The sequence below is a fragment of the Lissotriton helveticus genome, chromosome 9 (assembly GCF_964261635.1).
Source record: "Lissotriton helveticus chromosome 9, aLisHel1.1, whole genome shotgun sequence".
Classification (NCBI taxonomy): Eukaryota; Metazoa; Chordata; class Amphibia; order Caudata; family Salamandridae; genus Lissotriton; species Lissotriton helveticus.
In genome coordinates, this window is record NC_136070.1 from 899,541,087 (window position 1) to 899,613,175 (window position 72,089).

The following is a 72,089-nucleotide window of genomic DNA, read 5'->3' on the forward strand; positions in this document are numbered from 1 at the left end:
GGAGGTGTGTGACTCTGTGCAGATCAATGTGTACTTGTATCAATGATTGTATAAGAGACTAAGTATGTGTTAGTATATGGTTGAAAACGTAAGCTGCTCTATGTTTAACTGTATAGATTAGAAAATGGAAGTGTGATTGATTCTTTACAGGACTGACTAGGTGTGTGAGTAACTCCATGGATGAGTGGCAGAGTGTGAGTGTCTGTATAGGTGTATGAGTGCATATGATAGTGTTGTAAAGATGATTGATTGTATGTATGAATGATTGTATGGGTGAATGAGTGAATGTGTGTGTAGACGTAGGAATCAGTGAGTGCGTATGTAGTAACTAGTATTGGTGTGTCAATGGTTTCAAAAATTATACTCTGTATTTAACACTGAGTGTAACAGAGGTTATATTAAAATATGAGGAGATGCATTGTATTGTCACATGAATGATATCATCAGTGATGTGGTCATTGATGTCAAATGAGATGTCATCAGTGATGTCATCAGTGATGTCATTTGAGATGTCATCAGTGATGTCATCAGTGATGTCACTGACCATGTCATGAATGATGTAATATGTGACATCATCAGCAGTGGATTGCGGGTGCGCGATATATAGTTAGTGCAACTAACTATATATGGAATTTCAATGGTTTTGTGTGAGTAAAATAAGGTTTTTTAAATGCTAATTCCTAACTATATATGGTCTATAACCTATGGTTTTTTCAGTGAATTTTCAAGGTTTTGTAAATGCTAATTCCTAACTATATATGGTCTATAACCTATGGTTTTTTCAGTGAATTTCAATGGTTTTTTAATAGCAAATATCATAAGCTGTCGAATGTCAAGTACGTGGTAAGTGAAAACATTTTCGTGTTTATGCACACTGATCTGCTTTGAATGGTGCCCCCCCCCCCTCATTTCTATTAGGAGTACTCTCTCTTTGCAGATAGTGAAAGGTAGTTAATGCAGGCCTTTGCCCCCGTTGTAATCCGTCGTGCCTGCTTCTCTCTCCATTTGATTGATTGTTATTCAAGTATTTACTGTTTTAGAATTAGTTCTCTTTGGTTCATTCTCTATTTACAAACAAACACAGAGTCGCAATACTCTGTTTAGTCTTTGCAGATAACGAAAAATCGTGTAAAAAAAAAGAAAAGGAATCGAGCAAAATCAGTAGGCCACTAATGGGATCTCTTTTTGACCTCGCTAAAATAGAAACATTAGGAACAACCCCTCATGACAAATACAAAACTAGTGAGATGAACTGAACTCCACACAATCATGGCTGCAAAACAGCTCGGCTCCGCCACCCACCCCGCCCAAAATAACGATAAAGAGCGGCTGCCATGATTGGTTGCGGAATGGCCACGACGGAGCTACGAAATGGTGCTGCTCTCATGCTAACCCCAGCTTCAGTCTGAAACATCCAGAAACACTGTAGACTACCAATTCGATCAGTTCCGGTAGCGCCTCAATGTAACCCGGTAGAGAAGAACTAGCCCTCCCCTCTTTGACTGATGGTTCTTGTTGCCTGTCCCTTCTGTTGTCATTTAACAGAACTATTTAGCCTGCTGAAAGGGGTTGTGTTCCGACCGCTGGTTGGTGGAGACATTTTGACTATATTCTGGACCTGCGTTGTCGCGTAATGCGTCATATGACGCGCCACGTTAGCGCATCCGGAAGTCATCCGGGGCGCGCAGCGCGTAACGTAAGCATAACAAGTCATGTGACTTGTTAATAAAACTTTTCATTGGTTCATTTTACTTTTCTTATTGTAATGATGAAAGGCTTGGTCATATGACCTAAAAATTAGGCTTTTCATTACTTCCGAACATTATTTTTTCTTAAATATATGTTATAATGTTCCAGGCTAATGTACTTTCCCGGAAATTTTACAACTGTCCTGCAAGTAAAATATATTCTTTTTTCGAGAAAAAGAGCGTTTCTTCGTCCCATGACGGAGCCGTTGAGCAAAAGAGGGTCGACCTGCTGTCTTAGTCGCCGATACGCCTGAATATGAGATTCTTATCGATCACTTTATGTTGCAGGAATAGAAAACACAACAGCCCTTGACCATTTATCTTTACTGCGTTCCTTCGTATTATACCTTTTACCCTTCATGTAATTGGTCTGCTTTATTTCACTTGCCTTTTAATGATTCTAAAACAGTGACTATTATTAAAAACTTTACCAATGTATATACTACTACCATGTTTTCTTTTAAAAACCTTTATTGTGAAAATTTCATTATACAAATACGAGCCTATAACCACGTGGGCCTGCCACGGAGCAAACTGTAATCGTATATGATGAATAGACATTTACACTGTAGAGGAACGTAACGGGCAAGCCATTAGGTTGCAAGAACTAAGGTGTCTAACAGTTACGGAATCGGTGGACGTACATTTTATAATTAAAATACGACAGGGCCAGTTACAATAAAATTATCTAGATATACATTTGCGGGCAAGTACCATGGGTGACGTTAATTCGAACTTTCAACAGTACAGTAATCAATAACACATCAGAACTTAATATCAATAGGGATGTCGAAATATTCAATCAATTCTCGTCCCCGCCCGCCCTGTGCTTCAAAACTGCATACGTATCTCGTGATTTCAAGGTTCTGCAACCAGTACACAACAAGGAGTTACGAGTCCCATTTATTCCGGTGCCATTTTGGGCGAGGACGGGCAGGTCCAGGATATAGTCAAAATGTCTCTACCAACCATCGACTATGATGATGTTCATATGCTGTATTTATTAGAGTAACACTCATCTGTCCACATGAAATTAATTTGCCACAATCTAAACATGTCATTTTAATCTTTCCAAAGTTCTTCTAAATATTTGGGACCGTTTCCCTTGCCTCTGAAGCTCTCAGTGCCACTTCTTTGATGAATGTACTAGCAGGTCATGGGTTCTCCTCCAAATCTCTCTTTTATGCAGCACTATAATTAATTGGTGCCACCTCTCCATATGACGATGCATGGTATAGTTACCACAACTATATTTTTTTTCGGTTCCTCTGGAGAGTTCATCGTGGCAGATGAAGCGTGTAACGTACCGGGCATTTACCTTTTTTTGCATGTACAGGAAAGGAAAAAAAATCGAGCGTCCGAGTTCTAAGGTGTCCCAGGGCCATTTTAGTGGACCAGGCCCAAATCCAAAGAACAGGCCGCCATTTTGAGAGTCCTCTTGCAGCCGCCTGTCGCTGTAGCATCAAGAGCAGCCGAAACTCAGCTGAATGGCAACTGAAACGGTAAAGGGGCGCCCCACTACAGCAGACGAGCCTCCACCTAGGAAGGCCCATTCACGCCGCCTCCCCCCCCCCCCCTTCGGGCACCCCACGCCGTTATTCGGAGCAGTATTGTAGGATGGCCACACCAGTGCGGAAACTTGCTAGACATCACCTCGGTGGTAACCGAATCTCAACGCCTTGTGGTGTCTTCTATTCAGAAAACATTGTTATGCTGCCTTCGACCTATTCGCCGCAAGTGCGCACACAACTCAACTGCATAGCTTGCTAGACACCACCTCGGTGCCATCCGGATCTTGGAATGTCAGCGCCTTTTGGTGTCTTCTCTTCAGAAAATATTGTTGCGCTGCCTTTGGCCCCATTCGCACATCAGTCCGCTACTGACGCCATCTCACAGGCTAATGGGGCGCCCCACGCCGACTTTCAGCATTGTAGGATGACCACACCAGTACAGCAACTTGCTAGACATCACCTCGGTGCCATCCGGATCTCGGCGCCCCACTGCAGATGAAGTGCCTCTCAACTATGAAACCACCACGGTGACATCCGGATCTTGGCGCGTTGTGCTGCCTTCGGCCTATTCGCACATCGGTCCGCTACTGACGCCATCTCACAGGCTAATGGGGCGACCCACGCCGAGTTTCAGCATTGTAGGATGACCACACCAGTACAGCAACTTGCTAGACATCACCTCGGTGCCATCCGAATCTTGGCATCTCAACGCCTAGTGGTATCTTCCATACAGAAAATATTGTTACGCTGCCTTTGGCCCCATTCGCACATCAGTCCGCAACTTAGACATCACCTCGGTGCCATCCGGATCTTGGCATCTCAGCGCCTTGTGGTGTCAGTCAGAAAATATTGTTGCGCTGCCTTTGGCCCCATTCGCACATCGGTCCGCAACTTAGACATCACCTCGGTGCCATCCGGATCTTGGCATCTCAGCGCCTTGTGGTGTATTCTCTTCACAAAATATTGTTGCGCTGCCTTTGGCCCCATTCGCACATCGGTCCGCAACTTAGACATCACCTCGGTGCCATCCGGATCTTGGCATCTCAGCGCCTTGTGGTGTCTTCTACTCCGAAAATATTGTAGAAAATATTGTTGCGCTGCCTTTGGCCCCATTCGCACATCAGTCCGCTACTGACACCATCTCACAGGCCAACAGGGCGCCCCACGCCGACTTTTACCATTGTACGATGGCCACACCAGTGCCACAACTTGCTAGACACCACCTCGGTGCCATCCGGATCTTGGCATCTCAGCGCCTTGTGGTGTCTTCAAATCAGAAAATATTGTTGCGCTGCCTTTGGCCCCATTCGCACATCGGTCCGCTACTGACGCCATCTCACAGGCCAACGGGGCGCCCCACGCCGACTTTCAACATTGTAGGATGGCCACAGAAGTGCGACAACTTACTAGACACCACCTCGGTGCCATCCGGATCTTGGCGCGTTGTGCTGCCTTCGGCCTATTCGCACATCGGTCCGCTACTGACGCAAACTCACAGGCCAACGGGGCGCCCCACGCCGACTTTCAGCATTGTAGGATGGCCACACCAGTGCGGCAACTTGCTACACACCACCTCGGTGCCATCCGGATCTTGACATCTCAGCGCCTAGTGGTGTCTTCTATTCCGAAAATATTGTTGCGCTGCCTTCGGCCCCATTCACACATCGGTCCGCTACTGACGCCATCTCACAGGCCAACGGGGCGCCCCACGCCGACTTTCAGCATTGTAGGATGGCCACACCAGTGCGGCAACTTACTAGACACCACCTCGGTGCCATCCGGATCTTGGCGCGTTGTGCTGCCTTCGGCCTATTCGCACATCGGTCCGCTACTGACGCAAACTCACAGGCCAACGGGGCGCCCCACGCCGACTTTCAGCATTGTAGGATGGCCACACCAGTGCTGCAACTTGCTGGACACCACCTCGGTGCCATCCGGATCTTGGCGCGTTGTGTTGCCTTCGGCCTATTCGCACATCGGTCCGCTACTGACGCCGCCTCACGTGCCAACGTATTTTCTCCGCATTTTATACCCTATGCCGCATAACAGGTCATGTGACTTGTTTATAAAACTTTTCATTGGTTCATTTTACTTTTGGTTTCCTAATGATGGAAGGCTTGATCATATGACCTAAAAACAACACTTTTCATTGGATGAAAACTTTTTTTTTTCCCAAACGATGAAAGCCCCACCTTGTTTCTGGATGTTTCAGACTGAAGCTGGCGTCAGCATGAGAGCACCACCATCTCGTGGCACCGTCGTGGTCATTCCGCGAGCAATCATGGCAGCCGCTCCCCACCGGAAGCCTGCAGGAGTCGGGGCCCCCAAAACTTTTGATGAATTCTCAAGGCGGAGGGGACGCTTTCGAGAATGGGGTCCAAGACCTAGCAGACAAGCGTCCGATTTCCAAGGTGTCCCAGGGCCATTTCAGTGGACCAGGCCCAAAAAGGAAAGAGCCTGCCGCCATTTTGAGAGTCCTGTGACAGCCGCCTATCGCTGCACCGCAAGAGTGGGCGCAACTCAGCTGAATTGCGGCTTTTGACACAGTGGACCAAAAACGGACGGAATGGCAACTGAAACGGTAAAGGGGCGCCCCACTACAACAGATGACACTCCACCTGGAGAGGCCCGTTCACGCCGCCTCCCCCGGGGCGCCCCATGCCGTTATTCGGAGCAGCATTGTAGGATACCAAAACCAGTGCGGCAACTTACTGGACATCACCTTGGTGCCATCGTTCTGCTGCCTTGGAACTATTCGCACAACAGTTTGCTACTGATGACCCACCCCCCGCGACGCCCCACGCCGTTATTTGCTGGGTGGCAACTTACTAGACATCACTTTCGTGTCATCTAGATTTCGGCGCGTTCTGCTGCCTTGGAACTATTCGCACAACAGTTTGCTACTGATGACCCACCCCCCGCGACGCCCCACGCCGGAAATCTGGACGTTGTGCTGCGTTGGGACTATTCGCACAGCCGACCGCTACTTCGTTGTTTTTCCCTAAAAATGTTTATATGTTATTACTATTTTTGTTTTCTTGTATATATTTATAAATTATTAAAGTTTTATAATCTTACTACTTTGTCGGAGTGCTATATATTTTTAATGTGACACATAATTGTAAAAACTTTGATGTACAAAGAGTCATTCCTGGAATCTTCCGCTTCAGGCTCGGTCCCCTCCCCAATCACAATACAGGATGGTTTTCAGATAATAGCAACGCTTCTGCTGTGACGGATCTCATCGAGTGTGGGCCTTGATCTACTATAACTCCTTTGAAGAGGGGTGATTCTTTGCAGCTGTGGCCATAAACTACATCTGCAGGGCTAGCTGATACCCTAGGACCAGCCTGGACAATCGGACACAGAGGAAAAGGAGTGTCAGAGGGTGCGGTAGTGAATAGGGCGAAAGGGAGGTGTCGGGCGGGCACAGGGTGTGATTCTCAGGGAAGAGCAGCGCAGATGGGGGGAGGTTTATTACCCATGCATAAGACAGAGAGCGGGGGTGACCACTGCCTGGGTGAGATGCTTGCGAGGGTGGGGAGCCATGCTAAGGATCGACAGCGTGCACAGAGTGGGTCTGGTCAAGGCATCTAAAATGGCTGCCGTGCACGACAAAAGTGTGGCATTTGAAAAAAGACAAGAAGGCACAGACAATGTTTTTCAACACTTCCTGATTTCCTTCGAATCGAACGTTAACAGACGTTGGGGCATATTACCAAAGTTAAGCGATATTTATCCCTAACGATGCATTGCAAAGATTTTTTTACCGTGAGAAATTATCGCAGATAAACCTTGCTATTATCAAGGTTTATCGCAAATACGATAAAAAACGACCGCAATGCATTAATATCGCTGAAAACTCAGCGATATTCATGCATTACCGAGCTAATGCTCTTAGCCATGTTATCCACCTCCCATTGGATAACATGGCTAAAAACTGCTCAGGGCAGCTGTTACTTTTTGGAGATATTCGCGCTTATCTCGAATATTTCCAAAAGTTGATAATAGGAGATAGCGATGTTAGCGACTGTTTCCAGTCGCTAACATCTTGGCATGCCCACTTTGCATGTCATTAGTGATAAATATCACTCACATGCAAAGTGGGGCCCAAGATGGTCGCTATCTCCTACTAGCCGTCGCTAACTGGTGTTAGCAACAGCTAGGTAATACAGATATAATTTTATCTCCGCGAAGCGGAGCGCTGTTACAGATATATATCTTGTTTTTGAACGTTAATTTCTCAAAATGCACTGAGGCACATATATTGAGACCTAGCAAAGGCACATCGGGCTACCAGTCCCTAATATTTTACCAAGTTTCGTGCAAATCCATTCAGCCGTTCGATTATTATTATTATTTTTTTTTTTTGCCCCGCGGGGCCCTTTTAAAACCTCCACATCAAACCTAGGGGGTCAACGAGGATCTACTATGCCCCCTTATGGTCATTTGCCCCTTCGCTTTGGCCTCCTCTTGTCTCTCGATCCTACCGAGAGACAAGATGGCGGCCGCTACGGACTGTTTGGAATGTTTACAGACACCGGAGAGCCAATCAGCTTCGCTTCGCAAAGCTCCGTAACGCGAAAAGTACGCGAAGCGGTGCGCTGTTACAGATATATATCTTTTTTTGAACGTTAATTTCTCAAAATCCACTGAAGCACATATATTGAGACCTAGCAAAGGCACATCGGGCTACCAGTCCCTACAATTTTGCCAAGTTTCGTGCAAATCCATTCAGCCGTTCGATTATTATTATTATTTTTTTTTTTTGCCCCGCGGGGCCCTTTTAAAACCTCCACATCAAACCTAGGGGGTCAGCGAGGATCTACTATTCCCCCTTATGGTCATTTGCCCCTTCGCTTTGGCCTCCTCTTGTCTCTCGATCCTACCGAGAGACAAGATGGCGGCCGCTACGGACTGTTTGGAATGTTGACAGACGCCGGAGAACCAATCAGCTTCGCTTCACAAAGCTCCGTTGCGCGAAAAGTACGCGTCCTGGAGCGCTGCCCGGTCCGCTGTTACAGATATATATCTTTTTTTAAACGTTAATTTCTCAAAATCCACTGTAGCACATATATTGAGACCTACAAAAGGCACATCGGGCTACCAGTCCCTACAATTTTGCCAAGTTTCGTGCAAATCCATTCAGCCGTTCGGGCTAAAAGTGAGGCCAACCGCCCTATGGAAAACTCAATGTTAAAAACACGTTTTGGGACCCCCCTTTTTTCTCAGCCCCCCCTTGACGAACCCCCCCCAAATTTTCAAGGGCTGCTCAGAAACAAAATGTGCCATTTTCCTGAAAATTTCAGCCAATTCCGTCCACAAACGCCAAAGTTATTAGACATAGAATTTTCAAAAATCCCATAGAGAAAAAATCCTAACTATATATACCTACTGGCGACCGCCAGTAGGTAATATATATAATCCGTTATAATAATTTTTTGTGAATCTCATGTTATGCTTTTCCTTGATAATATTTTCTGGAAATCTGGAGATTCTTGGGTCATAATTTAAATATTATAGGTATAACATACATATAACCTTTATTTGACCCAGTAAATGTACTCACATTAGGGGCCCAATGTAGGTAATTCTAATTTACCACTTCTAAAATACCGAATCATACCGATTCGGTATTTAAGAAGTGGTAAATTAGAGGGGGGGAAATGTAGGTAATTCTGATTCTGTAAATACCGAATCTGTAAGATTCGGTATTTACCGATTCTGTAAATACCGAATCGGTATCCCCCATTGATTCCTATGGGCCTTGAAGCCCATAGGAATCAATGTGGAATACCGAATCGGTATTTACCGATTCGGTAATTACCTATTCTTGCAAGGGTGCAGGGGGTGTCACTTTGACACCCTCTGGCACCCCAATTACAGGCATGTGTGTCATGTGGCACACAGACATGCCCTAAGGGCATGTCTGTGTGTCACATGGCACAGGTGTGCATGCACAGATGTGCATGCACACCTGGATTCGGTATTTCACCACCCAATTGGATTGGGTGGTAAAATACCGACTCCTAAAGGCCTGTGGGACTCAGAAGAGTCCCACCTACATCTGGAAGGTACCAAATCGGTAAAAATACCGATTCGGTATTTTACAGATTCTGTAAATTTACCGATTCAGTAAATTTACAGAATCTGTAAAATCTGGCCCCCTACATCTCAAGATGCCAAATACCGGTCGGAAACGGCCGAATTCGGCCGTTTCTGACCGGTATTTGCCACCTACATCGGGCCCTAAGTCTTTCCACTATGTTTATTTATTGGCTGCACTGCACTTGCACTTTAAAAAGCGATTGGAAATGGCTGTAAGCTATCATGTGATCAATGGAGGGATCTCCCGAAACGCGGTATGGCGGCACTGGCTGAATAAAGAATGCACTTAAAATACCGGGTCCACGCTCGTCTGTTCGTGAGAAATTTGGAGTGAAAGCGTGTTGGGAGTGATATATATATATATATATATATATATATATATATATATATATATATATATATATATTCACAAAAAAAACATAGGTTTCACACACGTTTTAGTTTGAATTGGTGCATGCCAAAAATCTGAATCACCTCAAATATTTTGTCATCGATGCTGTGCCTAGAAACATATGGGGAGGGCACCGGGAAAAACTTTTAAGGCAAATAGAAAGCAAGTATATATTGCTTCTAGACACCAGAATCCCCAATGGATTAAATAGGGGGGAAGATCTTCAGGTCTTTCTCTAGGGATGTGCATTTTGACTCTCCCAGTAACACTCTGCAATTTCCTATTGAACATTGTCCAGCATCTATTTAGTCTGAACTTGGGTGATTCCTAGGGTGCCATTTCTTAAAACAGAGCCTAAACTAGAGAAACAGACACATTGCTCTCTGGTTCCAGCAGTACAGTTTTTCGCAATTTTGTGAATATGAGGCCTTTGGATTATCATCTGTATATAGTTGGTGTCGGTTCTCTTAAACCGGATAGAAATGTAACCTTGAAAATTTCTTTAAGTAGATTTAAGGTATTACAAGTCACTAAGGCTTTAGTAAGGTTCCTTTAATCAGCATCTATGCTTCAGTGTTTATTTCTGTGTACATATATGAATTATTAGCGCACATTTTACCATTTTGATAAATTTTGTTGATTGGTTGTATTTGTTTGCTTATCGCAAGCTTATAAATATTACGCAATCGCGATGCACTTTAAATGTTTCAAGCACTTGCACTTTCTTTGACATCAAGCACACGTGATTATCGCTTTTATCTGAAATAAACTGGTAGTAAGGTTGATACAGAGGGCATGAGGTTTCATATGTCTGTCTATGCAGTACTACTCTTATTGCAATATTGAAAAATAATTTTTATCACCATGATTACAATCATGAGCATTTGCACTTTAATTATTATTGTTGCAATCACAATTTGTAATGTGAAAGTTGAATCGCAGTTTATGAAATTTAATTCATTATTAGTGAATATTAATATGGGTATGGTTATATCATTGTACCATCAACATGTTCCCTCTTAAACCTTTGTAAATAGCGCGGTTTATATATCTATATATTTTTTTTCTATGTCAGTTTCTCATGTGATTGCTGTCAATTGTAATTAACACAGTATTTAAGCACTCCCATTGGTATTTCGATGCCATGTGATCAAGGCTGTTGTAATACAGCCGAAACGCGTCATGCTGGTGGAGAGGAGAGAATAAAAACACTTCATTTCACTAATTTTGGTGTCTGAGAGGTCTGTACCTGTGGCTAAAGTGCAGCATCGAGAGCTGAATCAGCAGGACATTGTTTTCATAAAATTTGGGCAGAATACGGCTGTTTCTGCCTTTACGGACCCTCTTTCCACATTGAGCTGCTAGGCTGAAACGGCCGACACCGCGGGGGCGGACCATGCAATTGACCCGGAAGGAGTAATCGAGTTAGCAGCTCCCCGCACGGGAAGAAAGAATCGGCAAGCACTCGCAGCGAGAACGCAGTTTTCCGAAGCAGTACCTTATAGGAGTCGGAGGACCACGGGGGACTACGAGGCATCTGCAATAAGCTGGTGAGAGCGCGCTGACACACACACGTGTGATTTGTCCTAGTGTGCGGGATGGGAGAAGTGTGGCTCAGTGGTTAGAGGCGGCAGACCCGGGAGCTGAGATCGGCTGTGGACCAGGGTTCGATTCCCCGCCTCGGCGGGTCTCGGGCTCTAAAATTCCACGGACTCGATAATTCTCGCTCCGGTGCCTACTCGACTCATGGGGTCACACTCTGTGACTCTGGGCAATAGCTTGCTTAATCTCCACTACGGCCCCTCGCGGCGGGATGCCTGGCTTTCACCTTGTGGATACCCTGCTGGGGTATCTCACAGGGGAATACCAGGACGGGTTCCCTAAGCAAGCGCTTAGATACCGTGTCGGTGATTTGCGCTATATAAATACATGTACAGACACCACCGAGAGAAGCCCCTGTTTCCGTGTATATATCGCGGCCGGGAGCAGTGTATTATTTATTCTCTCCTATATAAAAATGTCCACACCAGCGGAAGCTTTGAAAAACCGGGAAGCACTGGCTGATGCTATGTTTGTGAACCTTCCGGTGGTGAGAACCGACAAGGAAATTACGGAGGGCAACAACCCGAACACCGACCTAAAAGGCAAATTGAAAAAGTTGGAAAAACTGTTGAGAACTGAAACCACTAAATGGTGGGAGAAGCGTTCGCTCAAAAAATATCTGGAAGTGGGTAGAGTCCCGAGGGGTTTGAGGGTTCTCATAGCGCCATCTTTTGAGAACCCCAACCCCCTCATGTTGTAGGAATGGGCTACCAATAATCTGGAGGCGTCCAGGAATATGGTTTGCATGTTAGTTAAATATGCGGAAATTGACAGGAATGATATTTTGAAACAAATTGAGGTGTTAAATAGTGAATTGGACACGCACAAAGATAAAGAATACATCAAAAAATACAGAGAGGATATAGACACCAGACTGGCTAAACACCAAGAAACTATCAGCCTGCGCAAACAATATAAATTCGCCCGAGATAAACAGGATTACGAGACGGGCAGGATTTTTACTTTTGCCCGTAAATATGATACAATGAAAAGGCAAGCACTCATTCCCAAACCCCCCATGCAAGCACCTAATGAAGGGTCTGAAGTAGGTCTTTCAGAGGCGGAAATAAGTTCAAACGCTAGTAGTTTGGGTTCAGATGACGAGCAAGCAGGGGTGTCTACATGTGCACAGGTGCCAACTCACTTTGCACCATCTGAGGAATTGGGTTTTTTAATCGAGGACAGGTTGAAAACATTGCGACCAAAAACCCAACAAACAACGGAACAAAAACAAAACCACAGACACCACAAATGTAACGAAAGGAGGAAACGTCGGAGGGAGAGGTTTCGCAAAGAGAGACAAAAGCAAGAAATGGTAGAAACTCAAACACATGAAGCAAACACCATCTCTGCTAATGACGAAATCGATACAACAGTAGTAAACCTCTCGGATGTTGTCCTCTCTAAAGCTGAAACACAATTATTGTCGCTTGGTCTCTCTTTTTGTCCCAAAAAACCCTACAATTATGTGCAGACTAGAATTGATGTTTTTAAATTACTTCGAAAGTTAAAATTGAAGAAACATTTCAAATTAACTAATGCACAGGACCGAGCGAAAAATATCATCAGTGAATCTCAACCCTCATCCAAATTCCAAGTCGCTGATATTGGAGCTCTGCAAATTGCCCATGAATTGGCATTAGAGGAGGACCTTGGGGCTAGCTGTACTCAAGTCAGGTGCGACAGAATGGGGGTTAACATCAATGCACCCTGTGAAACACCGTTTAAGGAATCGTCCACCTTCATACCCCTTATGCCTAAGGATGCCATTGACACTTTTAATGATATGGTTACTGAGGATCTGAAAGGATTGCAGGTAAAAACATTAAGAAAGGTCAAAAAAGCCAAATACATGGAAAGACAATACTAAATATTGATGAAAAAACTGAGAAGCAATTCTAATCTAATTATCAATAAAGTCGACAAAGGATGCAATAATGTCATCTGGCCCAGAACACAATATATGGAAGAAGCATATCGGCACCTGGCAGATACATCTTGCTACAGAAAAGGAAATTTTAATGAGATCCGTAACCTGAAAGAGTCAGTACATAAGGAATTAAATCAATGGAAAAGAGAGGGACTGTTGACAAAACAAGAATTGGCGTTTCTGAGAAAAGATTTTCCGTTGACCCCAACGTTTTATCTCATTCCAAAAATACACAAACTTGTATCTCCTGTACCTGGGCGTCCCATCATCTCTGCCCAAGGTAGTCTTTTGGAGGCCATTTCTAAATACGTGGACTATTTCCTCCAGAGTTTTGTTGTAGAACTCCCTTCTTACATCAAGGACAAAGGACATTTCCTCAGGAAATTGAAAGAGGTTAAATGGGAATCAGAGTATATTCTTGTGGCTCTTGATATATGTACCTTATACACCAGCATAGAACATAGAGATGGCCTTAATGCAGTTAGCCATTTCTTGAACCAACGTAACATGTGTTTTAAAAATCATAATGAAATGCTGATGAAAATGATAAGGTTATGTTTAACGAATAATTATTTTCTGTTTAACAACGAAATTTATCAGCAGCAGAGGGGAGTGGCCATGGGGGCATGCTTTTCCCCAACCTATGCGTGTTTACACGTGGGGAGGTGGGAGGAGCATGTCCTCAGGCAAACTCCTAGCTTTGCCTATAACATCATTCATTACTGGAGGTTCATAGATGATATATGTATGGTGTGGAAAGGGACAGAAAGTTCTGCCAAGGACTTTGTAACAGCCATAAATGATAACAATCTGAACTTGAAATGTACCTCCCAAATAAGTACCACTAAGATACAATTCTTAGATGTTGAAATCTATGTTAAGAACAATGCCCTTGAAACTAAACTTCACAGGAAGAGTACAGTGGGCAATTCCATTTTGCACGCCACTAGTGGCCATCCGGGACATCTAATAAAAAGCATCCCCTATGGGGAATTCATACGGATGCGCAGAATTTGTAGTTCTGAGCCAGATTTAGAAGTATGCCAGAATGAGGCCATCAATAGATTCTTGAAACGAGGCTACTCAGCCAAAGACCTTCTAGCAGCCAAAGAGAAGGCCAATAGTAAAAACAGAGAGGATTACCTGGTCAATCTGGCTGAGGACAGTGACACTGGTGGCACCGATGCAGTGGTCAGGGAGGAAAGGACAATTAATCTGATAACCACTTATAACACAGAGGAACGTAAGATAAGGGGCATTCTAAAGAAACATTGGCCCATACTGAAAACAGACATTAGTCTAGCTCCCATACTTCCGGCAGAACCCTCCCTTGTCTTTAGGAGGGCGCCCTCTATGAGGGACTCTCTGGTCAAAACTAGTCCAGAAGTGATTAACAGCAAAATAAGGGTCTCCAACAAGAAAGGCTTCCACAAGTGCATTTCGTGTAGGGCTTGTAAGTTCGGGGTTAACACCTCGGAATTTTGTTCACCATTTAATCCTACACCTACACCAATAATGGAACTATACACATGCCGCACACATTTTGCGGTATATGTATTAGAATGCTCCTGCGGGTTAAAATACGTGGGTAGCACCAAATTACAAGCTTTCAATCGAATATTGCAACATCTGAGAGCAATTGTTAATTCGGATGCTACATACCCAGTTGCCCGCCATTTTGAATTGGTGCATGCCAAAAATCTGAATCACCTCAAATATTTTGTCATCGATGCTGTGCCTAGAAACATATGGGGAGGGCACCGGGAAAAACTTTTAAGGCAACTAGAAAGCAAGTATATATTGCTTCTAGACACCAGAATCCCTAATGGATTAAATAGGGGGGAAGATCTTCAGGTTTTTCTCTAGGGATGTGCATTTTGACTCTCCCAGTAACACTCTGCAATGTCATATTGAACATTGTCCAGCATCTATTTAGTCTGAACTTGGGTCGCTCTAGGGCAGCCATGTGCTCTACAAATCAATTTTCATTTCATTTCATTCCTAGGGTGCCATTTCTTGAAACGGAGCCTAAACTAGAGAAACAGACACATTGCTCTCTGGTTCCAGCAGTACAGTTTTTCGAACTTTTGTGAATATGAGGCCTTTTGATTATCATCTGTATATAGTTGGTGTCGGTTCTCTTAAACCGGATAGAAATGTAACCTTGAAAATGTCTTTAAGTAGATTTAAGGTATTACAAGTCACTAAAGCTTTAGTAAGGTTCCTTTAATAAGCTTCTATGCTTCAGTGTTTATTTCTGTGTACATATATGAATTATTAGCGCACATTTTACCATTTTGATCAATTTTGCTGATTGCTTGTATTTGTTTGCTTATCTCAAGCTTATAAATATTGCGCAATCACGGTGCACTTTAAATGTTTCAAGCACTTGCACTTTCTTTGACATCAAGCACACGTGATTATCGCTTTTATCTGACATAAACTGGTAGTAATGTTGATACAGAGGGCATGAGGTTTCATATGTCTGTCTAAGCCGTACTAGTCTTATTGCAATATCGAAAAAGAATTTTTATCACCATGATTACAATCATGAGCATTTGCACTTTAATTATTATTGTTGCAATCACAATTTGTAATGTGAAAGTCGAATCGCAGTTTATGAAATTTAATTCATTATTAGTGAATATTAATATGGGTATGGTTATATCATTGTACCATCAACATGTTCCCTCTTAAACCTTTGTAAATAGTGCGGTTTATATATTTTTTTTTCTATGTCAGTTTCTCATGTGATTGGTGTCAATTGTAATTAACACAGTATTTAAGCACTCCATCGGTATTTTGATGCCATGTGATCAAGGCTGTTGTAATACAGCCGAAACGCGTCATGCTGGTGGAGAGGAGAGAATAAAAACACTTCATTTCACTAATTTTGGTGTCTGAGAGGTCTGTACCTGTGGCTAAAGTGCAGCATCGAGAGCTGAATCAGCAGGACATTGTTTTCATATATATATATATATATTCACTGAAAAAAACATAGGTTTACACAAGTTATAGTTAGGAATTAGCATTTTAAAAACCTTGAAATTCACTGAAAAAACCATAGGTTTCACACCAGTTATAGTTAGCTGGTCATTTTACTCATATAAAACCTTTGAAATTCTCCTGTTATAGTTAGTTCAGCTAACTATAACTCGCGCGCCCGCAATGCACTGCTGATGATTTCATATATTACATCACTCATGACATGGTCAGTGACATCACTCATGACATCACTGATGACATCTCAAATGACATCCCTGATGACATCACTGATGACATCATCCAGTGAATGTGTCTCTTTCTGAAAAATAAATAAATATTTTTTATATATGTATATCTAAAGGTCTATGGAAGATTGAATGGGTAAATAAGTCTCTAAATGGATGTTTTTTTTGTAAAATTGATTGTATAACTGACTTATTAAGTATATCTTAGTGAATAGGTGTATTAGCGAGTAATCTTTAAATATTAAAATATCTCTATCAGTGTCTCACTTTGTATATACGTGGCTGCATGGGGTGGTGAGTAGCTACATGAGTGTGTATAGGGGTTATTAGTTGTTTTTTTAAGTATCAGAATGAGTGTCTGTATGGTTCGGTGGGGAGTATTACTTAGCGCACAGATGCATGAATGACTGACTCACTGTTCGTATGTGTTTTGAAGACAGCATGTGTGCATGACTTTATAGGTGGATGAGTGTGTGTATGGGTGTGTTAGTGAGTGTGTTAGTGAGTGAATGACTGTCTCAAAAGTATCTTTATGAGTAACTACATATGTTTTAAACTAGTATAGGTGAGTATTGATGTATATAAATGAGTGTATGTGAGAGCGAAAGATTGTAAGAGTTCCTGTTTAAATAAGTATGTGTTTCTATAAGTGATTGTTTTAGAGAGTAAGTATGTGTATGATTCTGTAGAAATTAGTGTAGTGGTAGGTGTATAGCTGTATATGCAAGTAAATGGATGTTTGATAGTTTATTTGCATGTGTGAATAACTATAGATGAGTGTCGGTGTGTAATAAGATGTATAGGTGTATGAGTACATATGATGAGTGAGTACATGTATGAGTGCCTATATGGAACTGTTAGTGAATGACTGGATATGTATGTAGATTTTTGAAATACTGAATAGGTTGTTCTAACTGGAATTGGTATCTCCATTTTTTTGAAAATGTTACTTTCTATTTTTGATCGTGTGTATCAAAGGAGAGGAGGTCTGCCACAAGGATGATGTCATCAGTGATGTCATCAGGGATGTCATTTGAGATGTCATCAGTGATGTCATGAGTGATGTCACTGACCATGTCATGAGTGATGTAATATGTGACATCATCAGCAGTTCATTGCCGGCGCTCGAGTTATAGTTAGCTGAACTAACTATAACAGGGGAATTTCAAAGGTTGTGTATGAGTAAAATGACCAGCTAACTATAACTGGTGTGAAACCTATGTTTTTTTCAGTGAATTTCAAAGGTTTTTAAAATGCTCATTCCTAACTATAACGTGTGTAAAACCTATGGTTTTTTCAGTGAATTTCAAAGGTTTTTTAAATGCTAATTCCTAACTATAACGTGGCTGTAACCTATGGGTTTTTTCAGTGAATTTCAATGGTTTTGTAAATGAACATTTTTTAATGTAATAATTGTTATATTTTTTATACTGATTTAGTACATTATTATACATTTTTTATTTTTAGATATATTATTTTTTAAATTACATTACATATTTTTAATATAAATTGATAAAAAATGTTTGCACACCTCTCTGCAACGCAGCCCCCTGACGCGTTCGCAGAGGGGGAACTAATTCCACTTGCATACTGGGGGTCCCTGGGGGCCAACTAGCCCACAAGGAACCTCCAGTATTCCCCAGGGGGCTGCATTGCAGAGAGGTGTAATGACGCCACACCCTTTTTTACACCTCTCTGCGCAGCCCACGGGCACGTTTGCAGAGGGGGAACTAATTCCCCTAGCATACTGGGGGTCCCTGGGGGCCAACTAGCCCACCTGGTTCCTCCAGTATGCGCCAGGGGGCTGCATTGCAGAGAGGTGTAATGAGGCTATGCCCCTTTTTACACCTATCTGCAACGCAGCCCCCTGGTGCGTTTGCAGAAGGGAAACTAATTCCCCTTTTATATTGGTTGTCCCTGGGGGCCAACTAGTCCACCTGGAACCTCCAGTATGCGCCAGGGGGCTGCATTGCAGAGAGGTGTAATGAGGCCACACCCTTTTTTACACCTCTCTGCAACGCAGCCCCCGGGCGCGTTTGCAGAGGGAGAACTAATTCCCCTTGCATACTGGAGGTCCCTGGGAGGCAACTAGCTCACCAGGAGCCTCCAGTATGCGCCAGGGGGCTGCATTGCTTTGCCCCGGAGGGCGGCAGTTCCCGGGGCAGTGTGGGGGGGATTGGGCACCCCCACACTTCTTTATCACTATGCCCCCACAATTTGGTCCCCCTGGGGGGTAATTTTTAAATAAACATACCGGGTTTTAAAAAAAAAACATTTTTGGCCTTGGGGGTCCTTGTGGGACTCCATGAGCAGGCCTAGGCGGTCAGGGTGCTTCTACCCTACCCCCTTTTTTGTGTTTTACACGTTTGTTTTTCTGCTTTCTTGTGCCTCGGTCTACCGAGCACAAGATGGCTGCCAACACTTCCTGGTTTGAAGTGTTGAAAGCCAATGAGCATGCAGCTCATGCTCGAGAATTTTTAGAACTCAAAAAGGGGGCAGGGTAGAAGCACCCTGACCCCCTAGGCCTGCTCAGGGGTTCCCATATGGACCCCCAAGGCAAAAAAAAGATGTTGGGGGGGGGAATCGCGGGTGCGCGCACGGTGCGCGCACCCTGCTATTTTTCGAGAAAACAAAATTTCGCCTTGGGGGTCCCTGTGGGACCCCCTGAGCAGGCCTAGGGGGTCAGGGTGCTTCTATCCTGCCCCCTTTTTGAGTTCTACACTTTTGTCTGCTTTCTTGTGCCTCAGTCTACTGAGTGAAAAAGGAAAGGGAGGCCTCCTATGTGTGGTGATGAGGGACAAGGAGGATTCAGTAGGAAAACACAAGGAAAGTCCCTGGGCTATGTACTAACTTAGGAACCCTAGTATAGATCATGTGTACCAAAAAGCTGTACCCCAATATTGAAATATCTTCTAGATAACACTATAATACACCATATTTGTATAAATTGTAAAGCAGAAATGCGAAAAAAATGCGAAAAAAAGAACCTTAGATGTTTGTTGTTTTATATTAAAAGTTGTACAGTTTATTACAATGTTCACAAGGTTAAAAACATTATTATGCACAGATAAAAGTAAATACAATATCACAATTAAATTAAAAACAATGAGTATCAGGAGTCACAGTTTGTTTTCGTTGTCGACGCTGCGTTTCGGTGAAACTGTAATAACACCTTCCTCAGGACAAACAAGTTCTGTGTATGAATTCTTTGGTATCCTCTGTTAATCAATTATGAGGAACTTCTCTTGCATCAATTTGGAGAAAAATGGCTTCCTGTTTCTTAATTTACAAGTCGCTGTTTGGATTCAAAGATCTATGTTGTAAAGGTTACCGGAGGGGGGCCACCGATTTTGAATTAAGGGACCACTCTAAGGGTAATGAATAGTCCTTCCTTCTAGGATTAAAAAACGCGCCACTGGATGCCTTCAATTATATCCAAAGCGTTGGGTAAAATCAATCACGGTTGTTTTAGCTTTCAACCTTTAGAATTCGTGCCGGCCTCCTTGCTCCCCTCTCGGTCCTATCCACGTCTGCTGCAGTGCATGGTTTGCATGCACTGCAGCAGACGTGGATAGGACCGAGAGGGGAGCAAGGAGGCCGGCACAAATTCTAAAGGTTGAAAGCTAAAACAACCGTGATTGATTTTACCCAACGCTTTGGATATAATTGAAGGCATCCAGTGGCGCGTTTTTTAATCCTAGAAGGAAGGACTATTCATTACCCTTAGAGTGGTCCCTTAATTCAAAATCGGTGGCCCCCCTCCGGTAACCTTTACAACATAGATCTTTGAATCCAAACAGCGACTTGTAAATTAAGAAACAGGAAGCCATTTTTCTCCAAATTGATGCAAGAGAAGTTCCTCATAATTGATTAACAGAGGATACCAAAGAATTCATACACAGAACTTGTTTGTCCTGAGGAAGGTGTTATTACAGTTTCACCGAAACGCAGCGTCGACAACGAAAACAAACTGTGACTCCTGATACTCATTGTTTTTAATTTAATTGTGATATTGTATTTACTTTTATCTGTGCATAATAATGTTTTTAACCTTGTGAACATTGTAATAAACTGTACAACTTTTAATATAAAACAACAAACATCTAAGGTTCTTTTTTTCGCATTTTTTTCGCATTTCTGCTTTACAATTTATACAAATATGGTGTATTATAGTGTTATCTAGAAGATATTTCAATATTGGGGTACAGCTTTTTGGTACACATGATCTATACTAGGGTTCCTAAGTTAGTACATAGCCCAGGGACTTTCCTTGTGTTTTCCTCAGTCTACTGAGGCACAAGATGGCTGCCATCAATTTCTGTTTTGGAGTGTTGACAGACAGTGGCAGCCAATCAGCATGAAGCTCGTGCACGGCAAGGTGCGAGCACGGTGTGCGCACGGTGCGCGCATGGATATATATAGATATATATGTGTTTTTGATGTTAATTAAAAAAAAAAAACACTGGAGCAATTTTCACAAAATATAGCAAAGGCACATCTGCGTACCAGTCCCTACAATTTTGCAAAGTTTGGCGTAATTCCGTTCAGCGGTTCGGGCTGTAGCCGTGTCAGAACGTCCTATGGAAATTAACATGGGGAAAACACATTTTTGGACCCCCCTTTTTTCTCAGCCCCCACTTCACGAATCCCCCCGAAACTTTCAGGAAAGGAGCGGAGCGGAGCTGGCCAAAATTTGGGGAAATTACACGCAAATTCCTCAACCGGCGCCAGAGTTATTCCCAATAGAATGTTGCGGATTTCCTATGGTAGCTAGGTCCTAACTATAACTACCTACTGGCAACCGCCAGGAGGTAATATATATATATATTCCCTCAATCTTATCATAGTAAATTTTTGTAATAATCTAGCCTCGGAAGTTCTGAACCAAACATTAAGTGATTTATCCCATGCTGTTGTCACTTTAAAAGAATCAACTTCTAAGGAGTGTATGATTGCCTGGTTAGGTGATTTTAATTGTAACACCTGCCAATATGGGCCAAAGGAACTCTGTGAATTAGATTTTCCAATGGATGATACCGTGAATCATTTTACCCATTCAAAAATAGGGGACTGTTTAAACAGTTTTCTTTTTTATTTTAATTTGGAATATGTAAATGAACTATGCTCACCGCCCATACCCTTCCAAACTACCTTCCACGGAAGAGGCTCAAACACTGTGATTGACTTTACCCTTTTTTCTAAATCACATGCCTCCCTACTTTCCTCATGGAACACTTTGGACGGTGTTTACGGAGACCATTACGCCTTAACGTTTAGTATAAGAAAGCAGTTAGAGAGGTCACAAACTTTGCCAAAGACTATTAATTATCAACCACATATCTCCATGGGAAGGACAAATGGCTATACCATCAAATGGGACAAACTGATCCCTGAAACATTTTTTAAAAATGTTCTATCTAAAAGACGATCGGAGATTGACATCTGTCTATCCCCATCAGAAGACCCTCTAAAAATACTAGGCTCTTTCACTAAAATTCAGGAGACATTAAAATCCTTATTGTCTCGTCAACCCAAAGTTGGTCTCAATAAAAATAGAGGTTGGTTTGATAAATATTGTACCTCTGCTCTTAAAACCCTGAAAAAGGCTTTACATACACCTCCGCGATCTTTAGAGGCTATTAGACAGGCAAGATCCCAATATCGCGGGGCAATGAAGAATAGACAGAAAGCCTTGAAACAAAAGGCCTGGGAAGCCTTAATCTCCGCTTCAAAAAACAAAGACGCCACGGCCTTCTGGAAGGCAGTAAACGCCCCTTTTTACGAGGCAATCAACCGGAAATGCTAGACATTGCTATCAATGGGGACACTTGGGTTGCTCATTTGAAAAATCTGTATGATTGCCCAGAGCCAGACGGTATTCCTTCTGAGGGTAGTATTGTACCATTTGTCAATCCCGGATCCTCCACTAAAAATCTTCCGTTGGATATTGTTTTTTCATGTGAAGAGGTGAGTCTAGCCATCAGAGAAAGCCCATCCGGAAAGGCACCGGGCCCGGACTCAATACCAATTGACGTTTTTAAAGCTAAATTAGACTTCTGGGCACCATTGTTAGCACTAGTGATGAATTGTGCTAATTCCCATGGTTTAATACATACATGGTCAGAAGCGATAGTGGTCCCCATTTTTAAAAAAGGGGACAGGCATGATCCGTCCTGCTACCGTCCAATCTCTCTTATTGACTCCTTAATGAAGGTAGCGGGGCGTATTATACTAAAACGAATGCAAAATTGGATTGAGGAAGCTAATATTCTTTCGATTTTCCAGTATGATTTTCGGCAAGGTGTGGGGATGGTTGAGCAGAGTCTCAATTTACACCTTTTAATTTCAAAATACACTGTAGCAAAAAAAAGGAACCTTTTTATTACTTTCATATATTTAAGTTCAGCTTTTGATTGTGTTGAACACAAACAACTGTGGGCTGCCCTAGAAAGTCTTGGTCTGGACCCCCCAATTTTAAATTTTATTAGAGAGCTATACAAAGATGCTGGAGCGAGGGTTCGCTTTGGACGGCGGGGAGAGTGTTCATCAAGGTTTTCGATCAGGAGGGGAGTAAGGCAGGGGTGCATTTTGGCACCCCTACTTTTCTCCCTCGACATAAACAAAATTGGTGACCACCTGAACAACTTTTGCTATGACTACCCCGTCGTACAAGGCCGCCCTGTTCCCATTCTCTTATATGCGGATGATGCCGCAATCTTATCTCGGACCAGCCTGGGCCTTCAAAGGGCAGTCTCTACGTTCACTTTTTTTTATGAGGGAAAAGGGACTGAAGGTTTACATCACAAAAACTTTCTCTATGTCCTGCCGCCAGGGAATTAAAAAAATACCCTGTCTACCCCTTATGTAGTGGCACCGCGTTACTTCAAACAAGTAACTGCACTGGTAACCAATTTGCTGTGGAGCAACGGCCCAGCCCGTATAGCGCATGATAAATTAGTGAAAAGCTGGTATGAAGGGGGGATCGCGTTGCCCAATCTTCAGTTGTACTATTGGGCGTCCCAACTTAAGGTAATTAATCACTGGATCCACGTATCGCGGGGAGACCCCGCGTACAAGGCGGACTGGTCACAGCTGGGGGCGGATGGTATGCTTTCGGCACTATACAATCACTCACAAGTTAAGAACCTACTCGGACCGACATTTCATACGGCGGCATTATGGCACGCAGCACAATCTCGATTGGCTTGGAAGGGGAAGATCACTAGAATGACGCCATTGTGGGACACAAGGTCGCTGGGAAATTTAAGATCCTGTAAGGGATTCACGCAATGGGATCACATAGGAATTTCCACGGTGGGGGACCTGTGGGACGGGGGCACGGTGGTTGCTTTTTCACAGCTCCAGCAACAGTATGGTTTGGGCCCCACTGAAACATTCAGATATGTACAGATTCGACACGCACTACTGCACGCAATTCCGCCTGATACCACACTCCCAGACTCATCACCACTAGAGGATAGGCTACTGACGGACTTTATGGAGCAGAAGGCGACATTCTCTCACATATAAGAAGCTTGTTAACAACCTGAAAGATCCCACACAAAAACTCAAAGAGAGATGGGTTGAGGAACTAGGCGAGTTAGATGATTCAGAGTGGAACGAGGCGCTTGCATCACCGAGGGAAGTGGGCATCTCGGCTAGGTTCAGGTTAGTGCAACTCAAGATTCTACATCGCACTTACTACACCAGAACACTTCTCCACAGGATACAGAGGGCGCTACACCCCTTCTGCCTCAGGGGCTGTGGGGAGGAGGGTACTCTTCTCCACACACTGTGGGACTGTCCGCTGATCCAAGACGTATGGAAGCAAATTATGCGCACAGTCTCCCAGGCCATTAAACTGTCAATCCTGCCTGAACCCCGTAAGTGCCTATTGAACATTTGGGAACCTAATGACCTAGACAGGTATGGACAGCTGTGGGTCACGTTGGCCGTGACGGTGGCCAAGCGGGACATTGCACAAAAATGGGGTGCCCCGGAGTTGCCTACGGTGGCTGGATGGATCAGGAATATGGACTTACTTATGGTGAAGGAGCGGGCGGTGTACGTCTTACGGGCCTGCCCCCGTAAATGGAATAAGGTGTGGAAGCCCTGGAATGAATACAGGGGAGAACCATGTGAACCTTTGCCTGAGGATGAGGAATTGGACTCAGAGGAGGAGGAGGACTAGGTAGGGTTGGCATGAATGATGACCTCTGGTTTGTGTTGGGGCGGCGCTGGGGTGTAACATAACCTTTGAGAACGAGCTGGTTGTGTGCAGTGACTAATAACCAACTGTGTACGGGTATACCTCTCTACTGAGTGATGACACCTGTTGAAGTTTTGTTGTTTTTCATTTTCTGTTAGTTGAATTTATTGGGAACTAATAACTGTGCTGTAATTGGGCAGATCGCAAAGGGCAGCGTTGCACTGGTATGAAGGTTAGACAAAATCTGTGCGAAATAATTGCTGACAACTTATCCCTGTCCACGGCAGGACAGCGGATGTCCCGTACCTGAACGTGATTTATGTTATCCATTTCTCTTGATGAAAACCAATGCCTCTGTAACACTGGCATCTAAATGTGTTATTGTGCATATATTTTCTGCCTTCCTGTCAATAAAGATTTTTAAAAAAATACCCTGTCCTATTTTTATAGAGAACAAAAAAATAGAGATAACTGATCAATTTCCGTACCTAGGGATTTGTTTTTATAGGAAAGCCACTTGGAAAAACGCTATTTTAGCTAGAAATCTAGCCTTTTCCAAGGCCATTGGAGCATTGCAGAACTTTGCAACTAAAATTGGTGGCAGACCTGTCAAAGAGCTGATCGTCATTTATAGAGCCAAATGTGTGACTACGGCAATTTATGGCTCAGGGGTGTGGGGGATCGATTCCGCACTCTGCATACAACAAACTGAGAATCGTTTCCTCCGGTACCTCCTAGGGGTCCCAAAATCGACTCCTAATTATTTAATCCATATAGAACTTGGCCTATCATATATATCGGACCTTATAACGACGGAACCCATCCTCCTATGGCATAAGCTCTGGTTGACCCCTAAAACAACGTTTAATCGCAACACCATATCTGGCTGTCTATTACTGGATGGTGTAAAGCGCATTAAATGGTTGGCTGCAGTAGAAAAAATGATGAGTGATATTGGTCACCCAGAGTCTTTTAAAAAACCCTTACCATGGAATCAATTTCAAGGAAAGGGTTACGGAAAATGGTTATGGACCATTTAGAGATCAAAAGATGGAACACTGAGAAACTAAAAAACTCTGTGCTAGCCTACCAACATATAACTCCTGAACGGGGTCCTCAATTATATCTTATTAGTGACACCAATTGCTATGCTAGAATGCTCCTATCTAGATTTAGAATGGGTTCCTTTTTTCGGTTGATCACATTTCCATCCTGTAATGATTGGTCGAGAGAAATCTTGCATTGTCCCTGTGATGATGTTGCCCCCCAATCAATTTTGCACTGCAATTTATTCTGTAAATTTTACTATGTTCCCAGAAAAATGTTGCTATTCTTAAGGAGTGGGGTCTCCGTTCTTGCAGAGAGGCGTTTTTTAAATTACAAAGGATGGAAACCCCGAAATTAATTTATACTCTAATTAAATTTTTGAAATTATTGGTGAAATTTAGAAACTCGATGTAAAAATACAACGATTGTACATATTCTATAAATTGTTTTAGTTTATAGGGTTTGGAGATCCGTATAATCTTAAAATTTTAAAGTATTTATTGTATTCTTTATGTATGAACATGACTAAAATCCCCTTTTGTTTTTTCATCCAAATTGAAATGGTATTGGTTTCTTGTGACTTACAGTTATATGTGTATTGTATTGTATTGTGTTTTTATTTATTTTAAATGTACGCTTTTATGATATGAAAAACTTATATCGAAATAAAGCTCAAATTGAATTTGAATTTGAATATATATATATATATATATATATATATATATATCTGCAATACCTCTCAGCGCTCCACCATTCAGGTGAAATACAAGGCGTGGACCAACTTGTTGCAGCGTACAGTTTATTCACCCAACAAACAGCTAGTCATGACGCGTTTCGGCCGTCCCTGCGGCCTTGGTCACATGACAATCCAATATGCTCAACCCATTTTAAAGTGCAAGTGCATCACATGTCTAATTGGACATAGAAGAAATACTAACAGTATGAATACCGTTACTAAAATCAAATGTCACTGTCTCATTTTCTATCCGTATAAGTACGATAACTTAATTACACAAAAGACAGTTAATAGGTCACTTCCATTGTGAAAACATTATGTTACGGACAACAGCAATATGTTGTTAAAATTGCACTTATATTATCAGCATGAATGCTTATTCCATATTCCATAACGTAATACCTTTAAACTAAATCCATTTGACATGTGCTTTAAATTCAAAAAGTTATGTAAGAAAACACGTGCTCACCATAACGTGCCTAAATGATACATTTTAACTAAAAAATACTTATAAAATTTATACTTTTTTCTATTATATTTATACTTTATATTAAAACTGCACAAGAAATCATGAAAGCAGAATTTGGGCCACTTGGCACTAAAGACTGTTCTTACTCAATAGTATTGATATTACTCAATAGACACCTAAATGCATAATGTATCTAACAGATAATCATACGACTTTTAACGTTCAAGGAAGGATCCCCTTCAATGATAATACTAAAGTGGCCTAGTGCAATAGTGCAATACAATTAAAGTGACTCATGCTTTTAAAGAATGATAAAACACACAAATAAATTTCAATTGTAATTATACTGATACAGTTCATTGTCTAATGTTACGATGGATCTTTCGGGGAGGGAAAAACAGTTCATGTATATGATGATACTTATCCAGGGATAGTTTTAAGTAAATACATTTCTACAGTACTTAATGTGATTGACAATATATCAAATTCAATTCATCTACACAAAACCATAATTGATGGTAAGGTAAAAGATATATGAATAAAAACCACATTATAGGAACAAACCTAAATATGAAAAGGATATCGGTGACATAATTAAAACCAACTGTCTAAAATACATATGGATAAAACTACCCTAATGCCTAGAAGATGGCTAAAATTAATCATAAGTCATAAATTGTGAATTTTATTGCACTTGTACAATTCCTAAGAAACTCAAATAGTTTAAAAGAAAATAAATATGTTTTAGTACAAAAATTTGCAAATCTAGCAATTCAATACCCCAGTTTTCATGTTTGTCCTTGCCACAATGTAGAATGATGGATGCCTGCTCTTCCTATCTTTACCCCTAAGAGGCCTCACATATTAAAGATTATTTTACTTGTTATAAATATGTGTGGAGGTCTTCTGTGGTGTTCAGACCCCCAGGCCATTTGGAATCGAATTCCAGGATGTAGTTGGTTTCAGTTCTTCGCATGCTGGCCTCTCTATCCCCTCCTCTTTTTGTCACTGGGATAGACTCGATTGCATAGTATTTTAGGCCTTGAGGTTTACTATTGTGGCATTCCTCAAAGTGCCTCACAACCGGATAACTCTGATCTTTATTAGTTATAGCACGTAAATGCTGCAGGATTCTTTTATGGACCTGCAGCTTCGTGCTGCCAACATATTTCGGATGACATTCGCATTCCAAAATATATATACAGTATTCGGTTTTACACGTAAGATGTTGCTCAATTTCCCGGGTCACCTTTGGGATGACCATGGTGTATTTTTTAGTATTCACACCATGTTGGCATGCTTTACAGGTAAAACATTTGTAGAACCCCCTACTAGTAGGACGCCAGGGTTCTTTTCCAAGGCATTCCTGGCTTTTCTTGGTTAGAATTGTGCCCAACCTCATACCTTTACGATAAGTTATCGATGGGTTGGCGGGAATCAAATCTCCAATAATGGGGTCATCCTGTATAAAATGCCAGTTGCGTCTGACTATACTTCTTAACTCCTTTTCTTGTTTGGAATAAGTCAGCACTAACCGGACTGGATTGGTATCTGCACTCTGGATTCTATTCTCCTTCGGGGTATATTTAAGGAGATCACTTCTAGCTTTTTGTTGTGACTTTCTGATGGCGGTTTCTACTGTTCTAGTGCTGTATCCTCTATCCACAAATCTAGATAAACTCTCTTGTTGCTTCTTGATCATATCGTTATCATTGCTACAGATACGGCGAATGCGAAGCATTTCTCCGTATGGTATTGATTTGATCAAGTGTTGCGGATGGGCACTCGTTGCATGCAATAGAGTATTTCCCGCCATTGGTTTTCTAAAAAGGGTAGTACTAAGAACATTATTGGATAAAAAAACCTGCACATCTAAGAATGTCACCGATTCCTTGCTAATACTAGAAGTAAAACTCAAGTTAAGATCATTCACATTTATTTCCTTGACTCAGATCACCCGGCACATTCAGCTTATCAGCATTTCGAACACAATCTAAAGGGAGCTGCCCTGGAGGACTTACTGACAGATGTAGACCTGTACGAACCGGGATTCGCTGATATTACAGATCGGGTTCCTACATATAACGCAAGGGAAAGCGAAACTATTATTGATTACATATTTTTATCTCCTGGAATGTTAAATTCCGTTATATTTTATAATGCTGTTCAATCTACTTAAGTGATCATAATCCAGTGGTGTTGGAAGTGGACAACTCACACTGTCTTTTAATAAAACAGTGTTTCCCAAAGTAACTATTGAGGTTATAACCAAGGATCAGGGGAGGAGATTAAAATGGAATAAAATTGTACCAGAGGAGTTCCTATCTATAATTAAATCTAAGGTTGGGAACGAAATTAACACCTGTAGAGACCCTCTCAGATTCGGAGGGGATCCCATAACATCGTTTGAGACAATTTGTCATCAGGTCTCATTAGAACTTACGGTGAAACAACAACAGAAACCCAACCCGGTGCATAGATGATTTGACCATAACTGCACTAAAATACATAGTGAGCTCCTGCGTGCTCTAAATAAAAATCCCAGAGACAAGATAGAGGTCTCCTCCTTAAGGAGAATATACAAAACCACAATACAAACCCGTAAAAATTTAATAAAAAAAGAGGCTTGGGTTGCCCTGTATGATAAAACTACCCTAAGTAATAGCTCCAAGTTCTGGACCATCGTAAATTCTCCCTTGTTTAATGGGGTACAAAACGCACCGTTAGAAGTGAATATAACAGAACGGGAATGGTTAAACCATTTTAAGAATATTTACGGAAGCAATCTGGAACTTGACACTTATGAGACACACGCGAATGAATTAGTGGGGTCTGTACGGAGTTTTACTATTAAAGAAGTACAGACAGCAATAGCTGAGACAACGGGGCATAAAGCACCTGGCCCGGATGGGGTACCACCCGATATGTATAAAGCCAACCCTGACCTTTGGTCAATAATACTTACTAATGTTTTTAATCTAGCTGCAAGCTCTACTCCGGCCATTCTCCCTAACACCTGGTCCCGCTCAATTATAATACCAGTATTTAAAAAGGGACAAAGGGGGGACCCAAGATGTTATCGGCCAATCTCGTTGATTGACTCATCAATCAAAATATTGGCGAAAGTAATACTGGCCAGGATAAATAGCTGGGCTACAGATAAAGCCATTTTATGTGAAGCCCAATATGGGTTTAGAGGGGGAGAGGAACAGAAGACCAATGCCTAAATCTGCATCTTATAATCAACAAATACACAGTAGCAACAAAAGGTTCAATCTTCCTGGCTTTGATGGACCTATCCACAGCCTTTGACTTAGTTAATAGGTCATGGCTGTGGAGAATGCTCCTGGAGCTGGGAATGGACCAGGCTTTGGTGAACTTCCTAGCTGAGTTACACAGGGACCTTTCGGCATCATTTAGAATGACGCAAGAGGGAAAATGCACTGCCAAGTTTAAATCTGGCAGAGGGGTGCGTCAAGGATGCATATTGGCCCCAATGCTGTTCACTCTTTACATAAACTCCCTAGAAGAGGTCCTGGCAAGGGTAACACCTGATATTCCGCGTATGGGAGGATCGGCCATCCCTGTACTCCTATACGCGGACGATACAGTGTTACTGGCAAGAACACCTAATGCCTTACAAAGTTTGCTGGACTCATTCGGTTAGTTTATGGAAGGGTTGGATTTGGTGATCAATACAGAAAAATCCCATGTTATGTCTCTAAGGACTAGAAGAAAGCACTTTAAAACAGTCTCCTGTAATGACTCTATAATAACAAAGGTTAGAGTTTTCACCTATGTAGGAGTTGTATTTGATGATGGTGGCACATGTGCTCCCCAATTATCAAATAAAGCAGCAGGCATAAGAAGATCAACCTCTGCCATTTTGGGCTTTGCAAAGAGACTGGGAGGTAAACCTGGGGAGGCAATCCTGTCTATCTACAAGGCAAAAAGTGTGGCCATTGCTAGGTATGGAGCTGCACTATGGGGCTATAAGGATACTACCCTCATACAGAGGGAGGAAAACAAATTTCTGCGAGCCCTCTTGGGTCTCCCTTATTCAACCGCCAGTTATGCTGTACACCTTGAGCTAGGGATGGGTTATATCTCAGACTATTTGAACATGGCACCTATCCTGCAATGGATAAGAACATGGATAAACCCTAACCTATCTTTGAACCATAAGATTATCAAGGATTGCATGTCCCTTGACAAAGTGGCAGAAATAAAATGGCTGTCCTATTTTAAATCCTTGGCTAGTTATCTTGGACGCCCAGAGATTTTTTTTAACCCAGAAAGCTTAATTAAAGCCGACATCAATTGGGTAAAAACCAACTTTATATAATCTAGGGAACTGGATCGTGAAGCAATAGAACTGTGTAAACCCACTGTAAGGGCTCATTTTTTGCTGATACTGACAATGTCTATCCAACCATACTTGACAAAAGTCACCAAACCCTTCCATCGGTGGTTGCTCACCAAATTTCGTTTTAACCAATCGCACATGTTACTGGGAATTTATAGGGAATGGAGTAAACCAGAGGAAGCTGCTCCCTGTAAATGTGACCATCACTCATACCAGGACACAATGCATTTTGTGTTTTTCTGCCCATTTTATATGGAAGGTAGGAAAAAATGGATTATTCCATTGCTGAAAAATAGGGGTTTTATACAAGTAAAACCAGCTTTACTCTATTTACAGCTAATGGAATCTTCTGTTGTCATGTTTGGGGTAGCAAACTTTTTGGTAGCCTCTATCCGTAATAAGAAGATGAGGCAACTAGGGGAAGTATCTTTTGATTAAAATGTAAATCTATGAATTGAAGTAATTCCAAGAATCAATTGAGTATATATATGAATGCGAACCTCTGGTTACTAAAATACTGTTTTATAGACAGTGTGTACATTTTTTAAGACAATTTAGAAATCTATGCATCTAACAATCTCTGTGAGTTATGTACATTTGACTTGTATATTATGTAAATATTTGTATTTAATATCGTACCCTTGATTTTAATCTGTTTGAATAGCATACTTTTATGATTTTAAATAATCAAATAAAGTGGTTTTTGACTTGACTACATGAAAAGATAAAGTCACGTTATGGTAGTGCACTCTATTAGAATTAGGAAATTCAAATGAAAATTAAATGAGGAAGTGCTCTAAAAAGAGGGTGTAACTGTGTTAAGTTCGTATTAAAACATGATGTCCTGTGTGGCATGCTTTCAAGTTTGTAGGTAAAAGTTTACCGAATGCCTTGGATTTGACCTAAAATACGGTACTGGTCCCTTTAAAACAGGGGTATAGTCAATATCATGTGGCTCTCTTACTTTATTCTTTTAGAGCCACTGGATACGGATTATCGATCATTTGACCATTTTTTCCTGATACCATTGAGACTATAGCAGTGAGAGAGGTACGATTACACTACTGTTTACAGCCTTTTTCCCACAATGCCGCTTTTCTGGCACTAAATTATTTCCAATCGATGCCTCACCTCTTAGGATTTACTTCAGACGTGGTGTCAGATTTTGGAAGACAATTCGCCTTCTCCAATAAATATTACTCACAACATGACTTTAAAGTGGTGAGTTATTCCTGAATTAATAATATATGGCTCAATCCTCTGCGTGACTACTTGAGATTCGCATTTTTTTTCCCGAAATCATGTAATGTAGTGTAACAGGGCTTGTTTCAATTTTTTTGGGTCACTTAAACCCAATATTCTGTTTAGTTATCGCGCTTAATTGTGTCTGGTCCATGACCGTGTAGGACAGTTCATATCATGCTAACAACTTAGTTTACATGGAATATATATGCCTCCGAATCTTTGCTATGGATTTATAACGTTATTATGAATACCCGTCTGGTTAGAAGAGACTCTCATTATCTTTAGAAGATACAGAGGAGTACATGATTATATGCCTAAAGTTAATATGGTTTATTTGGATAACCGATGGGCTTCTATATTGAACATTTAGCAATTTTTTATTGATTTCTAAAGGCTTTTGCTCCATTCTTACAAATGTTTATGGAAACTTCCCCTCCAGGAATTCGGGAATCACGAACTAAGAAGCTCCCAGAGACGATTATATTGCAAAGAAACCATCACTACCTGTTATTAAATAAATTCGGTATGTGAGATTTCTATTTAATTTGACTTGGTGTTTAAGGCACTTACCTTCTTTCCTTTCCTTCCTTTTCTTCTCCTTCCCATATACACCTAGTCTTTAGTGATTATTATCATTTTTTCTACCCACCTAGAAGGTTCCCACGGTATCAATTATTATGCTAGTTCAAAATGGTGAAACTTGAAATGTGTATAAATCATCAGGGCACTTTGAGAAACAGATTAGTGCTACAAGAATATGTACAATAATGTATTCTTTTATACGGTCTTGTTCTGGTTTTCAGTGTTAAGAGTAATGTGCAATATCAGGGAGGACTGTTGGTTGCAAATGCTCTAAGGAACATGACCATTATGTCAGATGCAATAATATAACCAGTAGGTTATACCTGTTCTCCTGTTTAGCCTGGTTGGATTTATGACTAAATGTCGCCATGAGAAAGTGTAACTCTTCGCTTTTTTTAACTTAGATTTTAACTGTATGTTTATATGTTTGTTTTTATGGCAGCCTGAAGAAGTCCCTTGTGGACGAAACGCGTCGGCTGCAAAAACCCGTGTTTTTTTAATGTACATCATTGTGGAATAAAGAAAATCACACCCAAGAAAATCTACGCGTATGATTATTAGAATTGTTACTTAAGTCTTGTGTTGTGCACCTTTGCTCTTATGTTTGGATTAGTTGAGTTCTTTGATGAACTAGCACTGTGACAGTGGGTGTCAGTCAGCGTGCACACACATTGCCCACATAAACAATTAGGGGCAAGTTATAACTAGGAGTAATTTGGTTAGGTGCTGTATGCTAGGAAGGTTCCACTGTCATACCTCTTGTTTTGAATGTTAAAATCACTTCCATAAGCACTAACCAACTCCACATTTGTTTTTTTTTAAAAACATACTGCACATATTTAGTATCAGAAACAGTGTAGAAAACCATTATGCCAGGCTTCAAGGACAGACGACAGGAGTTAGCCCAGGATTTGTTTGCAACCAATCCTAGATCAAGTAAAATATATTGAAAATGAGAAAATCCCGCGAGGCCTCAGAATCTTAATGTTTCCCATGTTCGAGGACCTTAGTCCAGAACAATTAGAGGATTGGGAGGGCAATTTACATGCCGCCTCCTATAATATGATGAAAATCCTCATTAAGAATGCAGGAATAAAGGGAGAAAAATTAAGACGTGAAATTGAAGAACTTGAAAAAGAAATTGAAGCCTCTGCACTCAAGGAAACCATCCAAAAGAATTATGCCATCTTGGACGGAATCCTTGAAAACCACCAGTTTTTTTTGAGGGATAAAAAAATGAAGAAAATAAAAAGGGATGACAAAGATTACAAAGACGGGAGAATATATACATTCTCGCATAAATTTGATAATGTCAAAGTTGCAGGGGAAGGGAAAAGGCAAAGAGAGGAGAACTCAGAATTAACTTCTGCAGGTAGTTCAACCTCCTTATCGTCAGTAGCTAGCTCTATCTCGGCTGAGGTACCTGTAGCAGCTGAAGTGGGGGAAAACAGACCTGCCCCGAGTAATTTTTTATTGGAGATGGAAAGATTGAGATTGGGTTCAAGACCAAAAGACCAAAAACAAGAAGGGGCGGGCGGAGGTGGCAGGAGCGGAAACAGGGCCAAAAATTCAAATGTGGAAACGGTGGCAAATCGAACAAGGTCGAACAAGAACTAATTAACCGCAAAGATATGAATATGGTGGAAGAAAATAAGTCTATCATTGTTAATCTTTCTGAGAAATGTCTATCTGATGATGAAATTTCTGTTTTGGAATTGGGTTTGGGTTTCTGTCCGAATCATTCTGGGGATGACACTGAGATTTTTGTTGACTTGTTTAAATTTGTCCGTGCTTTAAAACTGAAAGACCATTTTGTCAGGAATCAAACTCCCAAAAACATATTTCCTGTTGTCAATGCTGTTAATATTCACAATGTAAATGAAATAAATTTGTTACAAACAATGATGTCAGTGGAATTGGAGACTACTATTGATACAGATCTTATTTGTCAGGAACTAGAAATAGTGGAAAATGTGTCAACAGTTAGTGGACTCAAACCAAGATCAAACTTTACACCAGTCGGCACACACCCGACCATAGACCTATTCAAAAAGAAAGTAGCTCTAGGATTTCAGCAATTGGTTGATCATCCCATTAGCCCAAAATCCAGTTCCCGCAATCTGACCCCAAAAGAAAAAATGGCCCTAAAAAATTTGAAATCTGATAACTCTATTGTTATCCGCTAAGCGGCCAAAGGGGGGAATGTGGTCCTTATGAAGAAAGTTGACTACATGGAGGAAATTAACCGTCAATTATCTGACACCACTTGCTACACAAAACTTACCGACAACCCCATTGCCACTTTGGTTGCCCATATAAATATGAGACTAACGGATTGGCGAGAAACAGGGCTACTAAGCGATGAGGAATACAGATATCTGGCAGTCTCTGAGCCAAATTTCCCCTGTATATACATCCTACCTAAAGTTCACAAGGGCGGCCGCTTTCCACCAGGCCGCCCTATCATTTCTGGAGTAAACTCACCAACTGAAAGATTGTCAGAATATGTGGATGTTTATATCCAGCCTTTTGTTCAGAACTTGCCCGCATATATTAGGGACACTAAGGACATACTCTCCAAATTCGAGGGTCTCACATGGGCAGACAACATGCTGTTTGTCACCTTAGATGTTGTAAGTCTTTACACCTCCATAAAGAAGGAATTTGGTATGAACGCCCTGAGTTCCTTTCTGGGCCAGAGAACAGCTGACCACTTACTTCACAATGAAGTTTTAATAGAAATGACGGACATCATTCTATCAAAAAAAAAACTCCTTTACGACTCAACCTGGTTCCAGCAGACACAGGGCACGGCGATGGGATCCAGGTTTGCTCCCGCCGGGCTCTTTATGGGCTGGTTCGAGCGGGAGCATGCCTGGAGCCGACATGCGGCCAAATGGTCGGACTATGTGATATTTTGGGGCAGGTATATTGATGACGTTATCTTACTCTGGAATGGACCTGCCCTAGATTTGCTGTCATATTAAGACTACCTAAATGACAACCCCTTCAACATCCAATTAACTATGGAATTTAACAATAAACAAATCGATTTCCTTGATGTGACATTCTTTGTTCAGGAAAACAAAATCAATAGCAAGACCCACAGAAAAACCACAGCTGGCAATAGTATGCTACATTTCAAAAGCTCGCACCCTCGACACGTCATTAACAACATACCCTATGGGGAAATGCTCCGGATGCGGCGTAATTGCAGCACGGAAGAAGCTTTCCTCATTAACATTGGGGAAACAGAGAAACGTTTTCGACAGCGTGGCTATCCACCCAAAATACTTCAGAAGGCCAAGGAAAGAGTCAACAAAGTGACAAGGGATACTACTCTTGTGACTGTGCACCGTCAAAACCAACAAAAAGCCCCAGTTGCCTTTGCCACAAAGTGCACTGATGAGAGTAGTAGGATCTACAACACCCTAAGAAAGCATTGGCACTTACTTACGGAGATACCAAGCCTTACCAACATCATATCTCCCAAACCAAAGATTACATACAGACGAGGACAGAACCTAAGGAATATTCTATGCCCAAGCTATGTCACCACGGAAAAGAAAAAAACATGCTGGCTTTTACCCAAAACAGTAGGTTTTTACACATGTAGGGGTTGTAATGTTTGTAAAATGGGCAGAGATAAAACAAAAGAATGTTGTTTTAACACGACTAAGACACATCAGATTAGACATCTAATCAACTGCAATACGACCTTAGTAATATACCTTGTGGGCTGCCCCTGTGACAAAATCTACGTGGGCAGCACAAAACGAGCCCTCAAATTGAGAATCCAAGAACACATTCGAGCCAGGCGGAATGGGGATCACAAATATGCAATGACCTTCCATATGCAAGAAAAACACAAACCTGAGGATGATTTATGGTTCATGGGGATTGATCATGTCCCGATACATCCACGAGGTGGAGATAGAACCTTAGCACTCAGGAAGAAGGAGGCAGAGTGGATTTGTAGACTCAGAAGTGTAGAATTGGGTCACAATTTTGATGACGAAATGCACTATCTCCTATCATGAGCTACCTTTCTGGGGTCTCTAATCCCCTTGAAAAATAACCATACCATGAGGGTCAAGCATAATTAGTGACTGAAATCAGATGGACCGTTTTTCATGGTATAGGAATAAACATCATGGATACAGAGCTGAACTATTGTGTCACTACAGGTTGCTGACAGTAGGCTAGACCATCTGCCTTGCTTAAACAATATACTGTTTTTACAACAAATTAATATTCTGTTAAATAATCATCAATGACCCAGATTGTATTATCAGTTTGTTGCCCCACAATACTCTCATTCAGATCCCCTATGAGCTCCTTATTAACCACCTAGATAAGATGTAACTCTGTTCTCTAAACATAATGGCCTCTCTGACTCTATTCAGACAAAGATCTATGTCTTATCTTCTATTGACTTGTCTCCCTGTTTAAATAACTGTTGGAAGTCAATAAATTTCAAACTCAATATTATGTGGACAACAATGCAGGATGTTTTGCCCCTTCCAACATGGTGACCATTATCTGACGTGCTCTCTTTCAGAACTCTATCTAGTTGTTTTAATAAAAACGTATCCTCAGTGTAAATGGTACATAACTTGTAGGTTTATAAATGTATTCTTTACTGATGGTTTTATAGGAATACCCCGAAGAATTTGGGGACTACGAAATTACGATATCCAGGTGCGTTATAATGCTCCTTTGAATAGTGTGTACAAATAAACAATGCCCCCGCTTTTCTTAGCGTTTAATTGTCATCTTATATGTAAAATCCTTTACCTTGAGCTCGAACATTTGTCCTACTAAAAATCTCACGGCCTATAGAGTTCGATTTTCGTGCCCGATCTAAGATGGCTGACACGTAGGGGAGACGGTACACAATGTTAATATATCTCTTCGCCTGTGCAAAAAAGAACCATATAAATTATATATTTAGGATTAATATATTCAAGTCGCGGGTCCTGTGAACTTATTTTCTTCATGATTTTATCTCATTAAAGTCATTGAGCTTTCCAAACATGTCGGCCATTTACGCTTCTTTAACCTCATAGCTTATGCAATATGGCAGCCAAGAAGCGACGGCAGCGGGATATTACAAATCAGGTGTTTCTCGTTAATGATTAGGTTGCCTCTTTAAATAGCGCCAACGGCCAAGACAATTTTGTGACTCTAAACCGGGAAGGAAGCCGTTGTCAGGCGGTGCGATGCGAAGTTTGGTGTTAAGAACAACTTAGGACTTTATTAAGGTAAGCGTTGTAAGGGATGTTATTGGCCTTGGAATTTGGATGGACTTGTCAGCCAGTGGAAATTATTCTAGGAAAGTGTTTTTCTTTTTTGAAACGGGGTAATAGGGTTAGCAATGTGTTTGTAGGCAAACATTACCAACCCCCTTACTGGCACATGTTGGAAATGGATATACAGAACGGGGGGACAGGGTTAACGTTGTTCGTTTTTTATACACAACACATCGCTGACTCCCACATGGGTTTAGGTTGGGAATAGATATACAGATTTTAATGGTCGCATGCTTATCTTATCATGCAACTGTTTTTTGTTTCGAATACTGCTGGTCGTTACGGACCACTAGGTATGACAGGCACGGTTTAAGCATGAAGCTTAATATTAGATTGCTTTAATTTCCGAATGCCTTGGATTTGACCTAAAACACGGTAGTGGTCCCTTTAAAACAGGGGTATAGTCAATATCATGTGGCTCTCTTACTTTATTCTTTTAGAGCCACTGGATACGGATTATCGATCACTTGACCATTGTTTCCTGATACCATTGAGACTACAGCAGTGAGAGAGGTAAGATTACACTACTGTTTACAGCCTTTTTCTCACAATGCCGCTTTTCTTGCACTAAATTATTTCCAATCGATGCCTCACCTCTTAGGATTTACTTCAGACGTGGTGTCAGATTTTGGAAGACAATTCGCATTCTCCAATAAATATTACTCACAACACGACTTTAAAGTGGTGAGTTATTCCTGAATTAATAATATATGGCTCAATCCTCTGCGTGACTACTTGAGATTCGCATTTTTTTTTTCTCGAAATCATGTAATGTAGTGTAAAAGGGCCTTGTTTCGATTTTTTGGGTCACTTAAACGCAATATTCTGTTTAGTTATCGCACTTAAGTGTGTCTGGTCCATGACCGTGTAGGACAGTTCATATCATGCTAACAACTTAGTTTACATGGAATATATATGCCTCCGAATCTTTGCTATGGATTTATAATGTTATTATGAATACCCGTCTGGTTAGAAGAGACTCTCACTATCTTTAGAAGATACAGAGGAGTACATGATTATATGCCTAAAGTTAATATGGTTTATTTGGATAACCGGTGGGATTCTATATTGAACATTTAGCAATTTTGTATTGATTTCTAAAGGCTTTTGCTCCATCCTTACAAATGTTTATGGGAACTTCCCCTCCAGGAATTCGGGAATCACGAACTAAGAAGCTCCCAGAGACGATTATATTGCAAAGAAACCATCACTACCTGTTATTAAATAAATTTGGTATGTGAGATTTCCATTTAATTTGACTTGGTGTTTAAGGCACTTACCTTCTTTCCTTTCCTTCCTTTTCTTCTCCTTCCCATATACACCGAGTCTTTAGTGATTATTATCATTTTTTTTACCCACCTAGTAGGTACCCACGTTATCAATTATTATGCTAGTTCAAAATGGTGAAACTTGAAATGTGTATAAATCATCAGGGCACTTTGAGAAACAGATTAGTGCTACAAGAATATGTACAATAATGTATTCTTTTATACTGTCTTGTTCTGGTTTTCAGTGTTAAAAGTAATGTGCAATATCAGGGAGGACTGTTGGTTGCAAATGCTCTAAGGAACATGACCATTATGTCAGATGCAATAATATAACCAGTAGGTTATACCTGTTCTCCTGTTTAGCCTGGTTGGATTCATGACTAAATGTCTCCATGATAAAGTGTAACTCTTCGCTTTTTTTAACTTAGATTTTAACTGTATGTTTATATGTTTGTTTTTATGGCAGCCCTGAAGAAGTCCCTTGTGGACGAAACGCGTCGGCTGCAAAAACCCGTGTTTTTTTGAATGTACATCATTGTGGAATAAAGAAAATCACACCCAAGAAAATCTACGCTTATGATTATTAGAATTGTTACTTAAGTCTTGTGTTGTGCACCTTTGCTCTTATGTTTGGATTAGTTGAGTTCTTTGATGAACTAGCACTGTGACAGTGGGTGTCAGTCAGCGTGCACACACATTGCCCACATAAACAATTAGGGGCAAGTAACTAGGAGTAATTTGGGTTAGGTGCTGTATGCTAGGAAGGTTCCACTGTCATACCTCTTGTTTTGAATGTTAAAATCACTTCCATAAGCACTAACCAACTCCACATTTGTTTTTTTCAAAAAACATACTGCACATAGTTTGTATCAGAAACAGTTTAGAAAACCATGATGCCAGGCTTCAAGGACAGACAACAGGAGTTAGCCCAGGATTTGTTTGCAACCAATGCTAGGTCAAGTAATAAACCAACGCCAATAATAGAGGGATTAAAGATAAAATTCCAAAAACTTGAGAGACTTAAGAAGAGTGAAATGTCACGATGGTGGGATGGGACCACCTTAGGCAAATATATTGAAAATTAGAAAATCCCGCGAGGCCTCAGAATCTTAATTTTTCCCATGTTCGAGAACCTTAGTCCAGAACAATTAGAGGATTGGGAGGGCAATTTACGTGCCACCTCCTATAATATGATGAAAATCCTCATTAAGAATGCGGAAATAAAGGGAGAAAAATTAAGGCGTGAAATTGAAGAACTCGAAAAAGAAATTGAAGCCTCTGCACTCAAGGAAACCATCCAGAAGAATTACGCCATCTTGGACGGAATCCTTGAAAACCACCAGTTGTTTTTGAGGGATAAAAAAATGAAGAAAATAAAAAGGGATGACAAAGATTACAAAGACGGGAGAATATATACATTCTCGCATAAATTTGATAATGTCAAAGTTGCTGGGGAAGGGAAAAGGCAAAGAGAGGAGAACTCAGAAGTAACTTCTGCAGGTAGTTTAACCTCCTTATCGTCAGTAGCTAGCTCTATCTCGGCTGAGGTACCTGTAGCAGCTGAAGTGGGGGAAAACAGACCTGCCTCGAGTAATTTTTTATTGGAGATGGAAAGATTGAGATTGGGTGCAAGACCAAAAGACCAAAAACAAGAAGGGGCGGGTGGAGGTGGCAGGAGCGGAAACAGGACCAAAAATTTAAATGTGGAAACGGTGGCAAATCGAACAAGGTCGAACAAGAACTAATTAACCGCAAAGATATGAATATGGTGGAAGAAAATAAGTCTATCATTGTTAATCTTTCTGAGAAATGTCTATCTGATGATGAAATTTCTGTTTTGGAATTGGGTTTGGGTTTCTGTCCGAATCATTCTGGGGATGACACTGAGATTTTTGTTGACTTGTTTAAATTTGTCCGTGCTTTAAAACTGAAAGACCATTTTGTCAGGAATCCAACTCCAAAAAACATATTTCCTGTTGTCAATGCTGTTAATATTCACACTGTAAATGAAATAAATTTGTTACAAACAATGATGTCAGTCGAATTGGAGACTACTATTGATACAGATCTTATTTGTCAGGAACTAGAAATAGTGGAAAATGTGTCGACAGTTAGTGGACTCAAACCAAGATCGAAATTTACACCAGTCGGCACACACCCGAACATAGACCTATTCAAAAAGAAAGTAGCTCTAGGATTTCAGCAATTGGTTGATCATCCCATTAGCCCAAAATCCAGTTCCCGCAATCTGACCCCCAAAGAAAAAATGGCCCTAAAAATTTGAAATCTGATAACTCTATTGTTATCCGCTAAGCGGCCAAAGGGGGGAATGTGGTCCTTATGAAGAAAGTTGACTACATGGAGGAAATTAACCGTCAATTATCTGACACCACTTGCTACACAAAACTTACCGACAACCCCATTGCCACTTTGGTTGCCCATATAAATATGAGACTAACGGATTGGCGAGAAATAGGGCTACTAAGCGATGAGGAATACAGATATCTGGCAGTCTCTGAGCCAAATTTCCCCTGTATTTACATACTACCTAAAGTTCACAAGGGTGGCCGCTTTCCACCAGGCGGCCCTATCATTTCTGGAGTAAACTCACCAACTGAAAGATTGTCAGAATATGTGGATGTTTATATCCAGCCTTTTGTAAAGAACTTGGCCGCATATATTAGGGACACTAAGGACATACTCTCCAAATTCGAGGGTCTCACATGGGCAGACAACATGCTGTTTGTCACCTTAGATGTTGTAAGTCTTTACACCTCCATAAAGAAGGAATTTGGTATGAACGCCCTGAGTTCCTTTCTGGGCCAGAGAACAGCTGACCACTTACTTCACAATGAAGTTTTAATGGAAATGACGGACATCATTCTATCAAAAAAAAAATTCCTTTTCGACTCAACCTGGTTCCAGCAGACACAGGGCACGGCAATGGGATCCAGGTTTGCTCCCGCTTACGCCGGGCTCTTTATGGGCTGGTTCGAGCGGGAGCATGCCTGGAGCCGACATGCAGCCAAATGGTCGGACTATGTGATATTTTGGGGCAGGTATATTGATGACGTTATCTTACTCTAGAATGGACCTGCCCTAGATTTGCTGTCATATTATGACTACCTAAATGACAACCCCTTCAACATCCAATTCACTATGGAATTTAACAATAAACAAATCGATTTCCTTGATGTGACATTCTTTGTTCAGGATAACAAAATCAATAGCAAGACCCACAGAAAAACCACAGCTGGCAATAGTATGCTACATTTCAAAAGCTCGCACCCTCGACACGTCATTAACAACATACCCTATGGGGAAATGCTCCGGATGCGGCGTAATTGCAGCACGGAAGAAGATTTCCTCATTAACATTGGGGAAACAGAGAAACGTTTTCGACAGCGTGGCTATCCACCCAAAATACTTCAGAAGGCCAAGGAAAGAGTCAACAAAGTGACAAGGGATACTATTCTTGTGACTGTGCCCCGTCAAAACCAACAAAAAGCCCCAGTTGCCTTTGCCACAAAGTACACTGATGAGAGTAGTAGGATCTACAACACCCTAAGAAAGCATTGGCACTTACTTACGGAGATACCAAGCCTTACCAACATCATATCTCCCAAACCAAAGATTACATACAGACGAGGACAGAACCTAAGGAATATTCTATGCCCAAGCTATGTCATCACGGAAAAGAAAAAACCATGCTGGCTTTTACCCAAAACAGTAGGTATTTACACATGTAGGGGGTGTAATGTTTGTAAAATGGGCAGAGACAAAACAAAAGAATTTTGTTGTAACACGACTAAGACACATTGGATTAGACATCTAATCAACTGCAATACGACCTTTTTAATATACCTTGTGGGCTGCCCCTTAGCCAAAATCTACGTGGGCAGCACAAAACGAGCCCTCAAATTGAGAATCCAAGAACACATTCGAGCAAGGCGGAATGGGGATCACAAATATGCAATGACCTTCCATATGCAAGAAAAACACAAACCTGAGGATGATTTATGGTTCATGGGGATTGATCATGTCCCGATACATCCACGAGGTGGAGATAGAACCTTAGCACTCAGGAAGAAGGAGGCAGAGTGGATTTGTAGACTCAGAATTGTAGGTCACAATTTTGATGACGAAATGCACTATCTCCTATCATGAGCTACCTTTCTGGGGTCTCTAATCCCCTTGAAAAATAACCATACCATGAGGGTCAAGCATAATTAGTGACTGAAATCAGATGGGCCGTTTTTCAAGGTATAGGAATAAACATCATGGATACAGAGCTGAACTATTGTGTCACTACAGGTTGCTGACAATAGGCTAGACCATCTGCCTTGCTTAAACAATATACTGTTTTTATAACAAATTAATATTCTGTTAAATAATCATCAATGACCCAGATTGTATTATCAGTTTGTTGCCCCACCATATTCTCATTCAGATCCCCTATGAGCTCCTTATTAACCACCTAAATAAGATGTAACTCTGTTCTCTAAACATAATGGCCTCTCTGACTCTATTCAGACAAAGATCTCTGTCTTATCTTCTATTGACTTGTCTCCCTGTTTAAATAACTGTTGGAAGTCAATAAATTTCAAACTCAATATTATGTGGACAACAATGCAGGATGTTTTGCCCCTTCCAACATGGCGACCATTCTCTGACGTGCTCTCTTTAGAACTCTATCTAGTTGTTTTAATAAAAACGTGTCCTCAATGTAAATGGTACATAACTTGTAGGTTTATAAATGTATTCTTTACTGATGGTTTTATAGGAATACCCCCGCAGAATTTGGGGACTACGAAATTACGATATCCAGGTGCATTATAATGCTCCTTTGAATAGCGTGTACAAATAAACAATGCCCCCGCTTTTCTTAGCGTTTAATTGTCATCTTATATGTAAAATCTTTTACCTTGAGCTCGAACATTTGTCCTACTAACAATCTCACGGCCTATAGAGTTCGATTTTCCTGCCCGATCTAAGATGGCTGACACGTAGGGGAGACGGTACACAATGTTAATATATCTCTTCGCCTGTGCAAAAAAGAACCATATAAATTATACATTTAGGATTAATATATTCAAGTCGCGGGTCCTGTGAACTTATTTTCTTCATGATTTTATCTCATTAAAGTCATTGAGCTTTACAAACATGTCGGCCATTTACGCTTCTTTAACCTCATAGCTTATGCAATATGGCCGCCAAGAAGCGACGGCAGCGGGAGATTACAAATCAGGTGTTTCTCGTTAATGATTAGGTTGCCTCTTTAAATAGCGCCAGCGGCCAAGACAATCTCGTGACTCCGGGAAGGAAGCCGTTGTCAGGCGGTGCGATGCGAAGTTTGGTGTTAAGAACAACTTAGGACTTTATTAAGGTAAGCGTTGTAAGGGACGTTATTGGCCTTGGAATTTGGATGGACTTGTCAGCCAGTAGAAATTTTTCTAGGAAAGTGTTTTTCTTTTTTGAAACGGGGTAATAGGGTTAGCAATGTGTTTGTAGGCAAACATTACCAACCCCCTTACTGGCACATGTTGGAATTGGATATACAGAACGGGGGGACAGGGTTAACGTTGTTCGTTTTTTATACACAACACATCGCTGACTCCCACATGGGTTTAGGTTGGGATTAGATATACAGATTTTAATGGTTGCATGCTTATCTTATCATGCAACTGTTTTTTGTTTCGAATACTGCTGGTCGTTACGGACCACTAGGTATGACAGGCACGGTTTAAGCATGAAGCTTAATATTAGATTGCTTTAATTTCCGAATGCCTTGTATTTGACCTAAAACACGGTAGTGGTCCCTTTAAAACAGGGGTATAGTCAATATCATGTGGCTCTCTTGCTTTATTCTTTTAGAGCCACTGGATACGGATTATCGATCATTTGACCATTTTTTCCTGATACCATTAAGACTATAGCAGTGAGAGAGGTAAGATTACACTACTGTTTACAGCCTTTTTCCCACAATGCCGCTTTTCTGGCACTAAATTATTTCCAATCGATGCCTCACCTCTTAGGATTTACTTCAGACGTGGTGTCAGATTTTGGAAGACAATTCACATTCTCCAATAAATATTACTCACAACACGACTTTAAAGTGGTGAGTTATTCCTGAATTAATAATATATGGCTCAATCCTCTGCGTGACTACTTGAGATTCGCATTTTTTTTCCGAAATCATGTAATGTAGTGTAACAGGGCCTTGTTTCGATTTTTTAGGGTCACTTAAACCCAATATTCTGTTTAGTTATCGTACTTAATTGTGTCTGGTCCATGACCGTGTAGGACAGTTCATATCATGCTAACAACTTAGTTTACATGGAATATATATGCCTCCGAATCTTTGCTATGGATTTATAATGTTATTATGAATACCCGTCTGGTTAGAAGAGACTCTCATTATCTTTAGAAGATACAGAGGAGTACATGATTATATGCCTAAAGTTAATATGGTTTATTTGGATAACCGGTGGGCTTCTATATTGAACATTTAGCAATTTTTTATTGATTTCTAAAGGCTTTAGCTCCATCCTTACAAATGTTTATGGGAACTTCCCCTCTAGGAATTCGGGAATCACGAACTAAGAAGCTCCCAGAGACGATTATATTGCAAAGAAACCATCACTACCTGTTATTAAATAAATACGGTATTTGAGATTTCTATTTAATTTGACTTGGTGTTTAAGGCACTTACCTTCTTTCCTTTCCTTCCTTTTCTTCTCCTTCCCATATACACCTAGTCTTTAGTGATTATTATCATTTTTTCTACCCACCTAGTAGGTTCCCACGGTATCAATTATTATGCTAGTTCAAAATGGTGAAACTTGAAATGTGTATAAATCATCAGGGCACTTTGAGAAACAGATTAGTACTACAAGAATATGTACAATAATGTATTCTTGTATACTGTCTTGTTCTGTTTTTCAGTGTTAAGAGTAATGTGCAATATCAGGGAGGACTGCTGGTTGCAAATGCTCTAAGGAACATGACCATTATGTCAGATGCAATAATATAACCAGTAGGTTATACCTGTTCTCCTGTTTAGCCTGGTTGGATTTATGACTAAATGTCTCCATGATAAAGTGTAACTCTTCGCTTTTTTTAACTTAGATTTTAACTGTATGTTTATATGTTTGTTTTTATGGCAGCCCTGAAGAAGTCCCTTGTGGACGAAACGCGTCGGCTGCAAAAACCCGTGATTTTTTTAATGTACATCATTGTGGAATAAAGAAAATCACACCCAAGAAAATCTACGCTTATGGTTATTAAAATTGTTACTTAAGTCTTGTGTTGTGCACCTTTGCTCTTATGTTTGGGTTAGTTGAGTTATTTGATGAACTAGCACTGTGACAGTGGGTGTCAGTCAGTGTGCACACACATTGCCCACATAAACAATTAGGGGCAAGTTATAACTAGGAGTAATTTGGGTTAGGTGCTGTATGCTAGGAAGGTTCCACTGTCATACCTCTTGTTTTGAAAGTATGGTATGCTATAGTTTGTATGCTAAGTTTGTATGCCAAGAGTCCCTCAAGATTCTAGTCAGCTCCATACCTTGGAATGAAAGAGGTTGGAATCTCTTTTCTGAGTCTCGAACTCTAACACCCCGCAAAGGGAGTCAGAACACTGGAAGCTAGATTCTTTGCGAGCAGGGATGACAGCATCTTCTGAACTTGCCGTGGTGAGCCGTATCGATCTGTGCAGCCGAGCCGTGGTTTGCCATGGTAAGGGAAGGTATATTTATACCTGGAGGGTGCTTAGGAATGTTAGCATTGACGTAAAGTCGGGCAGAGGAAGACGTCAGGAATGAACCCTTAGGGTATAGCAGTTCATGAATCATAAATGAGTTCTTGGAGAAATCAATAATCCTAGGCTAGGGAAACTCCCAACAGCCTAAGTGTCTGGTTTTTAAGAACTCGTTGTGACTTTGGGGTGGACGGATGTAGGTAGCATTGGATTGCATTGCTAATGCCTAAATAAGGACTGGGATCTTATGCCTATATAAGGGCAATGGTAATTGTGCCTATATAAGGACATGTAACAGAAAACCTATATACTAACACCTAAAGCGGAATGCAACAAAGCCTTATCCTGATTTTCCTTTTAGTCGTCCCTACATAAACAATTCCACACAGGCATTTCAAAAGGTAGAGCAAGTTTTTAGAGTCGCATGTAGCCGCAACTTTTAAACTGATAGTGGTACCCTTTCTGGGATGTGTCATTTTGGTTACCGAGATAATGTTATTACAATTGTTGCAATTGTAGCAAGGTTGAGTGCCCTTGAATGTAGTATGTTGGGTGTCTTTTCCGGTGGTGTTCAGTATTTCTCCCAATTTTTTTTTCTCTTTTATTTGTAAAGATTGGTGGTTGATTAAACAGGTTTTTAAAGTCTGGTTCCATTCTTAAAATTGCCCAATGTTTCTTGACACAACTACCATGCGGTTTTGGGTTAATTTTGGTGTGTTTCTCATCAGTTCATTGCGTGTTTTTGTTTGGCATAGGAGCTGGGCTTGGTTAAGATGGTTTTGGGATTTCCTCGCTGGGCAAATCGTGACAACGTTTTTTTCTGTTTGATCATTGAGTCTGATGGGATTGGAAACTATTCTTTTGACACGTAAAAGTTGTGAATATGGTAAATGTTCTTTAAGCTGTTGTTGGTGAAAGCTGTTATAGTGGAGAATGTTGTTCCTATCAGTTTTCTTTCTGAAAAGATCTGTCTCAAAACCATTGAGAGTTTTAGTGATTTGAACATCTAAGAATGTAATCTGTCCTGGTTGGATATCGAAAGTGAAACAGATTCTGTTGTTAATTGAGTTGAGTTCAATCAAAGCCTTCTTGAGTAGTGTGTATGGTCCTGTTCATAAAATAAAATTATCGTCGATGAACCTCATGAACAGTCTGGTGTGAGTTTTCCAAATCTCTTTAGATAGTATGTTTTCCTCCTCAAAATGACTCATAAAGACATTGGTGTACGCCGGTGCTGTGCAATTGCCCATTGAAGTTCCACTCAACTGAAGAAACCAATTGTCTTTCCACTTAAAATAGCTTTGGTAAAGTGAACAATTCAAGAATTCCATGAGGAATAATTGTAAGTCTTGATCCAAGTCTGTCTGTAGTAGTATCTGTTCAATTGCTTCAATGCCGAGTTGGTGGGGTATGGATGTGTACAATGACTTGATGTCAGTGGTGCAGAGTAAAGTTGATATCTGAATTTGTTGCAGTTTTGTCAAGATGTCAGAGGTGTCATGAATGAAGCTATTCATCTTTATTACACTTGGCTGGAGGTAGCGGTTTAGGAATTGTCCAACTGGTCTATGTATACTGTCTCCGGTTGAAAGTATTAGTCGGAATGGTGGATTGTGAAGATCTTTGTGGATTTTTGGCAGCATGTATATCGTGGGGCTTTTCGGGTTATTTTAAGTGTGGAATTCTTTTAACTTTTTCATTGATTACTCCATTGTTGATTGCTTATGCTAATAAATCCTGTAAGATCTTTAAAAATTGTTTGTTTGGATTCATGTCAAGTTTTGTGTAGGTCAGTTGATCATTAATATGTTTTTCCACTTCTGATGTGTAATTTGTAGAGTTCATGATAACCAAAGCTCCACCATTATCTGCTCTTTGACAGATGATGGAAGGATTGTTAGCTATTTTTTGAGAACTTTACGTTGTTTGTTTGTTAGATTGTTGTGTTTGGAGGTTTTGAAGAAGTTGAGTTTGATTAAGTCTTGTTTGACCAAGTTTTCAAAGATGTCTAATCTCTTGTGGCTGATCAGTGGCATATTTGCACTTTTTGGTCGCAATCCACGTAGTAGATCGTTCTCATTGCTCAATTGGAATTCTGTGATGTTTTAAAAAACAATTCCTAGTCTCATGTTGTGCATGAGCTTGAATAAACTAGTCTCTAGCTCTAAATGATTGGTATTGTAAGTGGGAACAAAAGAAGTACCCTTCTGTAATGTCCACAATTCGATGGTACTGAAGTGATATTCAGAGATATTGATCACTAAGTTTCTTTCTGGGGTTTCTTCATTTTGTCCTTCTTCCCTCTCATAGTTGTACTCCGAGTGTTCGGGTGCTCTTTGCGATTCTCCTTTTTCAGCACTGTTCATCGCAATTACGCACTTAATACCACTAACTGAAAATGTGGGTTTTGTTTATATTCATTTTGTATTTTTTATATATTTAGATGGTTTCCTAGCTGCATCACTGCATATTTTGTTTAATTATAGAGTGATACCTGATGAAGGGCACCATGCCCGAAATGCATTGGATTACATTGGAAAAGATAAATGGATAATGATTATCACCATTGAACATGTACGATGATGGATTGAAATGAAGTCCATTAAATAGAACTATTGGATAGCAAACTCCGACTACTGTTTTTTTACCCCATAATACAAAAGGATTAAAACCCTTCTTTTATAGGGTGAAGGATTGTGCCTAGGGGGATCCAGCCCAGTTTTCAGGGCTGGATCCCCCAAGAATAGATTACAAAATAGAAGGTAGGTGTAGAAAATTGGCCTCTAAATGAAACTAAAAAAAGACTATCTCTCCATAAAAAATTAATGGGAAATATTGCAAAAATGCAGAAAAAAGTTATAAAAATATTTAAAAAAAATACTAAATATGTAAAACATGTCAAAATATTTTATTATAAAATATATAAAGTATATACTAAATAATAGTATAAAATATATATAATTATTATATATATATTTAAAAACATAAGATGAATTAATATTGAAAATATGTATATTAAAAAAGTTACGAAATGTTAATAAATAAAATAAAATAAAAGTTGAAAAGTATATCTAAATGTCATATTATTTTATTAATACAAATTTTAAAGAAATGTTTTATTTACTTAACTTTATAGAAATGTTTGTTTTGACACGCAATAAATATGGTTAAAAATGTAAAAATATGCAATTACGAAAGTTTGAAAACATAAATAAAAGATAAAAATATGATCTCTTTATTACATAAAACAATGTAATTAATAATATAATTGCATACACATGTACAATTAATAATTTTGTGTTATATTTCTAATAACCAACAATAGTAATAGAATAACAAAAACTATTTCTACATTATAAAAATGTAAGAACAAAATTGATAGACACCAAAGTGGCTATATTTACTATTCCCACTCCAATAAAACCATACTGGGGGGAGGCATTGGACACTAAAGGGGTTACATTTACTATTCCCAGTCCAATGTAAACCAATTTGGGGAAAATGCTAGACACTAAACGGTTTAAATTTACTATTCCCAGTCCAGCGTAAACCAATTTGGGGAAAATGATGGACACTAAAGGAGTTACATTTACTATTCCCACTCCAGTCTAAACCAATTTGGGGAAGGTGTTGGACACGAAAGGCGTTACATTTGCTATCTCCATTCCAATTTAAACCAATTTTGGTAAGGTAGGGGGGACTATAAAGGGGTGACATTTATTCTTTCCACTCCAATTTAAACCAATTTGGGGAAGATGTTGGACACTAAAGGGGTGACATTTACTATTCCCACTCTAATCTAAACCAATTTGGGGAAAGTGTTGGACACTAAAGGGGTTAAATTCCCTATTTCCACTCAATTCTAAACCAATTTGGGGAAGGCGTTGGGCACTAAAGGGGTGATATTCACTATTCCCACTCCAATCTAAAACAATCTGGGGAAAGTGTTTGACACTAATGGGGTTACATTTACTGTTCCCACTCCAATCTAACCAATTTGAGAAAGTAATAATAATAATAATAATCCACATTTGTAAAGCGCACAATCACCCATAAGGGTCTCTAGGCGCTGGGGCCGTCGGGAAGATTAAGCGAGCTATTGCCCAGAGTCACATGGTGCTGGGCTAACCTGCCGCCGGAGCCGGGGATCGAACCCTGATCCCCAGATTCCAGCGTCAGTCGCCCTGGCCGCGGCGCCACACCTCTCCCACGAAAGGTGTTGCACAGTAAAGGTGTTATAATTACTGTTCCCACTCCAGTCCAAATCAATTTGAGGAATGTGTCGGACACTAAAGGGGTGACATTTACTATTCCCACTACAACTTAAATCAATTTGGGGAATGTGTAGGACACTAAAGGGGTTACATTTACTGTTCCCACTCCAATCTAACCAATTTGAGGAAGGTGTTGCACAGTAGAGGGGCTACATTTACTGTTCCCACTCCAGCCCAAATCAAACCCTAAAAATACCCTTGCCACCTAAATACCCCTACCCACCTTAAACCATTTAAATACCCTTTCCACCTAAATACCCTTTCCCACCTTAAACCCTAAAAATACCATTGCCACCAAAATACCTGTACCCACCCTAAACCCTAAAAATGACCTAGCCACCTAAATACCCTTACCCACCCTAAACCCTAAAAATATCCTTGCCATCCAAATACCCCTGCCCACCTTAAACACTAAAAATTCCCTTGCCACCCAAATACCTGTACCCACCCTAAACCCTAAAAATGACCTTGCCACCAAACTACCCTTACCCACACTAAACCCTAAAAATATCCTTGCCACCCAAATACCCCTGCCCATCCTTAACCCTCAAAATTCCCTTGCTACCCAAATACCCCCTACCAACCCTAACCTCCAAAACGCCCTTGCCCTAATGGCTATGCCGAGCATGCAAATTCGGAATAAATAAAACACATTTTTATTCCCATTTCACCAGCGATCTAATCGCCATCTCAGGTCATTTTAACTGCCGGACTGAGTATGCTGTGTATGTCCTGGAGTGCACCTGCGGCTTACGCTATATTGGTAGCACAAAGCTGCAGGTGCACGTCAGTATATTGCAGCATCTCAGGGCAATTGTCAATAACGACAACGCCTACCCTGTGGCACGTCATTTTAAATCAACACATGGTAATGACTTGGCCTGTTTATCATATTATGTGATAGATGCAGGAGCACCACTCAGAAGAGGAGGGAAAAGGGACAAATTGCTGAGGAGAAGAGAGACTAGATATATTGTTGAACTGGACAGCAAGTATCCCAATGGACTAAACACAACAGAGGATTTGCACAATTTGTTATGAATACTGTTAACAGGTGTTTGGTAGAGAATTGTGTTTAGGTGTTCGAGTCCTGGATTTCTCTATGTTTAGCATACTGGTATCTATATTTACATTTTCCATCTGGATTGATGTACCTGGTTCAGGCGGCTCTGGAGGGTATGAATTTCTATATTACGTTCTATTTAATGAGAGGCTTGCAACCTGTTTGTAGGTTTGAAGACAATATGAAATTGCATTTTATAAAGTTTCACTTCCCGAGGTTTTTCATGAGGTGTGAAAGACACACCTTTTACTTTTTAGGGTCACTTGTAAAAAGAATTTTTGTAAATACACTTCCTCACATGTGCATTGATTTTAGGGAGTCCGGTTACGGATCTAGGTGTATATAAGGTTGCCACAATATTGAAATAAAAATTATAAAAATGAGGGGTAACAATATTTTTGACAAATAGCAGTTGTAGGATGCACAGCACTAGGATAACACTTAATGTTTTATATTTTGCACTTATCATGATCAAACCACATAGAAGTAAGGATGTAGAGGAGTGAACAATACTCAAACAGGAATGTGTTGGTTTATACTCGATATTGTTTATATGATGGACAATGGTTTGTTAGTAAAATTTGGAAAAACAAGTTTTGCTACAAGAATAGCCAAATACAATGTGCTATGGGAAAGTTATAGGAAGAATATATTTTTTTTAATTTAAAATAATATTTATATTGTAAATAAGACGCTGTAAATAGCTATTTATACAGTACTGGCACTTAGCATTTTGGCTAATTTTTGTGGTATTACCATTTGAAATTTTAAAACATGGTTACTGTTCCCACCAGGAGCAATGTGTAACAGACAAACCACTAACTATGTATAGATAATGACACACTGATTTGTGGGACATTATACATAGGGGTCAGCAATGTTTTCATACAGTTGAAAATTATTTTTATCGAGTTTAGAATAATGTTGCAAATATAAAATGGCATTTTTTAGCTGCAAATTATAAACATGAAATAATGCATAAAGTAACTTGCCATGCAAATAAGTTTTTTCTCACTCCTTATGATGGTGGTCATGTGACACATGAGAGGGAGGGTGTATGCAAAAAAAGAGAGAAAAAAAGAGTTTAAAAGGTATGCTGACGCGGTGCTCTGCGTGTGAACAAGGGCACTTGTTGCTTGAAAGGCGTCACTGCTGAGAGGTTGAATTCAATAAAATGTGCCTAACCTGAGTACGCTGTTGGGTCCATCTCTTCATTTCGCCATCAGGAGGTTTTGAAGATTGTTTTTGCATATATATATATATATATATATATATATATATATATATATATATATTCTCACCAGCCATACTTCACAATTCAAAGAAGGCGCTGACTCCGTGAATCTGAATCCAAATGTTTATTCTTAAGATCAGCTGCTGCTTAGACGCGTTTCGGCGTTACCGCCTTGTTCACTACATCTGCTGTTATGTTTGGGGCATGTATATATACACAAGAACATGGGTGTGTCTATCAATTAGCATGACAGGTTTAAACCAGATGTTGCCATGGTTACATAGTGGCAGTACCTGTCTTTGATAGTCTTTTTACACTTTTTTTCTATATTTACAAGCATTGTATTGGAAACAATTTTATAAATGTCTCAAAGAAACACAAAATACACAAAATACAAGGTGTCTTTAGCTTTTCTGGAACCTATTACTCATTCAACAATGTGCCACAGTGATAGCTGAATTAAGGTTTACAGAAACCAAACGCAAGTAAAGAAAATATTATTATAACGTGAGTGACACCATTTAAATTAACACATTATGCTTTCCCATTATGCTAGTCCCTGCCATGAATGCTCCTGTATATAGGCCCTGTTCTAGTAGCCCATCTGGTTTGCCTGTCTGCAGTAACATCAGCCGCGCCATGTGGACGTTGGAGCATGCACCGGGATACGTCTCCCTCAGCCGCTTCCCGGGGAAAGAGAGGGTATTTGTGCAGACTCAATCGGACAATGCTCGGCTAAATCAGGGTAAGTGTCCAGATGTGTGGCATTCTTACACGGCGGACTCCGAAAGGTGAATCGGTATGTTTTTATGATTTTTGCCGTATACCTTGTCTGAGTCAGTGCTCGGACCGGGCATTCGCGGGTGAGTGTGTCCGCGGCTTGCCGTGCATGGCTGTCGGTAAGCGATTTTTACAAACAGCCTGTCTCGCTTAGTGCTTCCTCTGTGGGAATCTGCTTAACAACATACTGGGCTTTCCGCGGTACAGTGTGTAGCTAATAGTTAATGCTACGCGGTATTCGAGAGACAGGCACCACATAAATGTGGGTCTAAACTCAAGGCTATGTATTCGGGGTGACACAGTGGTCTCCGAATCACGGGGCTACTTAAAAACGGGGGGGGATATCAGGCGGTAATCCGATTGACCTATTAGTGGACCAATTCACAAGGTGAAAGAGCTCTCAGTAGGGTCATGGCATGACGGGCAAGTCATGGGCATTTGTTAATGTGTTGGTGGGAAGTGCTAAAGAAATACAGTGGTGTACCATACTGACAAGGAATATGTCTGATGGTGTGCTCTAATATATATATATCTGCAATACCTCGCAGCGCTCCACCTCTTGAGTGAAAATACAAGGCATGGACCAACTTGTTGCAGCATACAGTTTATTCGCCCAATAAACAGTTAGTCATGACGCGTTTCGACAGTCCCTGCGGCCTTGGTCACATCTATATATAAAGACTTTGGGAGAAATTTCAAGTTTGCAGCCCTCCCGCAGGTGCAACACACGCGCTCCGCGGGAGGACCGCTAAACATGTAGTGAGACCATCTGCTGAATTCCGACCGAATCCAGGTCAGTCAGAGGGTGCTGCTGCGGTCCCACAGTGGAGCCTTTCTAAGGTTCAAAGGAGAGCCTTAAAAAGGCACTGGCACAACACATTCCTGAATGAGAAGAAATGCACCATGTTGTGCATTTCTTCCCGTGGAGGAACTTGGGGGTGCAAAACCAGGGGGGCACACCATGTACTCCAACGTATGCACCCCCAGGCCCAAAAGCAGCATTGCCTCTCCACCAACCTTTCCATGGCGGGTTCACCATCATGCAAATGCTGGCAAAAAAGCAACTTGTAATATGCTTGGCAGTGTTGCAGCGGCCCCACCAGCATATTACTCTGCCTGACTGCTGCGCCACCACCGCGGTATCATGAATTCCCAGCGGTTGCAGCTGTTCTGTGGCAGTCTGACCACCCCACTTATAATGCGGCCCAAAATGCCTCAAAGCCAGCAAAAACCAACAGGGCAAACCAGATTCAACAATCAGCCTTGGGAGATGACCACAAGGAGACAACATTACAAAAACTAGGTCCATCCCCAATCTTCAATCTGTGTGGACAAATGCTTACTAAGGCAGAAGAAAGCATCCTGAATAAAGGACTTACCTTTGTCCTGACTAAAAAGACGGATTTAATAATAATGAAAACTGAAACTATTGAATTTTGGCAAAAATTGTGTTTACAAAATGTTCTTCAAAGGAAATGATCTAGCTGTTTCAAATGAAGTGACAGGACTTCAGAAAAAATAAACATTCTGCCCACCCGGAAATAAGATACCAAAGGAAATAGTCTTGTTTGAAAAACCTGTACTTTCTGCCATCTCAAATATGGAGAAAATAACTAAATATGTGAAACACAGTATCACAAAGGAACAACGGGAGGCCTTAGTGTCACTTAAAAATGACTCTTCGGTCACCATTAAACAGGCGGATAAAGGGGGTTCAATTGTGGTTTTGGGAACATCAGAGTACACTACTGAGGTTCTTAGACAATTGAATGATCCTGGTTGTTATAAAAGAACTCCAAAAGATCCCACACTTGTACTTCAAGGCCATCTTTTTGCCATTCTGAAAGTGGGCTTTGAACAAGGCTTTTTGGGCCCAAAAGAATGCAACTTTCTGCAGAACAAACATCCTAGAGGTCCAGTATTTTATGTTTTACCTTAAGTCCACAAGAACAACCTAGTCCACCAGGGAGACCAATAGTCTCCGGATGTGAGTGTCTGATTTAGCCAATCTCAAAATATGTAGATTACTTCTTGAAGGCCTTGATGGTTGTCGTTGTGTCTTATCTTCAAGACACAACGGATTTCATTAACAAACTCAAGGATGTTCCGTTTGAAACTGATAAAGATATAATGGTGACACTTGATGTCACTTCATTATATACCCAAATTCCACAGGATGAAGCTTTGGCGGTCCTGGCATATTTTCTGGAAAAAAAAGACCTAAACCAGTTAAAGTTCCAACAGAATTTATTCTTGACTGGAAGCATTTGCTCTCAAGAAAAATTACTTCGCTTTTTGAGATGAGCTCTTTTTTCAGACAAAAGGAGTAGCGATATGGTGCCCCTTTGCCCCGGAATTAGCTATACTGTTCATGTCGATGTACGAAGACAAGTTTGTCTATGACAATAATCCATTCAAACAGTACATAACAACATGGTTACGTTTCATCGACGATATTTTCATGGTATGGACAGGAAGTGTGGAACAACTAATGGACTTCTACGAGTGGTTAAATCAAAGAACATCAGATATCAAGTTCAGCATAAATCATTCAGCATATAAAATGCCATTCCTTGATGTACAAGTGTATCTAGCAGAGGGTGGACTAGTCACAACATTGTACAAAAAATCTACAGATAGAAATAAGTCCCTTTTGTTCTCCAGTAATCACCCTAGAAGTTTGAGAGAAAATATACCGTACGGACAGTTTGTAAGGATTAGTCGCAATTGTTTTTACAAAGACGAATATACCTTACATGCCAACAACCTGGTTGAGAAATTACAAGATCGCGGGTATCCAAAGAAATTAGTGAAATCAGCTATGAAGCGAGCTTGGTGGACACCCAGGGAGACACTGCTAAACAAACTTAAAAAACCTCCAATGCAACGTCAAGTCTGTGTCACAACCTTCTGTCCAAATTCGAACAATCTAAAAAAAGTCACTAACCAGAACTGTCATCTAATAAAGAACCTGGATCTGGCTTTTTCAAATGGCCCATTGTTTGCATTTAAAAAGGAAAGGAGCATATCAAACCATATAGTTAGGGCAGCAGTAAAAAAGACCCCTAAACCATCTTTGAGAAAACGGATGGGGCTAACACCTGTAACAGGACATCATAAGTGAGGCACATGTTTATGCAGTGAACAAACAACGGAAGGAGCATTGTTTACTCACAATGGCATTCATTGGAAGCCTGATGCATTCACAAACTGTAAAACGAAATACGTCATTTATAGGATCACATGTCCATGTTCACTGTTGTACATAGGAAAAACAAACCAAGAAGCACGCCAAAGGATTACACAACACAAATCTCGCATTAGAAGAAATGTGGAAACTGCTTCATTGGTGAACCATTGGAACAAAAAAATCGCATACGGAAAGAGATTTGCAGTGGACAATTATTTCAAAGATCGAACGTTATCCTAGAGGAGGGGATATGGATTTAAAATTCACCCAAAGAGAAGCAATGCTTATTGTTAAATATGATACTGCTGTGTCAGGCTTAAATGAACTGTCGGAACTATATAAACTGTAGGTGGTCATCTGAGGTGGACCACAGCTCCACAGGATAACTTTTTTGATATGTCTGACAATGTTTCCATTGTTACCGCTGGTAATACAGAGGAATTTTGTCTGCCTTTGCAAACAGACTACATCTCCCACAAACCCGGGGCTAATTCCTTGGAATGTGATTAGAGATGCCTGATACTTTTTTCATTTGGTACTGAGAATTTCGCTTGCCATTGCAAATGAACTTCATTTTCCACAATTCTGTGCGGAATCCCCCAGAATGCCAAGCGAACGCTCCCCATGCAAGGGGAAACAGAGACTAGCGCAACATATGCCCCGCCGTTGGTGCAGGAATAGAGAGAGTCGTTGAGACAAATGCAAAAGTAGTCGCTGCGGTAAGGTTTGGAGCAGTTTAGACGCAGGAAAGTTCATCCAGATCAGCAGCATCGTGAGCCGAATAACCTGCTCTTGTGTTTTTTTCAATTGGCAAAAGGCTGGAAATGAATCGAGCCGCTGAATAATTTTTGCTCGTAACCAACCCAGCACCCAGTGGCTTTAAAGGTACGTGTAATGTTAATTGATAAAAAAGCCACGAAAGGAGTTCCTGTACCCATACACAAATTATAGCCCTCTGCGCTCTCTTTTGTAGATTTGGGCGTTACAGAAATGATTTCACAACGAGATACATGCTTCGGCAATGGCGGTTGTTTACACCACAATCCGGTATTGAATCAATCAAAGTAAGTGTCTGCTGTTGAGGCGTTTTTTCCTGAAAATCCTGATCTAGACCTAATTTCTGACAGGACTTTCTTGTCTATTTCTTCTTTTCTATGCAGTGGCTTCGCAGCACATACCCTTGTGGAAACTTCCATCATTTGTGAGAGTTAAATTTGTTAAGAGCTTGGTTGGAGATAGTGAATTTTGATGGTAGCGCACGATAATGAAAAGGCATTTTTTTTAAAGTACAAATCCTTTTATTTCTTCTTTTTTTTGTCCTACAGTGTCTTTTGTCCTGAAGAGAACCCGGGAAACATGTGGGTTCGAAACGCGTTGACCCTCGTTCTTCTTTTTTCACCAAACAATTGTTAGTTTAAATTAGGATGGTCATGTTGTGCACTTGTAAATCATTTGATGTTGGAACTGGGAATATTCTGAGAGTAGATGGTGTGCACAACTAAGGAGGTTAACAACTATTGCTTTGTTTGGTTTTAACACCTTGGTCCACCAGTTTAAGATTAAATCCAGGGACCCAAGGAGCGGGCATACGATTGTGTGCAGGTTGTTAGTTGCTGGTGAATGGGGATTGTGGTATGAATGATTGAGTTTAACTGGGATTGAAATGAGTTTGTGTTTGTGTTGTAAATTCATTTTTTTCTCCGTTCTTTTTTTTGTTGCGGTTATTTTGAAAGGAAATGTTGTATATGAAGTACTATTGTGTCTTAAAAAAACGAGAAATATAAAAGAACAGGTGCTATTGAAATAAATGCTATTGAGTAGTGTAAGGTTGCATTGATGTATTGATCTTGCGCCTGGTTAATTAAGATCCACAAATGTTCATCCGTATTGGCAGTTGGTTTGTTTTCATGATCAATATGGTGGTGGCAGGACAGCCACCATTGGTCCGCTGAACTATTAATTTGGTCCTTTATGCATACCTGTGAAATACTAATACTTCTGTTGCAAAGGTATCCATTGTAAAGATATATGTGTGGTAAAGACATGCATGTTGACGACAAATGCTTCGTTAAGGATCAGTGGTAATGGTATTGCATGGTAACGGCTGTGTTGTAAAGGCTGTTTCCTGAGAAAAAAGAGCCAAAGCTGAAACAATTTCAGCTAAATAGCCAGTCTAAGGTTTATTGAGAAAGGAGATATCTGAGGCTTCTTGGAACATGATGCAGTGAAGCTTCGTTGAAATACGTTATAATACATTTAGTTTTAGGCAACATATATATAAACAACTGTTCCTATATTGCACACATAGGTGCTTCCCTAGTGAATAATATTGCTCCCTCTGTGAACAGATGCTCCTCTTGTGGGAACATTAGATCTTTGTTTCTGGGCACCTCATCGGCTTGAGACACATGGGATCACCTAAGCTCAAGGACTGGAGAACTCACTGGGCCTGGTGTATGTTGTCCTCGCCTCTTCCTAAAGGACCTTCATTTTAATTGCTTTCATGTATTATTCCAGAGATCTAATAACGTTTTCTTTGCTATCCTTTTTCAGAATCTATAAGCGTGCAATCTGGTCTGTGGAAACACATTACTATAGCTTTGCGCTGGTCTCTATCATCTAATCTGCAATACATATCAAGTGTACCTGAAGTCTGGCTATTTTGTAAACAAATTGTTCAAACCCATTTCTGAAAATGTCAAAAGAAATGTTCTCTCTATATGCACTTGTGTATGGCTTAAAGGCCTTCGAATACGGATAGCTCAGCTGGTGGAATGCCCACATGACACATTGCTCTATCTAATTGTCATCACTGCAACCATTTATAACAGTGATGTCAATGGTCACTCGTTCTCCATTTGCCCTTGGTTTCTCGCTTCTTCTAGCTATCCCCCTAACCATTAATGTCTAAGGGCACACTCAGCATTTGTTTTCTGGACTCAGACCATAATATTTTGCATTCTTTATCTATTCCATTACTGTTGGAATCTCACTTCCCCCTTGTTCTCTGGATGTATGCAAGTTACAGACATACTCACACATGTACCCTGTTTGTTTATCTCATCTCATGGCACTGGGCTAAGATTTCTTAGTTTTCCGAAATGAAACCTTTACCTTGCGTCGCTTTCCTTCCTCATATACCCTGCTCAGTGGGTGAACATATAACGGTTTATCCATATTAGTTTTTGCTCAATTTAACTTATCTTTAGTTATAAAATGATATGTTTAGGGCCTCATTACATTTTCAGTCAGAAAGGCTCCGAACTGCATTTGGTTTGTCCGAATCCGTGTCGGAACCCGCGTTTCAGACCGACTTGAAAACTTCTCAGACTGACCGATTACGATAGCCGGAAACTGTTCGGACTTTCCAACTTGGTTCCGACTCGGTTCCGAAAGGCATTCAGAGAAACCGAGTCGATCAGAGCCGACTTGAACAGGTCTGTGGACCGCGTTTCTGCCCTACAGATTACGATGTCAGGATTCGGACAGCCTTTCTGAATTGTTTGTTCCGACATGTATCTGCTGTCAGAAACAGACTTTGGGGACCTGTAGCAGGCCCCCCTCCACCCGGAGGCCTCTGGTTGGGGCCCTTGGGCTTACCCATGGGTCCCCTCTTTCCAACCATGCACGGTGCGGCAGGCACCATTGGGTGCCACCCACAGGCTGCAAGGTTTTCCACAACCACCCCTTTATTCAATGGGAGCCTGTGTTGTCGGTCTGAACACAGGCTCCCATTGAAGTCAATGGGAGTTTGACCAAACGGTGTTCGGAAGCATCATAATTGGTCGTTTGGACTCCCCGAATCCGATTCGGTCGGAAACGGTTTCGACACTGAGTCGGTCAGAATGCTTTTTATGAAGGATTCATCTCTCTCCATAGTCTAACAGGAAAGCCTGGGACTAAGCTTACTAAGGACCAATTAAAATTTTCGTAAAATACATCAGTGGTTTTAAGTTTTTTTGTGGGAAGTTTGCACACACCATTTACTTTAGAAAATATCAGCTTTGGGGATAACTTTTCCAGTATATGAAAGCAAACTTAATATTTTTTATCTTCAACAATTCATAAAATAGAATTTACAAACGCTGTGAAGGTGGCACTAACCGTATATACAATTGGGTCTGCTTGAAGAATTGTAGAGCCAAAAAGATGTAATGCAAAGTAAGCCACTGTTAAGTCAGTGGATACCATGTGGGGTAGCAAAAGGGAAAAGCAATTGTGTCAAGCATGCCACTGACCTTACATGATGTCCTCAACGAAGAACAGTAAATGAAAGAATTATGTGAAAATCTCTCTTTCACACTCGCAGTCTCTCTCATTTTCTCTTTCTTTCTCTCTTACTCATTCTTCCATATATGGAAACATTACATTTGTGTGCTTTTATTCTAATTCAATTATTAAAAATGGTTGCTTTTTAGATGGAAACCTACCCATCCCACTCCTACCATTTTCAATCTTTTAAAAGGTAAAGTAGTTGGATTGCAAATATAAAATGTTACATTAATAGTTGTTTAGATATTTACTCAACAAATAATTCTCTGGAAACGGCTCAAAGTCCTACGTTTACCAGCTCTTGGTCTTCATTCTAAAAACAAGTAGTACTTTTTCCCATGGTAGCTAAATATTGTTATAAGAGTGTTTGTGGAATTTCATACCTAGGTTAGTTACTGGGGTGACATTCGAGATTGGGATGATTGAGGACCTTTATGATAAATATACCTTGACGGACCTTCAAAGAACTTGATTCTGTCGCAGTGGGAAAGTGTGACCCATGCTTAAATATATACTATGACTGGATTATGGTAAGTTAAACCCGTCACTGCCTTTTGTCTCACGCTGCATGCACTAGTTTTGTTTAAACATGCTCAATTGTTTATTTTTTATATTTCAAAATTATATTTGTTCCTTGATCTGTTTCCATATTTGTCACTACGTTTTGGCTCATGCTGTAGACAATAGTTTTGTTTCAGTAAGTAAGTAAAAAGTAAAAGCATGCTCAGTTTCAAATTGCTATTAGCTCCTTGACTTGAATCCAATTTTTAGGTATATAAGACCACAATTACTTTTCTTTCATTATCTTGCAGCACTTTGTATCCCTTCATCTACTTTAACACTTTGTCTCCACTCCCTGAAGCGCTCAGGTGCTGCGTGTCATCCGTCTGCTGGACACTGTACCGAGAGATTTGTGTTGATGACTTCATCTCCATGTCCCTTGGATATGCGGGTACATGAGTCAGACAAGGAAAGCGATTTAGGAACAAACTATCCCCCAGATTCATCAAAGTCCTGTTTTGCGAGTCCCTAATAGCGATTTTTAAGGAATCGCTATTAAAGACTCGCAAAAGGGGATGCATGTAGAAATCGCAATATTTTTTGCGATTTCTACTGCTTCCTTATTTGCGATTAGCAAATAGCGAATCGCAAATAAGGAAGTGATTTCAAGGGTGCCAGGGTGTCAAGGACCGTTCTCTTTAACTTAATTGATACCCCAGGTCCTTGCTTACCTAGCGGGTTCCCTTGTTCTTTTGTAAAAGTATGTTGCGCAATCGCCGGATTGCAAGGGACTAAATCCTATCTACTTCCCCTTGAAGTGGGCCCTTACTGTACCCCCTTGCTTGTTGTGTATTCTCCCACGTTGTCAAATTCTTTAACATGTCTGCTCCTCCACCTGTGTACTCACTAGAATATATTCAGAAGATCTGTGAAGGTCCCTCTCTATTCTCTGATACCGCATAATACCCCCTCTGCCACACCATCAGACCTACCTGAACAATTGGAGAAACTAAAGAAAAAGTATGTACGCCTGGAATTGATGACTCTTATGTTGAGACAGTACTTAAAAGCAGAAATTATTCCACTAGGATTAATAGTAAGAAATATCCCCGGTATATTTACTGACAACCCGAAATACATCAAGGGGTTCAGCCACATTGGCACTACTTGCTCAAGGCACTGGCTTGTCTTGGGTATTGAAATTGCCACCGATACACTCAGTACTCTATTAGTTGAGATTGAAGAAATTGAAAAAAAGATCAAAGACGATAGTCTAGTTCCTGACTCTAAGAAACTCCTTGACCAGGTTCAAAAAACAGTTGACGAGTTTCAACGAATTGAGCAGAACAAAAAGACTAATAAAGTCAAAAAAGACATTAAGTCTTTTCATATCGAATCAGCGTACCCATATCTCCAGAAGGATTTTTATTTAAATCGTTCTTACTCCAACCCCCGCAACTCAAGACCCTGGGGGCGGTTTAATCAACGCCAAACGTTGGTTGGCTTTTCTGACTCTTCAGTAGACCAATCTGAAAACTCGGACTCCAGTGATAACGCAGGCCCTTCTAATAGAAACCCTGCCCAAAATAGGAATAATTTTTTAGACAGAGGTCAATCCAATACACCAGCCAGAGGGAGGGGGAAGAGGGTCCCTCGTTGGCACAACCCTCCCGGGGAGCGCCAAACGAGACAGAAATTCTACAAATGGTAGATTCCACCATGATTGAATCTCAGTCCATCCCTATTTTTAATCTGTCTACACATACTCTTTCTAATGTTGAATCCTCACTCCTTAGTAAAGGACTCTCATTTGTGCCTACTACTCGCACTGACTTTCTAGAGCTCCAAACTGAACTTCTCAGATTTTACCGGAAGGTTCGTCTGGATGCCTTTTTCCAAGTGAATCCTACACCTATGACTACATCTAACACCCCATTTAAACCACCCTCTACTTTTCTGCCCACAGCAGGTATGGTACCACCGGAGGTCATTACCTTCGAGAAATTGGTTACTAAGGATCTAAATACACTGAAGGAAAGAAAAAGATTCATCCCCTACAATCTACCTCTAGCAGAGAAGAAAGCCATCAACTCGCTTAAAAATCTTGATACTCTTGTCATTAAAAGTGCGGATAAGGGTGGTGGTATTGTCCTACAAAATAGAGATGATTACACTGCTGAAATTCTGAGACAGCTTTCAAATACTGACCACTATATGAGACTCTCGACTAATCCCACAAAAGAATTACAAACAATAATTCGGAAAATTACCACAGAGGCCCTAGAATTAGGTATCATTAACCAAAAAGAGCACATGTTTCTTAATACTAAATCGCCGCGTATGCCCGTAATTTACACCTTGCCTAAAATACATAAGAGCATTACTGTACCACCGGGACGTCCAATTGTATCTGGATGTGGTTCGATCCTTGAACCTCTGGGCAAATATATCAACTTTTTTATCAAGGATTTCGTACCAGAAACCCAATGCTATGTTAGAGATAGCATGGCCATGGTTAATTTCATTGAGGAAACACCCTTTAGTGTAGGTAACCAGCTATTGTGTACAATGGACGTTGAGTCCTTGTATACAAATATTCCCCAAACCGCTGCCTTATTGGTTATACGTGACATTCTTGACACCAGGCCCAGACCACATCGTGTTCCCACAGTCTTCATACTCCAACTGTTGGAAATTTTTCTGACAAAAAATTTCTTTTCCTTTGACCAGCGGTATTTTCAACAAGTCAGAGGGACCTCTATGGGGGCTATTTTTGCCCCCAACTTGGCCATACTATTCATGGATCAAATAGAGACTCACTCCATCCTAACACCCTCCAATCCTTTCTCATCAGATATCATTAGTTGGAAGCGCTATATTGATGATATTTTTTTAATTTGGAATAGTGATGAAGGTAACTTGAATCTGTTTATCCATTGGTTGAATAACAATTGTTGTGGGCTCACTTTTACCAGTTCCATTGATACTGAATCCATTCCATTTCTGGACCTAAATATATATCATCTTGACGGCTACTTACATACAAGGTTACATCATAAACCAACTGAGAGGAACACATTGTTATCCTACAATAGTAACCATCCTAGAGCCCTTAGGGACTCCTTGCCCTATTCGCAGTTCCTCCGTATTAGACAGAATTGCTACGCCAAGGAAGACTACTTCAAGGAGGCGGCTGTATTGACAGATAAACTAAAACATAGGGGTTACCCCAACAGGCTAGTAAGAACAGCGGCCAAACGTGCCTGGTACTGTCCCAGGGAGGCACTTCTCTGTCCCAAAGATAAAGAATCCAATCCTAGACTAGCTTGTGTCACGACGTTCTCACCTGTGTCCAATGATTTGAAAAAAAGCATACTTAGACATTGGCCCACCCTCAGTGCAGGTATTCTGCATTATGATCGCCCGTTGTTTGCTTTCAAAAAAAGTTCCAACCTGAAAGACCACTTGGTCCGAGCGGCCCTTCCAAATCCCCCCACTTTGAGCACTATCGATTCCTTATGGACCCAAACACCATTAGTGGGGCATGCTAAGTGTGGTACGTGTAACGTATGTGAGTTTACCATTGAAGGCAAATCTTTTGTATTTGATAAAGTCACCATTCATTGTAAAAGCTTCACCAACTGCAATAGTAGTGATGTGATTTACTTGATCCACTGCCCGTGTAAACTAATATACGTGGGACAAACGAGACAAAAAGTAAAGACAAGGATCTGCCAGCATCGGAGTCGGATCCGTTGCAAAACTCCCAACGCCCCATTGGTGGATCACTTCGCCGACAAAGGACACACAGACAATGATTTGAAATGGACTGTCCTAAAATCCGTGAAGCTACCACCCCGTGGAGGTGACATTGGACTTTTGCTCAACAGAGAAGAACTTAAAATCATCCTTCTCTTGGACAGTATACGGAGTGGCCTTAACCGTAATGAGGACTGGACCTCACTTTTGTGAAAACTGGTTGTTCTGTCTCAAAATTAATGATTGACCCATACTTCTGTATTAATTAATGCAAATCCTCCAATTCTTGCGAATATATAAATTGTTTGATGTTCCCCTTAATGCGATTAAGTGCGCACTATTAACTTCACTATGTCAAGTCACCTGCATGCCCATTAGATTCCTTCACTGTCATTGACACCTTAAACTACCATTCTAACATGTCAGCCGTTTTCCGGAGTTGCCCCTACCACCATGGCCGACACACTGGAGCATTTCCTACTCCATCATGGCCGCCGCCGCGTCCACTACTTCCCTCTAGCACGCCCACTCTCCAACAATCCATGGCGCGACTGTGCACCGGGACGTTGGCCCGAGTTCCATTGTGAACCCCAGGTAAGCTGATTGCCTTATTACTCGGCTGCTCGGATATTGTGTTAGCGACTAGATATTTATACAGCTTTACACAATTCCCTCCTCAGGAGCACTATTACAGGCTACCACGCTCCGTAGCGGGAGCCATATTCATCAGCCCGCAGGTAAGCGACCCAACCTTTGGCTTGGTGTCACTCACGCCACTTAAACACATTGTGGTAAGCTTGCTAATGTCATTTTAATTTGGCCCCAGGTATCCCCTCAATACCGGAATATTCTCCGGGAACGCGCTTCCGTCAGCTATTTCGCTCCATAACCGGAGCCACAATCGCCAACCGGCAGGTAAGCGGTTTCATCCATGGGTTGTTGGTATACATGCCCCCTTACGCACCCTGGCACGTGTGCTTATGTTAATTATTTCTGGCCCAGGTATCACCTTATAACTACTCTACACCGGACCGATCCCGTGTGATTCGCTTCCTCAGACTCAATGGGATTCCAAATTACCCCACAGTGAGGTGAGCGCCATAAATTTAGACCGTAGTAACCACTTAGAAGCGGAATTACCTATATATAATCCCGGTTTATATACCTCCAACAGGTACATCGCGCCCCTGTAAGCTTCTCTACTAACCGACCGGATTAGAGCTTCATCCCTTACCATAGCCACAATCCACGAGGTAAGCTATTCCTCCTAGTACCTCTTAAGTGAAGTGCCTGTTTAACTAACAAGGCCCGTGCTTACTTTATGTTAAATCTCTTAGGCACCGCAAGGATTAACTTCGCCACCCTCTTAACGTTACACGGTTCAGAATTGTTTGCTGGCCTATAATCATTACCGTGACAACTGAAACCCATGTAATTAATTCCCCTTATACATTAGTTCTAGTACCTGGCCGCACATATGGTGGACGCGCACTAACGGCTTACGATCCATCACTATCCTGACGGATATCACTTGGGCATGCTATAGACACCCTGTACACATCATGTTCACGACACAGATTGCGAGTGTGGCATGGCTTGTTCACTACTGCGCCGTGTATGGTTGGCACAGGTTCCCTGGCACTTTTTCACTTTAATGACCATTGGCACTTTAAACTTGGTATGAGTTTGCATTAGAATTGTCCTATGAGCAACACAGGTGGTTAATGAAATGGTATATGTTCCCTTCCTCCCTGTCAATACAGGCTTTTGCATTCAGGCAAACAATGAATGTCCTGATGATGATCCTCTATTGCTAATTGGAAAGAAACGCCGTCGACACAATATGTGGTTTAAACACTAATGTACTCTTATGTGCCATAAACCGTGTGTTTCCCACATATGTGAAGCAAATGCATTTTAAAAATTCCTTTTTGCTCCTGTTTTCTATATGCCTGAAATACCCTAAATACTTGTATTGTTTTAATGTATGTGTAGCACTGTGGATGCAGGATTGTGTCCCACTGTTTCATTGTTGGTTTTTCTGATCTAACATATTTAAACATTGATTAAATTTTCAAGTCCGACTGGACTTTTTTTCATTATAGTGCATATTGTGGCCTATAATTATTGTAGTTGTTACTTTCTTTGTCAAGGACCGTTCTCTTTAACTTAATTGATACCCCAGGTCCTTGCTTACCTAGCGGGTTCCCTTGTTCTTTTGTAAAAGTAGGGTGCACACCCTGTAGCACATCTGAAATGGTAATGTACACTGGTGTTGCGCACACACATGTCCAAAGGACATGTGTGTGTGTAACATACAACTTAGAAAAATGCACCAAAGTGCATTTTTCTAAGTTTTCGCTATTTACCACGTAGTTAGACTTAGCGGTAAATAGCGGCCCCAGATTGCGAATTCGCAATTTTAAAATTGTTCATGAATTGCATTTAAGGAATCTCAAATTGAGATTCCTTAATGCAATTATTTGCAATTTACTGATTTCTAGAATTGCGATTTTTGCATTTGGGATGATGAATCCCAAATGCAAAAATAGCAGTCGCAATGGGCCAGATTCTCAGAATCTGGCCCTTTGCGAGCCGATTTTGGCTTGATGAATCTGGCTGTATGAGACTCACGATTGCCCGTCTCACCCTTTTCCCCCGCAGATGTGAATTTGTACATTTGTTTTTAGATTTATATCAGTTTCTCCATTTCAAGAACCCACGAATATTAAACCTGGCATCAATCTCCTGTTGACTGACGATTACCAAAAACCATATTCTCAGTTAAGCAAGCACTGCCTGCGCTATCACTGATGGCAAACAATTTCTACTTTGCGAGTATTTAAATTGCCAGGAATGGCAACAACCAGAATGCGCTTGGCAGAACTGGTGATAATATGCCAATAGTTTGCCCCCAATGTAATTATAAGGTTCCTCCTAGGGTAGTTTGGCAGTGAGTTAGGGGATGCACCTGTATGCTTGGCATGGTACTGTGCCCGAGAAATTGTAAGGAACATGATAAATTCCCCAAAACGTATATGGCTACTCTCTGTTGACCAATGAGAATGACCAAGGCGTATATGTTTAGGGATGTCAAGCACTGGCAGCAGCAATATTGATGGTGAACACTTTCTACTTGTCATTGCTTAAATTACTATGAACTTCAACCAGCACAGTGCACTTGGTAGACCTGGTGATGGTGTGCGCAGTGTGTACTGCCTTCCACTGTACTGAAAGAGTTGTTTTGGATTCACAAACACCCTCTCTGCACAATATAACTTCATCCACGCTGTGCAAGTGAAAGGATGTAATGCATGCTGAGACAGGGTCAACTCACCAACTTACTGAAGGCATCTTACTGTCTGACTTTCAATTCTCCATATTGTGTTTTCTATTTAGAAACCTTTTTACTTCGTTTCGCTGAAACGTTTATTGACAAGAATTTAGAAGTCCTTTTGTTTGAAAGGTCACAGAGGCATTGATAGCATTTGCTGTACAGAAATAGCTTTTGTATAAAGACTCATTCCACCATACTAGCAGCAATGGAGGTAAAGAAAAATTAGAATTTGATCCTCGAAATGTTTTGGTACAAGTTCCTTGGTGGATATCACATTAGAATGTTTTATTAGCAGGAGCACGCTAAGTGGGTTGGATCACTAGAAAGATCACAACAGTGTTTTGAGCAACCAGGAGAGTATTTGGAACATGTTCTTTTAATGCATTCTGGAGTGCAGACCCCACGAATTTCAAGAGTAGGGGAGTGTTTAGTGCAACTGGAGCCAATTGACTTCCTACCAATCTTCAGCGCGATTGTGAGGTGTTAGTGGTGCCAGACTCGTATAGGTAGATACATTGGCTGTCATCGCCATTAGCACACAACAGGGTACATATGGCCTTTGGTTGGCCATTTTTTTTAATTAAAAAGTTTGGCTGGATATAAACTGAAAAAAACAAATACAACAATTAAGCAAGATGCTCCATCCTGTTTGCCCAGTTGATGCCAACTTATTAACAAGACCGCAGGTGAGGCTGCACTTTTTCTCTTTGGGGATTTCATCACAGATATATGTCCAAAACTCACAATTTTTACAGCACACACGCCACACACTAAATCGTCTTGCTAAAAAATAATGTAATAATTACGCTTCTCGCCGTTAGCCAATTTATCAACCTGAGAAGAATGAAAAGCAAAGTCAGTCAGCCAGAATATTAATGTTCAGGTTACAGAAGGCGCTTACCACAATGAGCCATCGTCCAGGGTTGAATATAGAATATTACACGTGGAACCAGTTGCAGAAATCTCTTCAGAGGTATTTTATTTCATTTTATTTGTAAACAGGAGGCAATTGTAAAAGCACAGTCTGTACTTTCCCGATGACAGTAAATCTTACAACAGGCCCTCAGTGCACTTTACCCAACAGCCCTAGATTGAGAAGAAAAACTCTTTACTAAAATATTTAAACGTAAAAAACGTGAATTGAGTTTCTGATCTTTCCTCTTTCGAGCAAGTTCTAAAAAAATTCTTGGAAATCTATTCCTCCAAAACTTCCAATGCTTTTATGTCTTTCTTTCAGAAGGGATTCTGATGCGCGAGCTCCGAGTGTGAATAATAGATCACACTTCCCAGAAGAGGTCTGCTTGCATCATCTCTGGATGAACCGAGGGAGCTCCTTCTTCTTCTGTCGTTTTTCTTGCCTTTCATCGGTATCCATCTGCAAAGAAAATATACATGATTAATGCACTAGATAAAATACAATTACCGCAGCATGCTGGCAGACAACAAGCGAAGTCGACGTCCTTGACCCACCTGACAAGTAAAATCTGGACAGCTTGAAGTCACATAGCCAAAGATAAATTCAGTTCAAAAACATTTACGGAAAAACAAGGCTTTGCACATTTTCAGTCTGGATTGTGTTCCTTCAGAAATTGGTGCTCATCTTCAAGATTGTTGCTAATGATGTCTGCCTCTAGTTCCTGTTCAGCAGGATTTTTAGCATGATTAAAGAGTTCACTTTGCCTTTCTCTTGTAGTACTCCTAGTTTACTGCGGCATTTCAGGGGCAGACCAATAGTTGTACTAGAATGAGTCACATCTACCCGAAAGAGTCACACATATTCTAGTACTAGAATAAGTCTATTCACAGCAACATCATTGTAAATTGGTACTTATGTTTTTAATTTTTAACAATGCTCATGCAGAGCACTCTGGATTTCCCTGAGCAATAGGGTTGCTGAACTCATATTGCATTTGTGGCCCTCAGTTCATATCCAAAGTGGTACAACTACATAGACAGCAATTCTAAAAAAATAAAAGAACATTGAACAATACGTCTGTAGGCTTCCACCTACATGGTATTAAATAGTACAATTTCCAAACATTTTGGAATTCTAGGAGAACTATGAGAAGTTGTGATTGTTGCAGTTTTATGGAGTATTTCTAAACTTACGTTGTCCAATTAGTTTGTCAATTCCAAAGTTACTTAAATGTGAAAGCATTTTAGC